The 68,682-nt window shown below is 46.4% G+C and overlaps 5 protein-coding genes across 14 annotated transcripts in view; 2 read left to right on the top strand and 3 right to left on the bottom strand.

Annotated features, from left to right (window-relative positions):
* Positions 1 to 5,135: 5,135 nt before the first annotated feature.
* USP39 (ubiquitin specific peptidase 39) lies at positions 5,136 to 40,161 on the bottom strand. Of its 2 annotated transcripts, none has more exons than XM_072636962.1 (13): positions 39,232 to 40,161; positions 36,840 to 36,909; positions 35,333 to 35,427; positions 33,330 to 33,466; positions 32,394 to 32,546; positions 29,329 to 29,554; positions 22,830 to 22,907; positions 19,850 to 19,917; positions 19,217 to 19,357; positions 15,443 to 15,585; positions 9,972 to 10,107; positions 9,128 to 9,214; positions 5,136 to 5,514 (listed from the first exon to the last, which is right to left on the bottom strand). In XM_072636962.1, the coding sequence occupies exons 1-13, from the start codon at positions 39,677 to 39,679 to the stop codon at positions 5,467 to 5,469; spliced, it is 1,830 nt and encodes a 609-aa protein (XP_072493063.1). In that variant the 5' UTR covers positions 39,680 to 40,161; the 3' UTR covers positions 5,136 to 5,466. The 2 variants fall into 2 exon arrangements, with proteins under 2 accessions (XP_072493063.1, XP_072493062.1); XM_072636961.1 differs by having other exon boundaries at positions 19,169 to 19,357.
* A 2,099-nt stretch (positions 40,162 to 42,260) lies between these two features.
* Positions 42,261 to 54,128, top strand: C1H2orf68 (chromosome 1 C2orf68 homolog). 6 transcript variants are annotated; one of them, XM_072636974.1, is made up of 5 exons: positions 42,287 to 42,490; positions 43,105 to 43,268; positions 44,668 to 44,822; positions 49,136 to 49,190; positions 53,998 to 54,128. In XM_072636974.1, the coding sequence occupies exons 1-4, from the start codon at positions 42,384 to 42,386 to the stop codon at positions 49,166 to 49,168; spliced, it is 459 nt and encodes a 152-aa protein (XP_072493075.1). In that variant the 5' UTR covers positions 42,287 to 42,383; the 3' UTR covers positions 49,169 to 49,190; positions 53,998 to 54,128. The 6 variants fall into 6 exon arrangements, with proteins under 6 accessions (XP_072493071.1, XP_072493076.1, XP_072493072.1 ...); XM_072636970.1 differs by lacking the exons at positions 49,136 to 49,190; positions 53,998 to 54,128 and adding an exon at positions 45,147 to 46,334 and having other exon boundaries at positions 42,261 to 42,490; XM_072636975.1 differs by lacking the exon at positions 49,136 to 49,190 and having other exon boundaries at positions 42,271 to 42,490.
* A 4,214-nt stretch (positions 54,129 to 58,342) lies between these two features.
* Positions 58,343 to 63,449, top strand: TMEM150A (transmembrane protein 150A). 2 transcript variants are annotated; one of them, XM_072636964.1, is made up of 8 exons: positions 58,343 to 58,475; positions 59,302 to 59,470; positions 59,991 to 60,038; positions 60,436 to 60,522; positions 60,888 to 60,955; positions 61,676 to 61,803; positions 62,025 to 62,202; positions 62,629 to 63,449. In XM_072636964.1, exons 2-8 carry the CDS (start codon positions 59,406 to 59,408, stop codon positions 62,868 to 62,870), a joined length of 816 nt encoding a protein of 271 aa, XP_072493065.1. In that variant the 5' UTR covers positions 58,343 to 58,475; positions 59,302 to 59,405; the 3' UTR covers positions 62,871 to 63,449. The 2 variants fall into 2 exon arrangements, with proteins under 2 accessions (XP_072493065.1, XP_072493064.1); XM_072636963.1 differs by having other exon boundaries at positions 58,388 to 58,475; positions 62,623 to 63,449.
* Positions 63,450 to 64,212: 763 nt separating this feature from the next.
* Positions 64,213 to 66,551, bottom strand: RNF181 (ring finger protein 181). The gene is made up of 5 exons (XM_072636968.1): positions 66,265 to 66,551; positions 65,585 to 65,718; positions 65,226 to 65,341; positions 64,737 to 64,811; positions 64,213 to 64,335 (listed from the first exon to the last, which is right to left on the bottom strand). Exons 1-5 carry the CDS (start codon positions 66,534 to 66,536, stop codon positions 64,276 to 64,278), a joined length of 657 nt encoding a protein of 218 aa, XP_072493069.1. The 5' UTR covers positions 66,537 to 66,551; the 3' UTR covers positions 64,213 to 64,275.
* A 1,058-nt stretch (positions 66,552 to 67,609) lies between these two features.
* LOC140521688 (E3 ubiquitin-protein ligase RNF181-like) overlaps positions 67,610 to 68,682 on the bottom strand; it is a 4,307-nt gene continuing 3,234 nt past the window's right edge. For all 3 annotated transcript variants that reach the window (XM_072636967.1, XM_072636966.1, XM_072636965.1), the window contains one exon: positions 67,610 to 68,084. In XM_072636967.1, coding sequence (XP_072493068.1) covers positions 67,845 to 68,084 — 240 coding nt within the window. In that variant the 3' untranslated portion in view covers positions 67,610 to 67,844. The remainder of the gene's footprint in view (positions 68,085 to 68,682) is intronic.

The raw sequence follows: 68,682 nt of genomic DNA on the forward strand, positions 1-68,682 counted from the left end.
TGGTTTTTTATTCATTCGTTCATTCACATGCATTCTTGACTCTCATATATGTTAAAAGATACGTCTCAAATACTTGGGCTTCCAAGCCCTTCCAATTCCTTAGGCCTCCCTCTAGCAGACTAGCTACCCCACCTTTGTACCCCTTGCCCTCCACCCTGGATACTGAGTGGAAACTGCAGCAGAAGGCCTTCTTAAAAAGAAGCTCCGGACTTTAAGGGTAGGTGGGAATATCCAGGTCAAGTTGATGCAGAGGACTTGAAAAGGAAAACTGAGGCTAAGCCCCAAATGCCTGATCCCTGGGAATCCTGGGGCAGGAAGAATGATGGGAAAGGTTAGGGCCAAAACGGAGCAGACACCCAATGTGCCAAGGCAGAAAAAGGGACCCAAAAGGCCAGGAGGGGCCAGAAAGGAAACCCCTGTCCTCCAGCAAAGGGCTACAAATCTCAAGGTTTCAAGGAACAAGAGATAACAAAGGTTTAGACCGTCCCGAGATGCTGACTTGAGGAAGCCAGCCCACTTTGTCCTAGATGAGAACAGTGTAAGATGTCTCCTTCTCCTAATCAGTTGCTGAGGCTGAAGATTCTCTAGCTCCTTAATATTTCTTACTTCTTTCCCTTCTGTCAACAACCTAGCCCAGGTTCTTGTCAAGATTACAGAAACAGGATCCTAACTGGTTTCCTCTTCTAGAGCCAATACCTACCCACCCCTCCCCCCATCCCTGACACTAAAATTCATTTTTCTTAACTTGTTTTGTAAACCTGAAAATGACAAGCACATATATTAAATAAATATATTAGAAAAAGAATAAGGCAGAGGATTGTATAACTGTGAAGTTGTCTTACATAGAATCTGGGACTTTTAAAAAAGGCTTAATGTTAAGAGAGGCAACCATGTAGTGGATAGAGCTGGCTTCAGAGCTCTAAAGACCTGGGTTCAGGCACCACCTCAGACACATGGGGGCTGTAGCACCCTCTCAGTACTCAGAGATGGTACTGACCTGGAGTGGCAGGAGTTCCCTATATCTATGAAACCACAAATCCAGTCCCTGTTCTCATACATGTAGCTAGATTACATACATGGGGCAGCTAGGTAGTCCAATGGTTAGAACATCTGCCCTGATAAGGAGGACCTAAGTTCAAATCTGGCCTCAGACACTTCCTAGCTGTGTGACCCTGGGCAAGCCACTTCACCCTGTTTGTCTCAGTTTCCTCATCTATAAAGTGAGCTGAAGAAAGAAATGGCAAACTACTCCAGTACCTTGGCTAAGAAAACCCCAAATAGGACATGACTGAAACAACTCAATAACATTAAATTTAACAAGGTGGTAACAGAATGGGTTTTTATTCAATGCCCCCTAAGAACTTTTTTTTGTTTTCTTCCATGTACTTTTAAAAATGTATTCTATTGGTATTTTCTCCTCTACAATTCATTTTTCAAATTGCAACCATATTAACTTTCCTCATGCAGAAATATCATTTTGTTGCTGCCAAATTTAAATTTAAAGCTCTTTAGCTTTGTGTTCAAGGCCCTCCTCAATCTGGACTCTCTTCTAATTTAAAACTACTTCAAATAATTGCCCCCTCTCCTTATCTCCAAGCTAAGCTTGATCCTCATTTCCCTCCCAGTGGTTCTTAGCCTTCCCCCAAGGAATACCTGGAATGCGCCTGTACCAATCTGTCTCTCCTACTGAGATCCTACTCACCTACTCAAGATCCATTTCAATTGCCAACTCCTCTATGAAATCTTCCGTGACCTTATTTCTTTTCTCCATCAAACCTTGGTTCTGACTTTGTGCTTTTCTGATATGCTTATGATCATAGACTCATAGATCTAGAAGTGACCTTAGAAGCCATCAAGTCTAATCCCCTCATTTTATAGATGAGGAAACTGAAAGTGTCTGAGGCAGGAAATGAGCCCTGCTTTTGATTATCCTTTTCTGCTGAGAATTCCTATCTCCCCTTCTACATTTTAAGTAGGGCCAAAGGGAATATTGATTATAGCTTATGAATCTTATACTTGCCACGTTCTCCCCAGCACATAACAGCAGCTATGAGTACAACAGGCATATAATAAAAGTTTATTGAATGGATAGTCCCTTAGAAAACCTCTGCCAAGATAAAGGAAACAGTACCAGGAAAACCTAACGCCTAGAACAAAGAAAATGGGAAGTACAACTACCACAAAACCACCAGAACCTACTGTTTTACAGGCTATTTTTCCCTGGCAAAAACAATGCACAGTTTGACTGATACCCCTTACATCACTATGATGGAAACTGAATTTTGATACCAGGGATTATATCTCCTAAATGGCACAGGTGTCCTCAAGGATAGTTAGAAGAACCTGAGGGCTGCATCTCCTTGTTATGTGAAGCTAGAAAAGACAACTTACCCAGAACCACAGAATCTCATTGATGGAAGGGACTTTGGAGGCCAATGACACCCAGTCCACACTGTATAACTATCCTCTGTATATCATCCCCAGCAAGAATTCACGTGACCCCTCCTCAAAGATCTCAGGTGAGGAGGAACTCACCAAACCTCAGGCAGCTGTCCCCACTTTGGACAGCTCCACTGGCCAAGCCCAATCTGGTCTCTTTGTGACTTTCACCATTGTTATTAATACCGCTGTCTTCTATGGAGAACCAGTCCAATGTCTGCTACAATAGTTGAGTCAAACTCTTGACAAGTATTCACCAAGTCCTATCCTTTGAGCAAGGTGAGGTTCTCGTTGAATTTACATGTTGAACTTATGGGGAGGCTACCCAATTTTCCTCTAGCCTTTAGCTATGAAAGATGCCAAGTGCAGACACGATATCAGAGGAAGGGAGCTTGATGGTCATCTGGATCAATCCAAATTAGAACCAGGAACCCTCTCTATAACATCCCCCACAAGTGGTCACCTAACCTTTGCTTGAAGATTCCAGTGAGGCATAGCCCTCCCAACACAACCCATCCAACTTTGGGTAATTTGTAGGAAGTTTTTCCTGACTTCAAACCTCTATTTGCCTCTGAAATGTCCACTCCTATTTTTGCCCTCTGGGGCAAAGCAGAACCATTCTGATCCCCTTGCCACAAGTTATGAGAAGACAGTTACAGGTCTCAAGTCTTCTCTGTCCAGAAAGAAATACCTATTTTTCCTAACTCACTCCATTGAAGAGCCTGGTCTCAGAAAGTTCAAGGCTGTAAATCACAGGTGTGGCATGAACATCCAGATGGCTTGGTTTTCCTTCCCCAGGTATTAGACACATTGTGGAAAGAATCCTAATGTACAGCTCAGCAAAAGACCTGGCTTTGAGCATCTGCTTCACCACCTGATAGCTGTGACTAATAGACAAGGCACAGTAACAGGTCTGTCTCCTCATCTGAAAAATGAGGGTGATATTAACACTCCCTACCTCCGAGAGCTGTCAAAAAAAAAAAAGTTATGTCATGTCAGCAGGAAAAGAAACTTACAGTGTAAAAAATAATGAGTCCAGGTACTAGGACACAACCAAAAACCCAATTACAGGAACAAAACCAGGCCCAAGTAACTGGAGATAACTGTTCACAGTTGGGCCTTGAAGATCTATTAAAATAACAAGACTACCTAATATATTAGATGCCCAAGTTCTAAAGGGATGATGTATAGGGCAAGAACAAAAAAATCCATCTGACAAAACCAAAGGTCAAGAACTTCAAGGAAAATAATGAAAAAAAGGAAGAATGACTAGATCTCAAACTACTTAAAAGCAGCCATCATAAAAATGATTTCTTATTAGTCTGCCACTAACATGGAGGAGATCGAGGCCACAGTAAACTTTGAAGTGAGACAGTTAATAGATGAGGTCTCCAGGTGCTACAGACACTGTGCTGGTGGCATTGAGCCCTGAACATGACAGGGTCAGTCTCCTGGAGGAGCCCCATAAACACTAAAGAGTTTGGCCTAAATACTCCAGTGGGAAAAATCACCTGGATGAAAAAGGTCTGTTGCCCAGAACATGACACACACCAAAGGGGACAGGGCCTTCTTAGCCTACCACAGGCAGAGGGGGAATGTTTGGCGTGATTATTCATGTATTGTGATAACAAGAGAATTCACCAGGCTTCTGCTCCATCCCAGGTCAGTGTCCTGCACTCCACCCCTTACTCTCCCCAGCTTCCTTCAGGGCTCTGTTCAAACCTCATCATTTCAGGAGGTATCTGCCGTTCTCTAGGCTGATGATGCTTTCCTGTTCAGATTTCCCTTCTTTCCCTGACCTACATCTGGCATATACCAGGTTACTTACATGTTTTCCCCCTTATTAAAACATATACTCCTTGAGAAGGGAATCTTCCTAGCACTTAGCACATAAAGGCTTGACGAGCCAGAGCCCTTCCCAGATGGAACACACTTCCTCCGGCCTTGGTGAGCTCCTCCTCCCCAGAAGTCCAAATGGGAGGTCAGACACCCAATGGCTAGAAAGGAAATTCAGGCCACAAGAGGGAAGATTTGAGTTCTAGGACTATATGATTCAGTCCAGAGACATGTAGTGTAGGTGAAGTCAGAGCTGAGGTGTTTCAATTCAGTGTAAGGGGACATACACTGCTACTATAAATAAACCTAAGAAAATCTGAGAATGTTATTTCTTGTATTAGATAGCAAGCTCCCTCGATGAACTTCTAAAATGATTCAGTTGTTTGAGGGGTGATGACCATGTTGATGGCTTCGGTTTCCTCTCTATAAATCGAGTGTGTTGGGACACTTGTGCTCTCTCAGGGCCCCTCCCCTTTGGAAGAACCCTGGTCAGTCTGTTGGTGAGGGTGGGCCCTCCTGGGACCTGGGAGGCAGTGCAAGGGGAGACCGTCTGGGCTCTGACAAGAGCCAGCCGAGTGACCACGAGCACATCTGCAGCCTCTCTGTGCCTCAGTTTCCTCATCTAAGAATCGAGGAGAACAATATGCTGCCTGCTTTTCCCAAAGTATCTTGTAAGCTCTAAGGTGCTGGCTCTTTGGGTCCAAGGCAGGGCCCCAAGGCCAGCCCTCTATTCACTCAGCCACACTGCCTCCCCCAGGCATTTGTTTTCCACCGCAGCCATGAGAGGGCTGGGGTCAGCAACAGAACAGTGACCACCTGAACAAGAGGAAAGAGAAGGAAGTGTCAGGGACGAATCTGGCTTAAGAACAGCACGTGTTTAATCTGCTTCAGAACACAAACTATCAAAAAGGGAAAGGTGGTTCTCACAGGGGAGCAAGCTCAGGAAAGCTCACCAGCCCCTTCTGGGCAGTAAGTGTGCAAGGAACAACTACCTCTTTTTCTCAGGTACTTCAGGTAAGTGGCCTAAGAAATAAATTACATCTGTAAGAGATTGCCAGTCTGCTCAGAGGCTGAGCGGGAGTGGAAGACAGAATCACAAAGGAGTCTGAAAGGGGACAGACATCAGGAAAGCAGGGCCCCTGGGCCTCCTCCAAAGCCAGCCCATCCTCCAGCCACATCCTCAGTGGCCCCTCACGCCCCCTGCTGGTTGGTCTCGTCACTGTCTCGTCTCTTCCATATCTGCAGAAGATAGAACACATGGGATTCCAAATTCAGTGTCTGCCCCATTTGCATACCCCAACCTCCCTTCCATCCCACTTTCTTCTCCTCCCAGTCCCTCGTTTCTCACTTCCCATTCCAAACTCCCTTGAGTCTTGGGCTACAAAGGAAGCAACCAAACAACAAGAAAAGAAGGCTCCTTCGTTCCTCCCCCCAGTGCAGTTGACCCTCCATCTGTTCATCACTATGTTCTCAAGTCTCCCTCTAGAGCCCTTGGAGCCTGGGCCATTTCCCACCTCAATTGCTCCCTCCCCTTCCTGTCTCTGGCTGGTGAGCTCTCTCCTCTTTTTCTCTATTCATCTCATCTGGGGGCATCATTCACATGCCCTATCTCCCATTTCTCCTCTCCAGATATCTGGTCCAGCCTCCTGTCCTTCCACTCTGGCTCTGTTTCGTCACACTAATAAAACAGCTCCCCGGCAAGTGACTCATATCATCTTCCAACCAGAAGTCCCCCTCCCCGCACTTTACACTGCTGCTCCCACCCCCTACACTTCCTGAACCTTTAAGCTCCCTTGGCTCCTTCACTAACCCACTCCTCAGCTCAGAGCTAACCCTGGGCCCTCTGCTGTCCTCCCTCAACACTCAGAGCTTCCTCCATCCCATCAAGGCTATACATCCTCCTCCACTCCAATCCTCATTCTAATCAGGCTGAAGTCTCTCCAGGTTCTCTCCAAATGGGCCAATCCACTGTACACTGAAACTCTCACTCAAATCTCAAAAAACTCCATAACTTAAGGACCTAATTTTTCAACCACCCTTTCCTTCACACTCTTACTTTACCAAAATCCTGAATCTCCTTTGAGTACACAATAAACCCCACAAAGCTCCCCACGGCTTTCCATGCCCTCTCCCACGACTGCTCCCAGACTGTTCCCCCATAGCTCTCTGCTGATAAGCTTTTCTCTCTCTCAATCAATGCCCTACGCTGATGCTGCACCAAGGACACACTGGGTCATCAAAGGCTACTCCGGTGGGGACTGAGTCCACTTCAACTCCCCAGACATCCACCGGAGAGCTCTCTTTGCCAAAAAGAGAGCAGTTACTATGCTCCCCACCTGCCTTAGAGATCACTTCCACTTCAAAAGACCAAAGAACTAACAAGGGGAAAGTTTATTCTGAATCTTACAAGGAAAACCTGGTCACCAGGACAGCACTGTTGAGAGCCCTGAGGAATGACCATTGCAACCTAGTGCTAGAGACAGAGGGAAGGAAATCCAGGCACAGTCTGACAAACACTCCCTAGATTTGGGAGAAGCAGATTTCAAAGGGCTCAGAGAAAATACAGGTAGGACCCTATGGAGTAAAATGCTTCAGGAAGAGTCAGCCCAGGGGAGAAGAAGAATGCTAAAGAATGAAATTCTTTCTCTTCTGTTTTGAAGAAACAAAAGGAAGCAATTCCAAAGAAGATGGAAAATATTTTTTGAAGAGCTTGATGTGGATGCACAGGGCACTCTTTACCCAACTTAAGATTCAAGGAGATGTATAGAGGATAAAAGCAAAGTTAGGTAACAGAGAAAGAATATAAGCAAATGGAATGGTCCTGGAAAGGCAGAGTCTGGAAACAAAGGCTCAAAATGGGTAGAGTTGGAGGGGAAGCAAAGAACAACCAAAGTAGGCTTTTAAAAGTTATACTGGAAAAAAGGAGGATCAAAGAAGAAGGATCTTTTTTCTGGGAGGGGGAAGGAGACAACGATAGCAGCCTTCAGAAGGAAGGGGGCTGATTTCTCAGGAATGAAAGCTGACCTCTGCACTGGAAACGAAGGAACGAAACAACTAGCAGAAAGCTAATTCCCAAGCTAAGTAAGCAGGGGTAACAAAGCCCCCAGCCGCCCCCGCAGACACCACCAGGACTGGCAGCTGGGATTGGCAGCCAGTCAGTGACATCTGCAAGATCACGGAGAAGGACTGGAGGAAGGGAAATGCTTTCAGATAAGCAAGAGAACAAATCTGCAAACCACAGGCTCCTGAACCTGACAGATTCCTGGGAAAAGAGACGGTGGAGAAGCAAGGACCACACAAGGGCTGGTGTGGCTTCACCAAGGGGAAGTTATCTCCCTTTTCTAATAAAATTACTAAAGCAGTGGAAGGCTGCCGCTTCCGCAGGACTGAGCAAAGCTTTGGATCAAGTGCCACCCCTTCTTCTGGAGGAGATGGCGAGATCTGGAGGGGCATCCCAGAGACCCATTCTTGGCTTGGTGCAATTTAGTTTTTATCTAAGAACTGGATAAAGTCACAGATGGAATGGTGAGCTAAGAAAACTGGATGATGGTCAGGATTCAGCACTGTCCTAAATTCTCAAGATGACGACTCCTTCTTCTTCCAGGGATAAATGTAAAGCACTGGGCACAAAAACTCAACTTGAAAAGTGCAAGAGGAAGAAGGGATGGTTAGACGGGAATTGTTTGGGCATTTTAAAGGGCTGCAGACACCCTGTTGGTCAGCGAGGAGATGAAAGCTTAGAAGGCTCCAGGAATCTGGAGATGCACATGAAGTCATAGCCACGTCCTAGAACAGGGAAGTGGGGGCCCCTCTGCCCCATCCAGACTGCTAGCTGTGGTCAATTGTGGATACCAAAATTTAAGGACACCAGGGTAAGGTAGAGAGGGCCAAGAGGAGGGTAGCCAGGATGGAGAAGAGCCTTGAGTCCATGGCATATGAGGGGCAGGTGAAACAGCAGGAGGAGAGAAGGGGGAGCATCATGACAGGTGGCTCCAAGGAGCTGAAGAACTGACATGGGAGGAGGAATCAGATTTGTTCTGGTTGGCCCCCAAGGGCAGAAACAGGAACAGAGAGAGAGGGAGAGAAAAGGAGGAAAGGTGATATAAAGAAGCCAGTTTCCATTCCTCCTCAGGGAAGAGGTGTATGACCACTAGCCAACTGCTTGCAGCCCCTTCCCAATTCTCACACACTTGTATTATGTGAAGCTCAGACAGGTCCAGTACCACAGAGGAGTTGTTTGAAGGACAACCCAGATGACTAGTTGTATGAGTGACTGCTTGAGAACCAGCCCAGCTGAGGAGGCTGGTTACCAGGCTGGCCCCAGGTGATCCCTACTCCCTAATGCATACAGAAATACCACTGACCCTTCAATGGCCGGCCTAAGCCCCACACTACATTCTCTAACTATCTCCAACCATCAAGGATTGATTTCCCGCCTCCTTTAATGCCCATAGCAACATTCTGCATTACTCAACGCTAATACAGAACGTCTCTGCCTGTCTGTGAAGGCTCCGCACATGGAGGGTTCCTAAGAACTGGCAGAGCGTCTGGACCTCCCCTAAGTCTTCTCTGTCATTACACTCTAAATTCTGTGAGGGTACAGAGGGTGTCACAGACGTCTCCCACACCCCTTCGGATTGCCAGCACAGGCGCTGGCTGACTGATCCTGAGGTTCTTTTATTCACGAAGGATCCCAACCACTGACTCAGGCAAAGCAGACAATTATACACTACTTGTTTCTACAAAGCATGGAGCAAAGATGCAGTCTTGTCTCTAGGTTGCTCCACATTTAAACCATTCTTGGGGACTACTCAGTATGAGATGTTGTTGGACTTTTCTGCAGCCACCCTACCTGTATGTAGGCCTCTGAAAGTGTGATCATCTGAGGGAGGATGTCAGTGACCTGGAGATCCTGCAGTTCATACCACTTGCCTGTTCCCTGAGAGGGGGAAAAAAAGCAAAATGTCATGTTCATCAACCCCTTGAAACTGAAAGGGTGCAGCAATCACAGAGCCAGGAACAAAGCTCGAAGGCAAAGGCTTTAACAAAAAGCCAGGCTCCAGAGAAAATAAAAAAGAACTCCCCAAGCAGAAGTCAAACGTGCACAGCCATTAAAGGGAGATTGCCATTTGGTAGATCCCTGCCAGGTAAAAGGGCTTTGGGGCACAGCCAGGCAAGTATTCTTAATTGAGCCCCTCCCTCTGTTGCTCCAGAAATCCAGTCATATACATCAAGCCAATGTGGGTCAACCCAGAGAGGAGATGCTCCCGATCTCGCCACCTCTGAATTACCAGACACATTTCTGCCATACTCAGCTGATGTCAACCTGTGTCACGGCTGACCGATGTGTGGAGGGAAAGGCCGAAAGTGCACAGAATGCCGCCTCATTCCAGCGAACAGAGTGAAGGACAGAGAAGGGCCACCGTCCTCACTTGTTCTCAGCAGCAGCAGTAAGACTAAGGCCACAGGCCTCTGGGCACTACCCAGAACCAGGTCTGTTTCTACTGGAGAAACACATCAGCACTGCCTGGGTTAACACAGGCTGAGAAACCTGTGAGGTCTAGGCCTGGGAAGGTATCCTGGCCTCAGTCCTAGGCTAACTAAAAATGGAGCTCATGGCAGATCACAGGCTTCAGGGACCTCCCCAACTCTGCTAGGCCACTAGTCCCCTCCCCACCAGGCAGTTCTGCACTCACATGGTGAAGCACGTGAATCCGGTAGGAGCCTTCAGTGGGTTTCCCATCATGCACGATGTTGGCAATGAGGTCATAGGTGGTGTTCTTGTGCACAGCCTGTACTTCCTCAGAGAGATACTCCCTCAGGTCCACATTCCTGAAGCCAGAAACAGCATTGAACACACACTATTAACAAAATCCAGACAAGGAAACCACTAGCCTCCCTGTGGGTTAATGGGAAGTCCTCCGGCCAGCCAGGGTGGAGCTGCAGAAAACTGCCCAAGAACACTCATTGATGCTGGCTGCTTTTTATGCTCTGAGTCTTCACTCTAGCAGAGTATCCCCCCACACACACACTAGGGCACACCATTTACCACAATAACCTAGAAATGAACCTGTGATCTAAATATCCAAGGCAAATCCTAAAACAAGTAAGAAGACAACCAGATGAAGCACTTTTCACAGCTCCCAGTTAGGGGAAGAACTCAACTGAAAACGGAATAAAAACATTTACAAAAGAGTAAGTCAAGTCAAGAAGCATTTCTTAAGCACTGACTCTGTGCCAGACACAGTACAACAACCATGGACAAACCAGAAAGAGACAAGAAAAGCTGGAGATAACTAACCGAGGGAGGGCCCTGCCATTCATGGGGATCGAGACAGGCTTCTGGTCAAAGTGGTGATCTGAGGGAAGCCAGGGACATCAGCAGACAGACACAAGAGAACCCCAGGCATGGAGGATGGCCAGTGAAAATGCAAAGTCAGGAGACGGAGGGTCCCTGGGTCCCAGCATACTTGCAGAAAGGGAGTTACATGGAGGGCAGCTAGGTGTCGCCATGGTGCACAGGCCACTGGACTTGGAATCAGGAAGAGTTCAAAATTAGCATGAGATACTTCCTAGCAGACCCTGGGCAAGTCACTTCACTCTGATTGCCTCAGTTTCCTCATCTGTAAAATAAGCTGGAGAAGGAAATGGCAAACCACTCCAGTATCTCTGCCAAGAAACTCCAAATGGGGCCACCAAGAGTCAGAAACAACTGAAATGACTGAACCACAAACGTATAAGAAAACTGTAACAGCAGGAAGGGGCCAGGTCATGAAGGGCTTTGAACGCCAAACAGAGGATCTTATATTAAGACAGGAAACCACCGGAGTTTCCCTGATGTCATAGTCCTCTTTGACAACGAAGGACAAACACAACACGACAACTGAACAAGAAGGTGGCATGGTCAGACCTGGCATCTGATGGCTGAGTGGAGAAGAGGCTTGTGGCAGGCAGCCCCAGCAGCAGCCACGCAATGACGTGGCTCGCAACGGTGGTGGAAGTGTCAGGGAAGGAGGCACATTGGAGAGATCCTGGGAAGGTGGAGTGGACAGGATCGGCAGCAGCGTGGCCATGAGGCAAAGGGGGAGCCAGGGCAGTTGGGAGGATGGGTCTACAGGACCCGTGCAGCTGCAGATGGCACAATGTAGAGGAGCAGAGATGAGGGCTGGACTGGATGTAAGGGAGGATATCTGCGTCTGTAGAAGCTGACGAGATCACTGAGAGGAATGGCACAGAGAGAGCACAGAAGCCAGGATGGAGATGTGGGGGATGCCCACAGCTGAAAAACTCATACAAGAACAAAATCAATGCAGCTAGAAGAAGGGAGGCAGCCAACTGGGGAATAACTGTTGGTATCAAGTATCTTTGATAAGGGTCTGACATCCAAGGTATGCAGGGAACTAACAAATCTGTAAGACCAAAGGCCATTCTTCAAGGAATAAATGATGCTGTTGCTGATAAAAATAACAATAAATAGCTAGCATTTACATGCCACCTACTTTGTGCCAGGTACCGTGCTACACACCTTACAAATATCTCATTTGATCCTCACAACAACCGTGGGAAGTAGGTGTGTTATTAACCTATTTTACAGACTAGGAAACTGAGACAAACGGGATAAATGACTTGCCCAAGATCATACAGTTAGTGTTTGAGGCTAGATTTGAACTCAGGTCTTCCTGACTTTAAGCCCAGCACTGTATCCACTGGGCTAACTACCTAACTGCCTCTTAAAAATATATAAAAGCTATAAGCAGGCAGTTCTCAAAAAAAATGAGTCAAACTATTAATAACCATACATAAAACCACTCCAAAAAACTAATAAGAGAAATATACACCAAAACTACTCTTGATGTTTTGTCCCAAATGATGCGCACTGGCAACAAGAACAAAAGACAGAGTTAATGTTGCAAAGACAGGCACACTGATCCACTACTGGAAGAACTACACAGGGGCCTAACCATTTCGACAGTTGTGACAATGACTAAGATGGGACCCCAAGATCCCACTAGCAGGCATACATGCCTCCAGACCAATGATAAAAAGAAAAGTCTCTTCTACAACAAATATTTAGAGCAGCACTTTTTTGTAACAGCAAAGAACCAAAACAAAGGCGAGGCCCAGCAAATAAGGAACAGTAGCTGATGAGAATCAGAGGCCTGGTTTATTGTGCTGTAAGAAATGAACATAAAAACTGCAGAGAAGCATGGGAGACTTACATGAACTGAACCAGGAAAGCAACGTGTACAATGTCTCTAATGTAAAGAACAACCCAAACATAGGGCCAAAAAGGCAACACCCAAGTCTGGCCCCAAAGGAGAGCCAGGAGATAGATGCCCCTGTACTGTGTACAATGCTGGACTTGGCTGATGGATGACTTTTGTTGAACTGAGTTTTTGGGTTTATTTTTAAAAACTCCTTGTTATAAGGGACAAAGAAGAAATATACTGGAAAATTTGAACAATGTTAAAAAAAATCAGCTTCTTTAAATTTAAAAAAAAGGTGATTAAGTAAATAAAAGTTTGGTCACACTGGAAATTGTTGGGCAAGTGACCTGTCAGGTACTAAAGGAGCTGACATAAGGAATAATCCAAGTCTTAAGAACAGCTGCTAAGGCACACCTGAACAAGCCCAGGGCAAATGCCAAGGAGTCCAGTTCTTTAGACCTAGGGGCTTCAAAGTCCTCACGGACCAGTCAAGGAGACAAAGAGGAAACGGGAAACATCGATCTGATGTCTTATAGCTCTATTTTGTCTGAGAAGAGAGAAAGGACACGGGCCTTCATCATCATACTGCTAAGAGAACAAGCCAAGACAAAGAAGGATCACTAATTGGTTAAAGAAAAACTCAAGCCCTAAGCTCTTTCAGGGCAAAGCTGTGAAGCCTGAATAGAGCAGACTTTAGTCAGATTTGTCATAAATATGCTGAAGCTTGCAATGGTTTGAAAAAGCTCTGAGAGCAAACTTCTTAAAAATAAAGAGGAGGGAAAATATTAATTAGGTCCAGATTGCTACTGAAAAACCAAAAATCTGGTTAATTTATGACTGTTTGGTACAAAAAGTCACTTCCTAGTTGTGCTTCTCAAGAACTAGTTAAACATTACTGGTGCTGTTAGTCTCAGTTGATGGGTAAACAATTTTCTTGGCTGTGTACGTGTATGGGGGAGGCGGGGGAGGGGGAGGGATACAGTTAGAAAAGAAAGTAATGTAAAAATCCAAGATATCAAAAAAACTTAAATTTTTTTTAAAAGGAAAAGCTGAACTGTATCTAAAGTTTCATGTTTTGAAGGGAATAAGTTGACTGTTCAAATGTCCAAGGATATCCTGTTGCTAAAAGGCAATTCTGCTTAGGTCCCAGCCCTATGAATTGCATGCACGGGCAAAGCAAGCAGGATTGAGCAGACAATGTGGTGAGTTGGGGACCATGTTATGGATCTGCCTGAGAAGGTAAGAGACACAGCAGAGCCCGGTGACCATCCTCTGAGGGACTTCTCCATTTGTGAGCCTGCTCTTTGCTCCTCCACTTAGCTGGCAATATAAGCAGCGTGCTCCCTGGCTCCTCTTCGAATGCCACAACAAACACACCCCAAACTCCAATAAATGCAAAGGGGTTTGGGGAGACACCCCCTCCAGCCACAGCCTCCAGCCTGCGCCTTTTGGTCCAGCACTCCTGCCCATTTCTCTCTATTTAGTCCCTCAGGCAGCCATCTTCTCATTACGTCATCCCACTCTGCAAATGACACAGCTCAGGTCCAGGCTAATGGAGTAATCAAACTGTTCACCTGGAGGCAGCCCAGCGTGCATTAGGATCTCAGTCTAACCCTTTCCACTGTGCCAGGCAATTAGAGTGTCCCAAAAGCCTTAGTGTGGTTTCAAGTTTTGAGAGTTTAAGACTTTGGGGATGCTTTGTATCGTCGATCGAAAGAGAGGAAACAGATTAAAGACAGATATAGGCAGCAGTCAACAAGAAAGGCAGTGAGGCCAACCCTTTCTCAGGCCTATAAAAAGGAAAAAAAGAAAACAGAAGAACTTGCCCATCTGAAAAAAGATTAGTACCTTTAATAAAATTGCATCACAGAGGCCATTATATCTGCCAAAAAGCTATATATTTACTGATCAAAATCTAACTATTTAGAAGCAGAAAGAGGGGGAAAGGGGAGGAGGGGTGCCTGCGAGGAGAATAGAGAAGAGAACACTGTGGTTCCCTTCCTCAAACAGCAACCAGAATGTTTTCTCATTTTTCTTGAGACAATTTGGCAATGGGAAGTTTTAAAATAAGGAAATGAATGATGGTGTCTTGTGTCAAATGAGATCCTATCTGTAAAGTGCTTAAGCACACAGTAGGCACTATATGAATGCTGATTCCTTTCCCTTTTCCCTTTGTTGTGCTATTGCTGGGAAGACCTAATCCTGGTGGTTCCAAACTAAGTTCAGAATAGAAAATTGCATGCAGATCAAAGATGGCAGCTCCCTGGGCCAGTCTCCTAACCCTGCTTCTCTCTTCCTTAGATCACAGGTGGAACAACCCAACATGCTCAGAGAACATAAAATGGCAAGAATTCAAGTGAACGACACTAAAATGAGTTCTACTAGGCTACACTCCTCCACTGTACCCAGTTCATCATGATGATTTTTTCCATGGTCCATCCACATCTCTGTAATAATACACTGTCATACAACAGTGTTCTAATGACTGACTACCTGGAGCATTTATTAAGCTCTTACTATACAGGAGCTCACTCCAACACCTCACAGAGATAGCCAGAGAAGTTCAATCATCTTAGAATGAGGCAGAGAGAAACTCTCCAGCCAATCCAACCAGAAAGGTGGGAACCAAAATTTGTGACAAAACCACCAGCCTACAAAGCTCCAAGGGGGCCCTGCACTTCTAGCCCCTTAATTCAACATCAAAAGTCCTCTTCTCTTGTCCTAACTCCTCCAAGCCAAGGTATGCTCTCCTTTGACCATCCCAAATGCTGTCAGGGCATCTTTTACTCTCTTAATCATGAAAATTCACCATTTGAATGCAGAATCTGCTGGAATATAGATTAAACAATTAAAAGTCAATTCCCATCCAAATATTAACTAAGAACATCTATAGTTTCCAGTCCTCTTGAAGGGAAGGGAGAAGGGGAAGAACAGAGAAGATGTAAAGAACTGTTACCCACGTGATGGGGAAGTTGACAATGGTCGGGTTCTTCTCCACAAAGAAGTTGTTCTTGGTGAACCTTTTAATACAAAAGATAAGATACGGGGGCAGCTTGGTGAGCTGGAAGCGTTTCAGAAAGTTCTCCTTGTACGTCTTGTATTCCTGAGGAGAGGAGAGAGATTGAGCTCATGAGTGAAGAACTCTAGAAAAGGGGGGCAGATCCGAGCAAGAAACACACAGTAAACAGAGGGGATCGCAGAGTTGGAGCACAAAGGATTCTTAAGGCCATCTAAGTACAAGTCCCATCACTTTACAGATGAGGAAACTCTTCAACTGCTCCAACAGAAATGCAGGGTTCAGATTATGCTAAATAATAATTTCTTTACTTTGGCCAGAAGACAGTGTTTAATTCTGAATAGATTTAAAACAGACCCTGACAAGCCAAGGGAAAGTAAACAGGCTGGTGACAGTCTCAAAACTACATCAACATGAAAAACAGCTGAAGGAATCAGCTATGTCAAGCTTGGAGAAGAGAAAACCCAGGAGAGACCCTCTTGGAAGCCCATCATGGGAAAGAGAAACTCCTGTGCTGTTCCTCAGGGAAACACTAAAATCTAGGGGTGGAAATTACTAGGAAGCAGATTTTAATTCAATATGAGGATGAACTTTCTAACCATTCTCATATCCAAGAATGAAATAAACAAACAGTGAGCTCCCTGGAAATATTCCAGCAGAGTCTTGCATTATTAGGCAGAAGGTTGGACGAGATGAGTGGTAAGGGTCTCTCAAAGCTCAGCTGCTACCATTCTGAAGTGGGATGAAGCCAGTCCACCCACCTTTAGCAAACTGGCTAAAATAAACACAAGGGCACCATAAGCACACTTAGAAGCAGCACAAGGGCAAGATCAGACTGAGCACCAAAGTGCTGAGGAAGCCAGAGGAGCCCAATTCAGAGAGCAAAGAAGCTTCTCTCCCGGGGTCCAGTTCTGAGGAGGCTACTGACAGGCATGGCCCAGCAAAGAGGCAGGGACAGGCCTCTCCAGGTGGGGGAGGGCACACAGGTGGCACATGACAGAAACAATAAAAAGGGCCGTGGATGAAGCCAGGACCACCTCCCTCCATCTCTCTGACCTGCTCTGCCCTTCTGCTACACTAAGGAAAGTACATCAAACATTACCTAGATGATGAAACAAGTTAAGCATCCTCAAGAATTACTATAAATCATTAATGTGTGTTGGCACTGTGTAACGGGGAGCCACACAGGCAACACTGTAAATGGTAACCTGAGCTGGTCCTACGGAAGTCTGTAGGCTAGCAGACTAGCTGTCAGCTAGCTGGAGAGGAAACAGAGGCAAAACAAAGAGGGGTTAAAGGCCATACATAAAAATAGAAATTCATGGTTTCAGGTAGAAATCCTCCTTTTCTGTCCTACTTTGTGCTTGGAAAATGGTCCATTTGTTCAGAACAAAAACACACAGAGTCAAGTAAAGTAAGATAAAATCCCCATATTTTTGGTTATACATGTACAATCATAATAAACATTCCTACATTAGTCATGTTGTGAAAGAAGAATCAAAACAAAAAGGGAAAATCAGAAGAAAGTAAAACAAAAATTAAAAAAAGTGAAAATATTCTGCTTTGATTTGCATTCAGACTCCACAGCTCTTTCTCTGGATATGAGCAGCATTTTCCATCATGAGTCTTTTGGAATTGTCTTCGATTATTGCACTGCTTGCTGTTACTGTGTGCAACGTTCTCCTGGTTCTGCCCACTTCACCCAGCCATCAGTTCATGGAAGACTTTCTAGGTCAAAATCCCAATGTTAAAGAATAAAAGGGCAGACAGGACACAATGGAAGAAGAATGCCATGGCCCCAAGATGAATCGTTAACTGGGGGTGGGCAGGTCAAGGACTCCACTGCAGTGGTGTAGGGTAACAAAGGGCCTCTTTCCTTTTCTGAACAAGGCAGAACCAGAGCCAGATGGAGCCTCAGAGTAAATCCATTCCACACATGCCTAAGCCAGAATGCCCAAGACAAAATGGAGACAAGGGTCCAGCCAGCACCCTGGATGTCCACTTGCACCTTTGGACAACCCTGGTTTAAAATTCTATCCTGACGTCCGGCCTCTACACCAGCCTGCACAGCTCCTATCCACTGCTCTCACATCTGCCCATGAAGGTCACAGACCCGGCCATCTGAGCACATTCTCTAGGCTAACCCTCTCCAGTTCCTTCAGCCCCATGCACATAGCACAGTCTCCCATCCACCCAGGACTGAACAGAACATGCCATGTACAGTGTGACCAGGGCCAAGGTCACAGTGATGCTCACAGCTGCCCCTTCATTGGTGACCCCACACTGACACCCCACATCTTATCCACACAAGCTTCTATCTAGCTTGGTCTCTTTCTTGCGGTACTTACATAGCTGATGTTTTTTCAGCCTTAAAAAGGAGTTTATATTTATTCCTATTCAATTTAATTTTACTAGATTCTAGTCATCATCTAGCTTGTCAAGATCTTTTGGGATTGCACATCTGCTCTCAGACATACTGGGGGGTTACCTCCCAGTTCTGCATCACTTGGAAATCTGACAATTAATGAATGGTATTAAGAGTATACTATGACTATGTACCAGGTACTGCACTAAACCCTTGGCACACAAGTACAAGCATGCTGGGCAGTTCCTGCCTGCATGGAGTTAACATTCTGATGCAGAAAGACAACCATAAAGGGAAACTAGAAAATGGGAAGGTGGGGAAGGGAGCAACATGGTTTTAAAAAAGGGCCAGGAAGTGTCATAGTGGCCTAGTTCCAAGGAGGATAAAGTCAAAGCTCACCTGGAGGTCCTCAGAGTTCCCAGGTCACCTTCACTTTCATCCAAATGACTGATGAAGGCCCAGGGCCAAGGACAGACCTCCAGGTGCTGAATCTGAATCTACCTCCAGGTTCACAATGAAGCACGAATGACTACTTGGGGCCAGTTCTTCGACCAGCTCTGAATCTACATAACTATCATTATCACCTAGCCAACATTTCACCACTGTGCCCATGAGAACCACATGAGAACTGTAAGAAAGCTTGCTAAGATCTAGGGGGACAAGAGCCGCCACAATCCCCAGATTTACTGGCTCTACTAACACCAGGGAAATGAAATGAAGTCAATCCAGGGCAAGGGGAGGGAATCTGGGGCCCTGAAGCCACATATGGCCCCCTAGCTCCTCAAGTGCGGCCCTTTGATGGAATCCAAACTTCACAGAAAACAAAACCCTCAATAAAAGGATTTAAAGGGCCGTACTTGAGGAACTAGAGGGCCACATGTGGTCTAGAGGATGCAGATGCCCCACCCCTGGGTGCCCTGTTCTTGAAGGCACGACAGCTCTCAGCCTTCCCTGCTTCCCTTTCTAAATGCTCAAAAATCATTTCTTTCATCATACATTCCAGAATTTTGCTAGGAGAGATTAAGCTCACTTAGCTATAGCCAGAAAAATCCACCAAAATGCTAATCTACCATTTGTTGATGGATGGCAAGAGCACACCAGAAGGGAAAAGCAATTAAGCTGCCCCCAAATGAGGGTTCCAAGCAGATGGCCCCACCTGGGCTGTTGCTACAGCCTGGCTCCCACAAGAACTGAGAGAATGAAGACCTGAATCCCATACTTCACAATCATGGCACCATGTAAATACACTGCCTCAGACACAGAGGAGGAATTACAAGAGGCCCTCCAGAGGGCTCAAAGGGTCACCTTTTCAGTGATGCCATTGAACTTGGCCAAGATGTTGAAGAGCGGCACCTGGGGGATGATGAGCTGCTCCTTTTCATCCTTGTAAAGTGGAGCAGTGGGAAGGTCCAAGGTCAGGTACATAAAGGTAGATTCAACCATCGTCTCCTGGTACTCATCATTGTGGAGTAACTGCTCTTTCTCTTCTGCTGGCTAGGAAGGAATGAGATAGAACAAGTGGGAGCCCAACAGAAGTCCAGAAACAAATCCCTCAAGGATGGGTAGGGCCTTGGCAAGAAGACAAGGTCCCAAAAAACTATTCTTCTCTCACCAAGTGTACTCCAGCTTGACTCAGAAATAACTGATGAAACCTTGTCTGGTGCCACAGTTCCAAAAACATTTGAACTATCTGCCTCACAGTGTTCCTAGGAGGAAAGCACTCTATAACTGAGAGTTGTTGCTACAATTATCTAGGGTGGCTTTGTTTATCTAACAGAAGAAAAACAATACTCTAACCCAGAAATCATACTGAAACATACAAACCCCAGTGGTGGACCCCACAAAAAGCTCTTTCTAATCAGCATAGCAATGCAATTCACTAAATCCCCTCAACATCAGGCTGAGATCGTCAGAACATACAGATCAGCCAACATGTTTGGACTATAATCAGGCATAAAACACAACAGCCAAGTTCAACCAACTTACCAGATCTGGGTGTGGCAGTTTCTTGGTAAAGATTCTCATGGACCCCTGGAAAACATCTGTCACAATAGCTGCATAAATGAATAGCAAAATACAGATTAAATGAGGCAGGAGAAAGCATTTCCAAATACTTCAAACTTCCACTTCTTAAACTGATTTTGGGAACAAACTCTATTTCTTCCAAAAACTTAGGACAAAAAGTTGTGACTGTAATTACATGAAAGCAATAATGAAAATATGCAACATTCAAAGCAAATTTCCATAACTACATGTTCCAAGCAAGGAAATGTCCACACTGCACCGAACTCAAAAGAAAGATTACAGAAATAGAATGCAATGGCTACGACAGCTTAAGTGAAAAGGTCACTAAAAGGAAGCTACATTCTGGGTTACTGGAAAACCAACCAGTGATGGGCCTGAGACCCCTCTCTTCCAATGTCAAGGGACTACCAGGACAGAAGACACAACGCTTATCAGGTGTTTTTGCTTAATTGTTTTTCCTTTGCTACAAGGAAAGGTTCACTCTGCAAGATTGTAGGAAACAGCTTTTCCAGAAATGATGGAGATGTAAAGTCATCAATAAAATGCTTTTGTTTTTAAGAAAGAAGGCAACAGATCCATTCCAGCCCATACTAAATGCTTCACCTGGCTAGTGCGGCACACAGGGCTTTCAGAGACCTTGGGGAATGAAGCCAAGGCCCCTGATAAAAGGCTCAAGGGGTCTTGTGGAAACAGTGCTATCGAGTCACTTTCTCTGTGACCTCAGACAAGTTTGGCCTCTTCGGGTCTCAAAATCCTCATGTGTCCACTACAGCTGAAGACAGTAGGTGTTTGTGAAGGTGCTTTCAAAGAGGACGGAAAGCCACCATCACGCTGAGATCCTGAAGCTGGACATTCCATTCCAAGGTTTCCAAGTGAGGAAGACTTATTTTCATTAGCACTTGTGAAAAGTGTCCCTTTCTTGGCTACCTACACTGCATGTCACATAAGCGTCAACTGTTAACATGGAGAAAACAACATTCTCAAATGTAACACTAATGTCAGCATCACTTCCTCAAATAAAAATAAAGAAAACAGCAGGAATCAATTTTTTGACTGTTCTTACTGGTCAGTAGTAACTAGTCAGTAGTTCAATTTTGATTTACTCCAGCAATGATGTTTCTTTTACAAAGTGAAATGCACCAGCTCACCAACATTATTTCTTTATTTCTGGAGCTTTGAAATGTGCCTTCCACAAACAGTATGGCAGAAACTAGGCACAGACCAACATGTTATACCCTATACCAAGATAAAATCAAAATAGGTACACAATTTAGATATAAAGGCTGATACTATAAGCAAGGAATAGTTTATCTGTCAGATCTATGGAAAAGGGAAGACTTCATGGCCAAACAAGAGATGGAGAACATTATGAAATGCAAAATGGATAATTTTGATTACATTAAATTGAAAAGATTTTGCACAAAGCCAATGCAACCAAGATTAGAAGGGAAGCAGAAAACTGGGAAACAATTTTTACAGCCAGTGACTTTGAAATGCCTCATTTATAAAATATATAGAGAATTGAGTCAAATTTATAAGAATACAAGTAATTCCCCAATTGATAAATGATCAAAAAATAAGAACAGGCCGTTTCCAGAGGAAGAAATTCAAGGTATCCATAGTCATATGAAAAAATGCTCTAAATTACTATTGATTAGGGAGAAGCAAATCAAAACAACCCTAAGGTACCACCCCATACCTATCGATTGGCTAACGTGACAAAACAAGAAAATGATAAGTGTTGGAGAAGATGTGTGAAAACTGGAACACTAATTCACTATTGGTGGGAGCTGTGAACTGATCCAACCATTCTGGAGAGCAATTTGGAACTATGCCCAAAGAACTATAAAACTATGCATACCCTTTGACCCAGCAATACCACTTCTAGGTCTGCATCTCCAAGAGATCATGAAAATGGGAAAAGGACCCACATACATAAAACTATAGCAGCTCTTTTTGTAGTGACAAAGAACTGGAAATTGAGGGGATGCCCATCAAGTCAGGAATGGCTGAGCAAGTTGTAGTAAATGAATCTAATGAAATGCTATTGTGCCATAAGAAATGATGAGCAGGTAGAGTTCAGGAAAATCTGGAAAGACTATATGAACTGATGCTGAGTGAAATGAGCAGAACCAGGAGAACACTGTACACAGTAACAGCCACAGTGTGCGAGGACTGACTTTGATAGACTTAGCTCTTCTCAGTAATGCAAGGATTGAAGACAACTCCAAAAGTCTCCCAATGAAAAATGCTATATACATCTAGAGAAAAGAACTTTGGAGTCTGAATGCAGATGGAAGAATACTATTTGTTCTCTTGTTCTTTCTTTGTTTTGTTTCTTCTGGTTCCCCCCATTAGTCCTAATTCTTCTTTACATCATGACTAATGTGAAAATGTTTAGTATGAATGTATAGGTAGAGCCTATATCAGATTGCATGCCATCTTAAGGAAGTGAATGCTGAAAACTAAAAATAGATGAATTACTAAAAAAAAAAAAAAAAAGAAATGTGCCTTCCACCCCCCAAATCAGATTCTATTACAATGAGATTTGAAGCCTCAACATAAACTTCTGAGTGGGAAGAGGCCTTAAAGACAGTCTAGTTCAAAGTGAAATGACTAGGCCAAAGCAAGGTGTCAGCAGATAGGCATGGAGCCCCAGTGCTCTCCTTACAGGCTGGTGCCTTCTCTCCCCTACACCTCATGGCCCTCTTGGGTTACAAAGCCAGAATTAACCCTAGAAATCAGACAAAGCACTGGGGGTCCAGCACCAGAGCTTTGAGAGCCCCCACACATGTCAATTTCAACTCCACTTGACATATCCATGAGAATAGGACCTCATTCTGAAAGCCAGCAGCCCAGCCAGGGAAGATGGGCCTAAGCTCACAGTCCTGGAAGCCAACACAACAAAAGGGAAGCTCTTTTCACCAAGACTGCAACTTACTCTTCTTTTTCTTCTTTGTCCCCCCCAAAGCTGAGTGCAAAGCATTCAGGAACCAGGAAAGAAAGTCTACCCCGTCACCTGCAAGGAAAGAAGTGGAAAAGGTCAAGTCTTAAGAGAAACCCAGACTGAAAGCACAACCAACATCTTCCTCAAAATACAAGTCAGCCAGTACCTGGTAATTAACCAACTTACACATTCAGGTCTGTTAGGTGTTACAGAGGAGTGAGATGTACATTGATTCAAAGTACGCACTGATCAATTCAGAGATTTAAAGGTACAAGGGACTTTGGAGCTCAAGTAGTTCAAACTTCTCACTTAACAGATAAGATCACAGATGAGAGACAGGGACCAGGTTATCAAACTGTCCAAGACCCCCCAGATCTCCTGACTCCCCGACCCAAAGCTCTCCCCTGGAAGGGGAGGGCAGTAATAGACCTGGGCCTACCTGTTGAGAAGGAAAAAAATACCATGGCCCAATCCTGGGCTGAAATATCCTGTACTCTCACCTAATATTTTTTTAATGTACAGAATTACAGAAATAAAGACAGAACTAAATAATAGGGGAAGTGATAATTATTTATGAGTAAACCAAGCTAATATAATAAAAATAACAATACCTAAATTAATTTATTAAATGCCATACTAAGCTACCAAAGAATTATAAAACTAGAAAAAGTAAAAATGAAATTAATCAAAAGGAACAAAAGAACAAGAAATTCAAAGGAAACAAGGAGGGTTAGAAAGTGGGAAAGAAGGGGTCCTAGCAGTACTATATTTCAGAGTGGTAATCATCAAAAAAAACGGGTACTCTTTAAAAAATAGAAATGTTGATGAGTGGAAGAGATTACATACAGAATGCACAAAACAAACACTCAGAAGGGCCTAGGGTTTAAGGTGCTCAAAGGGCAAAGTTCTTGGACTAACAACTCAGTATTTGACAAAAATTTCTGGGAAAACTGAAAAGCAATCTGGGAGAAATTATCTAGACCAACATTTCACAAAATATATCAAGATAAGCTCCAAATATGAATATATTATTTAGATATTAAAGGTGATGGCATAACAAATTAAAGAGCAAAAAAGAAAGTTCCTTTCAGCTCTATGGAAAGGGGAAGTTTCATGACCAACAAAGGATAGAGAGGATCACAGAAGATAAGATAGACAAAATTCAAAATTCAGAACTTTTAAAGCTTTGAAGTAAGCTAATACAGTTAAAATTAAAAGGGAAACAGGTAAATAAAAAAATTTGCAGAAAATTTCTCTTATGGGTACCATTATCATAGTATCTAAGGAACTGATACATATCTATAAGAATAAGAGTCATTCCCCAATTGATAAATGGTCAAAGGATATGAAGAGGTAGTTTTTCAAGGAAGAAATCAACCAAGCTACCAATAGCTACAGGAAAATATGCCAGAAGTCACTAATAGTTATGGAAATGCAAATTAAAGCAATTCTGAGGTTCCATCTCACACCCATCAGATTGGCAAAGTTGACAAAAATGGAAAAAAGGCAAATGTCGGGCTTGTAGAAAAACAGGTACATTAGTGAGGACATGAACTGGTGCCACCATTCTGGAAAACAATTTAGAACTATGCTCCCAAAATAACTAAACTGTGCCACTATATGAGCAAGCAATACCACTACGAGGCCTTTACCTCAAAGAGATTAAAGAAAGAAGGAAAGGAACTGTATGTACAAAAATATTCACATCATCATTTTTGTAACAGCAAGAACTAGAAAGCAACAGGGTCTATCAAGGGGGAAATGGTAGAATAGATTACAGTATTTGAGTACAATGAACTATTATCATGCTGTAAGAAATGATGAAAAGGATGGTTTCAGAGAACTCTGGAAAGACTTGGAGGACCTGATACAGAGTGAAGCGGGCAGAACCAAGTGAACAATGTACATGTTAACAACATTAAAAGAAAAATAACTCTCTGAAATGTCATAAAAACTCTGATCAATGCAAAGGTCATCCATGATTCAGCATGCTAGCTCCTAAGAAGTGAGACTCAGGGTGCAGAATGAGATAAACTTTTTGGACACACCTACTGGAAAAATGAATTTTGCTTGACTATGCATGTCACAAGGATTTCCTCTTTCTTTTTTTAATGGTGGAGGACAGAAGTGAGGGACAAATTGACTTATGTTCACTAAAAATGCACACATATAAAATTTTTGAAAACAGAAGGAAGACCAGAAAGACTCACAGAAAAGCAGGTCAGCTTTGAAAATTATAGGCTGGATTTATTTTATATATTTTAAAGCAAGCTGTACATAAAGCTTTGCCATTTCATGTTTTCCTTTCTATTATGTAATATACATATGCTCATTTTGTTTGGTGTTTGAGTTCAAAAAAGAAGCAAATTTTTAAAACCAGCCAATGTACTTCCAGTTTCCTCTCCCTTGCCTTTACCCATATCTCTAGTGATGATATCCAGGGAAGAACAAGAGCCCAAATGCACCAAGGCTTCTCTGAAGTTCCCTCACTTGTTCTAAGGGCTGGACGGTCATCCCACAAGCATTCCTAAGCACCCACACAACAACAACCTCTGCAACTGTTCTTCTGAGGGTGGGCTGAGAAGAACAAGAACTCAGGGCCATTAAACAATTTCCTGCCCCTCCATCTAGGTCTCTACAATGAGGCATCAAGGCCCTTCTTCCATCAGCTGTTATTCCAAGATGCTAAATGGTCATGGGAGTTCCTGGGATTGGTGCTTATTTCCAAATATTGCCCCCTTCTATACTGTAACCACCACCACCCTGCCCAAAGCCTTTCCCAGTCTTCTTTACCACAGATTTATCTGCCACACAACCTGTTAACCTCACATTCTCTCAATGAAGGCCCTGAACAAGGAAGGCCTCCGACTGCACCAGACCAGCATATGACCCTTTCCAGTAAAGTTCTTTGCTCCCAACACTCCTATGTGGCAGAGAATGAACTAGTGCTGCCCAAAGGGGCATGGGCACAGGGGATGGGCTGCCTCAAGAGATGCTGGGCTCTCCATCTTTGGAGGACTCCCAACAGAGGCTGAATGACTAAATTTGTTGGGTATATGAGAGTGGAGATTCCCTCTGCATTTGAGTTGGCCTACTGATCATCTAAGTCCCTTCCAACCCTCAAACTATGACTGTACAGCATAACAATTATGTCTGTAAAATGAGGAGCTAGCTACAGAGACAAGCAGTGCCTTAGCCAGGGTCAGATCACTAGATTCAAGCCAGAAGTGTTTGACTTCAAGTCTGGGGATCTCCCCACGAACCCACACTGACTCACTCTCATCCAACTGGGGACTCCATGGATAAACTGCTGGTCTCAGAGTCAGGAAGACCTGAGTTTTAATCCCACCTCACCTACTAGCTGTGTGGCCCTGGGCAATGTCACTTGGACATCTGTATGCCTCAGTTTTCTCAACTACAAAGTGGGGGTAAATAACAATATCTCACAGGGTTGTTGTGAGGAAATGATTAAGTGAAGTAATATATGTAAATATATTAGCCCTTAAAAAGGGTTATTCTAAATATTAGCTACTATAATAACTGCTACTACTGTCCTAAATGGCAGCTGGATAGTGCAGTGGATAGAGCACTTGCAACTCATCTTCATGAGTTCAAATCTAGCCTCAGACACTTACTATATGTGTAACCCTGGGCAAGTGACTTAACTGTTTGCCTCAGTTTCCTTAACTATAAAATGAGCTAGAGAAGGAAATGGCAAACCACTCCAGAATCTTTGCCAAAAAAGACCCATGAAGAATCAGACACAATTGAAATGACTGAACAACAACTCTCCTAAACAACAAGAACCACAGTAATGGCTTATATTCTCTTCCCACTTTCCAATCTCTAACCACAAGCCAAGGCAGGTGAGAGGAAGACCAGGGGAGAGTCTCATCTAACACATCCACAGTGATGCAGAAAGGGAGTCTCTTGTCAAGAGACAGTAAAGATGTAGCTCTCACTCAAGTTTCATGATGTACTGTTTGTTATTCTGAGTTGAAGTGACAGAATCATGGCAGGTGGGTTTAAATCACCTCTAACATATGAGGTGTTTTAGCTTCTTAATCCTGGGAAATAGGGGGGCAAAGCTAAGATGGCAGAGTAGAAGCAGGGACCTGCTCAAGCTCTCCCCCAAAACCCCTCAAAAAACTTGTACAAAATAACTCTAAACAAATTCTAGAGCAGCAGAAGCCACAAATGACAGATGGAAGCAAATTTCCACCCCAAGACAATCTGGAAGATCAAAAGTAAGGATCTACCATGCCACCTGGGAGTGGAAAACAGTTTGGCATGGGACTTGCTGGTGCAGATGGAGCTGGAGCAGGCCTTAGGGGACTGAACTGCTGACAGCTGCTGCAGTTTTCAAACTTCTCAACCCACAAACACCAAAGACAGCTTTGAAGGTCAGTGGGAAGGGTCTCTCACCTGGCTGGCAGGGGAGGGTGGTACAGTCCAGTCCCAGCCTCAGCCCCACCCCTGCCATGGACCCAGTCACTGCTGAAGCAGAGGCTGGTTCTAGAGCACTCCACTTATTAAGTGCTCAAAAGTCAAGTAACTGGCTGGAAAAATGAGCAAATGGGAAAAAAGAAACAGATCACAGATTCTTATTTTCTCAGTGAAGAGGTATTTTCTTGCATCATTGGTGATAAAATCAAAACATACAACCAAAAGAAGACAACAAAGTCAAAGCTCCTGCATCCAAAGCCTCCAAGAAAAATAGGAATTGGCCTCAGACCATGGAAGAGCTCAAAAAGGATTCTGAAGATCAAGTAAGAGAAGTACAGGAAAAATTGGGAAGAGAAATGAAAGTGATGCAAGAAAATCATGAAAAACAAGTCAACAGCTTGCTAAAGGAAACCTCCAAAAATGCTGAAGAAAATAACAGCCTTAAAAACAGACTAACTCAAATGGCAAAAGAGTTCCAAAAAGCCAACAAGGAGAAGAATTCCTTAAAAAGCAGAATAGACCAAATGGAAAAAGAGATCCAAAAGCTCACTGAAGAAAATAATTCCTTCAAAATTAGAATGGAGCAAATGGAAGCTAATGACTTTATGAGAAATCGAGAAATTATAAAACAAAACTAAAAGAATGAAAATATAGAAGACAGTGTGAAGTATCTCACTGGAAAAACAACTGACATGGAAAATGGATCCAGGAGAGATAATGTTAAAATTACTGGACTACCTGAAAGTCTAGATCAAAAAGAGCCTTCAAGAAATTATCAAGGAAAACTGCCCTGATATTCTAGAACAAGAGGGTAAAATAGAAATGGAAAGACTCCACCAATCACCTCCTGAAAGAGATCCCAAAAGGAAAACTCCTAGAAATACTGTAGCCAAATTCCAGAGTTCCCGGGTCAAGGAGAAAATATTGCAAGCAGCTAGAAAAAAACAATTCCAATATCACAGAAACACAATCAGTACAACACAACCTTTAGCAGCTTCTACACTAAGGGACTGGAGGGCTTGGAATATGATATTCCATAGATCAAAGGAGATAGGATTAAAACCAAGAATCACCTACCCAGTAAAACTGAGTACAATACTTCAGAGGAAAAAATGGATCTTATTAAATAGAGGACTTCCAAGCACTCTTGTTGAAAGACCAGAGCTAAATAGAAAACCTGACTTTCAAATACAAGAATCAAGAAAAGTATGAAGAGGTAAAGAGGAAAGAGAAAGTGTAAGGGACTTATTTAAGTTGAACTCTTTACACTGGAGTTTATTGAGCAGGGGGATGACACAGTCAGAGACTTTTAAGGAAATCCCTTTGGTCATTGAATGGAGAATGGATTAGAATGGCAGAAAATGAAGGCAGGCAGCCCCCAAGAGCTATTGCCATAATCCAGGCCTGGGGTGATAAGGGATGCACCAGGGGAGTGGCTGCATCAGAGGAGAGGAAGGGGCAGACTCAAGAGATGTTGCAAAGGGGAAATTAATAGATTTTAGCAACAGATATGGGGTAGGGGGGAGACAGTAAGAGATAGTAAGGAGTTGAAGGCAATTCCTAGGTTGTGATCTTGATTAGGGGATGGCACAGCCCTCATCAGTAATAGGGAAATTTGGAAGGAGGAGGCCTGGGGGAAAGATAACAAGCATGGGTTTGGACATGCTGAATTTAAGAGGTCTGAGTTGAAAACAGTGTAATCAGTTGGCACATCCCTTCTGCTGTATCTCAAGAACCTCAGCACAGTTCATGAAGTACAGACAAGGAACTTCCAGTTACACTCTCAGGCTCCCAGGAAGGGTATGGTGGGACTCTATTCTCCCTCCTCTCCAAGATCCCCTGGTCTGAGGGCCATGACAAAAGATGAGAAGAAGGCACCTAGGTGGCACTGTGGATACAGCGCCAGCCCTGGGGTCAGGGGCACCAGAATTCCAATCCAGCCTTAGATACTCACTAGCTGTGTCACTCTGGGCAGGTCATTTAATCCTGACTGCCTCGTGTGCACTCCAGCTCAAGCACACACAAAGGAGGAGATCTCATTCCTCACCTTGCTTAGTGATCTGGAAAGTTTTCTTGCTACACAGAACGACAGCCTGGAGCATCTCGTGGGGAGAGACGTGTGCTTTGAAGTTGCGCGGGTTCCATAGTTTCCTCATCAGTTCTCCAAAGCGCTGCACCAGTAAGAACATGATGTCACCAGGAGGACGCTTGATATTCTTGTAGTTCTCTTCTTCCAGGAAATAGTTGCGGAGAGGTGGGACATTGGACAGCGCCTAGAACCCAAACATCCGGGGTCAGCCTGGAAAGATTCTGCAGCACTTCCAAAGGATGACGGCTCTGCTTACCCGAGAGCTTACAAACCAATTTGTGACCGTCCCCAAAAGGGTAAAAAATAAATCAGCCCCTAGGGAGAAGTCTCATTTATTCACTGGCACTCTAAGCTACGAAGGAAGATGAAAGACTGCCACTTCCCCTGCCTCAGAGAGCCCACTCGAGGGAATGTGTGTCCCAGAGCTATTGGGGACATGAGCACTGGATGTAGGCTGTCACCTTTGCCCCCCTTCCACTACCCTCCAGAGGCAAGGAGAGCTAAGATAGGGGTGCCAATGAGCACTGCCTCATGGGAACTAGGAGGAGCACAGGCACAAAAATTCTCTAAAACCCAGGAAAATGCCTCTCTTTCACATGGAACCCTTCCATCAAGCTCAGGTTCTCTGACCAACCTAAGACTGTGAGTAAAGTAAGGAGAGGGTCATAACTCAACCTTGTTAAGTCCCTTAAGAACCAGAAGGGCTGGGGCCTTCCAAACAGAGCTGCACCCACCAAGACATGGAGTCCCTTATCAGCACCCCAACTTCCTTCCCACATGTGACGACTCTCTTTACTCTCAGCTTGCTTTCTTTTGGTGAAACCTCCTGGCTTCTGTGACTGTGACTTACCAATGCTTTAGCTACACTTTGTGACCTGTTTCCTATCAATGAATGCACTTCAGCTGAAATGAATGCAAATTATCAATAAGGGATCAAAGCTGGAAGGGACATTAGAGGCCATCAAGGGCTTTGCCCAAAGTAACAGACTGAGCATCACAGGAGATCTGAACCAAGATCTCTGGACAATTCTTCCCACTCTGTCAGCCACACTCAGTCAATGCTGGTACAATCACCAACTTAGACGATTGTTTTGGAGAGTGATGTGGCAGTGAGCCAGGGAGTGACAAGAATAATGACCACCTTCCGTGTGAGGAAAGGAATGAGCATTTATTAACCTGGAAAACAACACTTTTCAAGTATTATCTCGTTTGATCCCTACAACAATCCTGGGAGGTAGGTGCTATTATGATCCTCATTTTACAGTTGAAGAAACTGAGGCAGACAAAGGTTAAGTGACTCACCCAAAGTTACAGCTAGAAAGTGTCTGAGGCCACATTTGAACCCACATCTTCTTGACTCCAGGCCCAGCACTCTATCCAGTGACCCACCTAGTGCCTGTGACAGCATAATTCCATTGTTGGACCTGTGTCCTCACAGTATTATCAAAAACAACCCAAAATGGGCTATCTGTTCAAAGATTTTCACAGCCACATTAAACATTATTACAAAAAAGTGAAGTAACCTAAATGTCCAGAAAAAGAGGAGTGGTCAGCTGAACTGCAGCCCAATAATGTACCATCATTACCAAGGGGCAGCAGGCAGAGGAGAGTGTGCTTGCCCTTGAGTCAGGGGAGCTGGCTTTGAGTCCCACTTCTGGGCTGTATAATCTGGGTGGAATCACTAGGTTATAAATGGACTAAGATGTGTACTGATGGACCCTGTTTCCATATCACTGAAATGACAAAGGCCCGCCATACTGATGTGCTGACATTAATATAATGGAATAGTATAATACAATAAAAAAATGACCAAATGAGGAATGGAAAGAAATCTGGAAAGGCCTTTATGAAAGATGAAGACGAAAAGAAGGTGTATTAGAAGAAAAGAAAGAAGTGAAGGGGAATGGGCAGAGACAAAAATGTGGCTGTTAAGGTCATGCTTTAAGCACCAAAATTAATGACTTTAAATGTAGTTCCTAACAAGCTGAATCCTATCACTGTTCACTATGAAGTCTGGAAATGTTCAGGGTCTCCACTTCCAGCTCTCTGTCGACCCCCACTGGCCAAGGCTAGCGTCTGCAGGAAAGAGAAGCAGCTCATACTATCCCCAGGAAATTCCTCCCCCATCTCAGGCTCCCAGGGGAAAATCCTGCCTGATCCTGGACTTGGGCCCTCAGCTTCTCCCCCTTTAAGTCAAAAAGTTAAAGGGCAGGTTATTTTGGGTGCCTTTCTCTGAGCTGCCCCATGGCATCTCTCTTGAAAGGGAAAGGAGGAGCAAGGTAACCATCAAGGGCTAGACCAGAGGGAGCCTACATTCTACTCCAACTCTTTCGATTTTCTGATTCTGTGACTTTGTGTACTGAAATCAAGTGAAATGTCAATAATTACCCAACAAATATAATTACATTCACACTAAGGTTAAGTTTCTAATGCATTAGCTATTTTTTAAGTAGTAGTGAGGCAAGAGTAAGTTAACATCTCACACTCAGGACAATCTGAGGTTCCATAACCAAGACACTGAGTCATCTCTGGTCATCACCTTGATGTCATCAGGAAATTCCCAGATCCATTCTGCTCAGCCTGATTTAGCAGCATGGTAGGAGAAGTGATTGTAGCAGCAACAGCAGCAGTAAGAGTCAACAACTCTAGAATGCTTACAAAAGCACTCTCCTAAAGAGAGCGCTATGACATGGACAGTACAAACATTATGTACCCCAATTTACAACTGAAAAAGTCAAGGCTGAGAGAGGTTAAAGGGTTTGTCCAAAGTCCCATAATTAAGGAGTACTGGGGAACAGACCTCATTGCAGGTCTCGAGGAGGGACCAAGCAAAGCGCCACAGGCCACAGGCTCAGAAGACTCTCACCAATGGCCCAGTGGGCCAATGAAAGAGTGTATTCCCTGGTCAAGCCTCGTGTATGGTCAGACAGTCCTAGCAGCGAGGCCAGAACCATGGTGAGGTCCTTCTCTCACCTGACTCCAAAGTTAACTTCTCCTTTACAAAGTCTTACTCCTGGCCCTACCTGAAGCACGGCATTGGCATAGTCATTAGCCTTGATATTATTCAGTCCCACGATACCAGGCAGGTATGTGGTACCATCATAAGCCCGAGACAGCTTGGCCTGCTTGTCCAAGTTTGAAATCTGCTGCTTGGTGAACGTGGGCTTCAAGACATACTGCAAAGAGAAATATAAAATCAGCAAAGGTATAATCTTCCTTAAAATCAGTAGGGGCTCAAAAGACCCCTCAATGTTTTTCCCTAACAAAGAAGGACCTGGTAAGAAGAGACAGCTATCATAGCTGTATCTTCAAATCACAGCACCCCAAAGAAGGCTTCCACCAGGGCTGGTGATTTATCACTGAAGCAAGTTCTTAATTATGATAAGAGCACATTTATAGAGTGCTCTAGGGTTTGCAAAACACTTTACATGTGTTTTCTCACTTAATCGTTCAAACAACCCTATGTGGGAGGTAGTTTGAGTATCCTCATTTTCAAATGAAGAAATGGAGGCAGAGATGCTAACTTAGCCCAGATCATACAGCTAATTAAAAGCCTGAGGCAGGATTTGAACTCAAGTGATCCTGACTCCAAATCCAGCACTTTGTCTAGCACATCACCTTGCAGTCTTCATGAGCTCAAATGCTAACCTTCACTTCAACAAGATAAATTAACTTATTTTCAGAGAATATTTTTCCACGTCATGGCCTAGCATGATGTTGATCTTCCTCAGTCCCATCAGCAACATTAAATTATGTGGAATCTTAATTCCACATCACACAAGCCACAAATTCCCAGGATTCCAACATCTGGATACCAATTGTATCCATTTCCTCACACATTAAAGATGATGCCCCAAGGCCATGTGGGTTCCATCTAGGACATGGAGGTAAGTTGGTACACAAGGGAAATGACCTCTGTCAACCCAAAGAGACTTGACACCCTTCACAGTGACACATACGGTGATGTCCTCCAGTGAGGAGTCAATGATTTCGTAGTTGTCTGGAAGGCAGTAAAATTTGAGGGTGTGCAGGTTAAGGAAAACATGATGGCTGAACTGGACACTGTGAATGTAGGCGTGAGACTTCAACCCTCGTCCTGGGGGGAAGAAGGAAAGGACGTTAAAGTAGGGGATTTGGCAAAACAACTTCAAGGGGCCGATTCCCCCAGGTCTCCTCAATATTAGCACGTTGCGCTCAGTAACAAAAAAACATTATTCTATCCCCAATTGTAGACAGAACCCAGAGAGGAATTCCCCATGGTTTAGTATTCAGAAAAATCAATTCCTTTCTATAGATTTCTAACCCCCCACCTCTGCCACAGAAATACTGTGAAAGCATTCCTTGGCACAGGGGAAAGGTGGGGAATAGGCCTACCTTCCTCCTAGCCCCGATCTCTCACCAAAATACTATGGTCCTGTATTTCCAACTTACACTGTTTATAACCTTCCACTTAACAGATTTAAAACAAGATTCTTCATCCCTTTCCAATATCAGTCTCATTCCCCAACTTCCATTTTTCCAATAGTAAAACCTTTCTGCGTAATTCTTAAGCTAGAAAGCTTAAAATCCTCTTTGACTTTCCATTCTCCATTCAGAACAAATCTTACCAAGTCCCATCACTTCTTCCTTTGAAAGAGTCCCTTCTCTGAGAAAATTATACATAGAAACAGCCACACTGTGCAAGGACTGTTTTTGATAGACTTAGTCCTTCACAGTAATGCAAGGACCTAAAACATTTCCAAAGGACTCATGATGCACAACGCCATCCACATCCAGAGAAAGAACTGTGGAGTCAGAATGCAGTATGAAGCAGACTATTTTCTTTCTGTTATGTTTTGTTTTTCTCATGGTTTCTCCCATTTATTTCAATTCTTCTATGCAACATGACTACCATGAAAATGTGTTTAATAGGGATGTATGTATAGAGTCCATCTTGGTGAGGCAGGGGGAGAAAATCTGGAACTTATGGAAGTGATTGTTAAAAACTGAAAACAAATAAATTAATAAATTTGGGGAAAAAAAGAAATATCCCCTCCTTTCCATTCCTGTACTCTCATCACCCTGGTCTCAAACACCTGCTGATCTCCAAGCTGGTCTCTGACTCTCATCTGTGCACATACTGCCACAAGAGTCATTGGACATAAACATTATGCTCTTTATGCCATTTCCAGGCCTCCAACCTACAGTGGCTCCCTACTACCCTCTCATCAGGCTGAAACTCCTCCACCTGGCTCTTAGTCAATGGAAGCTACAGAGGCCATTTTTCACACTCTCTTTACCCTCAGTCTCTAACAGTGCCTGCTATACAGAGGTGCTTAATAAATGCCTGGTGCATTAAGCTGGATTGAATGCCCTCCATGAACTGCCCTCTGCAGTATCCAACCTTATCTTATTTCTATAGAAATCTGTAAGTATCCAACCTTATCTCCCTTCATTCCCCTATCCAGACTATCTGTTAATCATTTCCCCAGAATACATCACATTCATCTCTCTCAGGCCCTTGTTTGAGCTGGTTTCCATATGACCTGTGTAATTCCTTCCCTGTCCTGAAAGTTGAGCCTAAAGCCAAACTCATGCGGTCACAGCTCAGGACAGCCAATCCCTTCTATGAGGACGCAGTCCAGTGGCTCAACACTGCTCAGGTCAGTATGCCATGACCCACTGCCTGGCCTCCTAAGCTCCTTGGGGGGAGCAAGCACGTCTTTTAGTTCTTTCAGAAGAATGCTAGGATAAAAACCTGGCAAAAGACTGAGCAGAAGTACTCAAGCTCATCACTAGAATGGCTAAGAGAGGTTCCTCCACAAAGGGATCCTCAGCAAAGCCATTACCTATTTTTCAGAAAACTCAGGCCAATAGTCCCAAAGGTACTAGAAAGGACTGCTAAAAACACCTGTGTTCCTTTTGGTGGGCCTTGATCTGCCACCACGACAGAGAAGTTCTAGGTCTGACAAGGTATATTTACCCTGAAAGTATTTGCCACACACCAGGCAGGCGTATGCATTGATGTGTGAAAGCGAAATGGAGCAGAGTTTTTCAAAATCAAAGTCCAGGACACTCCTAAAAGACAAGAGGAAAACAATTAACAGGAATGAAAAAATATTAAGCCAAAGCTGAGGTCCTCTAGGACCTGTGTTACTTCAGGGAAGGTCACAAATCTGTTGCTATTGCTATGTGGCGTGTACTCTAGACCACAAATCTGCTCTACACATGGCCCCTCCTGTCCAATCATACACTGAGCCTCCATAACAGACCCACCCCCTACTCCAATCTACCAGGTGCCAAGGCACCTGGACCAGATACACGGGGCAGTCCTCTATGCCTGCTGCTATCATAACAAGCTGAAAGAGGGTCTCCCTGGGCTGGTCTCTTCATCTTTAAAATGAGAAGACCACACAAAATGGGCTTCTGAGCCCTCTCCAGTTGTAGACTCATGATCTCTTATGGTTCTATGACCCGTGTATCCAATGTGCAAGGATACGTCTCCTCCCTGGGCCTTGTTGTCCTCATCTATAAATAAAGTGGCTGGCTACTCCAGGACCCCTAACTCCAGACTGATGATCAAAGAGTAGCACAAGATTTGAAATTAAATAAAAAGGATCTCATTGTTGTTCGATTGTGCCCCCTAATTAAGACAGATCTGGGGGCAAGAGGGAAAGGGAATAAAGGAAGTATCAAAGGTGCTATATTAGGCACTAAGGACACAAAGAAGATACAGTCCCTCCTCCTCTCAAAGCATTTAACTACTGGGAGTATATGATGCTTTGCAGAATTATGGCAGAGGTCAAACAAAGAAAGATGGTGGAGAGGCCTTTCAGAAAAGCTGGGGGAAATCACCAACAGCTGGGAGGATGAGAAGATGCCAGTTCTGTTAGGCCCTGAAGGAAGATAACAGTTTCAAGAAATAAAAAGAGGACCTGGAGACAGTGGCATTACAACAGGGGCAAAGGAGGAGGGGAGAGTGGCATTTATGGTGAAGCCCAGAACAAGACACAGATCACAAATGAGGATAGCAAGGGCATATTTCACACACCTGAGGATTTTTTAATATGTATGCAAAGTAGTGGTGAGCATGAGAAATAAGAGACTCCACTCACTCTTATCACTGGTACTTTGTTCTCATTTTCTGATACATCATTCAAATCCACCAAACACTCATCAGCTTTTGGATGAACCCCAGGGTCTGTAAACGATCCACATTCCCCATCTCTATCAAAGCTAAAAGCCCATTTCCTTTATGTTCTGGGTCAGGCGCACGTCCACTCTTCCACAAAGTGGGCTGTAAAGTAGAGCAGAGACAAATCTTCTGCTGCCCAAAGGAGCTCTACTGTCTGTCAATAATTACAGACAGCGTGCAGCCCAAAAGGCTTTCAGGATGTTTTTTATGTTTTTCCAGACCAGCCTTAATGCTGTCTTCTGACCAACAATGTTCTTTTTGCCCAATAAACCCGACTTTTCTCTGCTTCACTGACCTGTTAATGGTGTCCAAGTAGGGGCAATGGCGGCTCCTTCGATCCTCAGCATCTAAGCGTCCATATCGCACTAAAAAGAGAATGCAAAATTACAACAAAGGTCAGTGATAGGCAGAAAACAAAGAAGGGGGAAACCAGAGGCTCTGAGGTCAGCGCAACAGCCGCGTCAAACAGAGAACCTTGCAGCACCTCCTAGGAAAGGAAATCAGGAGCTACTGAATAGGGACTGGGGTCCTGGAATGAGAATGTAACCTCTTCCAGCCACACCCCACCAAGGGGAATCTAAGGTCAGTGGTACCTCATCACCTCTCACCATCATCTAATGGCATTTGAACTGGGCCAGGGCACAGGCCTCTGACCTCTACCATCCATCCTCCACAGAACTGCTAAACCATCTTCCTCCTGCACAAGTCACCCACAGGGCACAGTAAGAACTGGAAGGACCCTTGGAAGCAATTAGGTCCAATCCCTTCATCTTACAGATAAGGAAAGTGAAGCCTCAAAGTGCATCAGTGACTTGTGCTGGGTCACATAGCTCGTATGTCTGCACCAGGATCTGAATTCAGATCTCTCTGACTCTAAATCCAGTGCCCCAGCTACAATATGCTGCCTCCATCAAAATTTTTTACTGGTTCCTCAGGGCCTATTGGATAAAATCCAATTCTTAGCTTCTAATATAAGGCTGTCCAGAATCTTACTCCAACTTACTTTAACCTGATCAATTTTATTTCATTCTACTTCCTTTACGATCCATCCGAACTAGAACATATTACCTTCTCCTGTTGAAAAAATGTTCTTACGAGCCCAGCTCTGGTGGCCTCTGTTTATTACAGACTTCCCTATCCTCCCAACTAGAAGGTCTTCTCTCCACAAATTTCTTATAGCATTCTATCTAAATGCTTCCTTGGCCCTCGTCACACCCTTTCTTATATAGATGTACTCTTCATCCATCCCCACCCTTAAGAGTATCTAATCTAGGAAGCGAGGTGGCACGAGGGACCTGTCAAGCCTGGGAGCCAAGTTCAAATCCTAATTCAGACCCTAACAGTGACCCTGGGCAGGTCATTTAACCTCTCAGCCTCAGTTTCCTCATCTGTAAAATGAAATAATAGCACCTGATTGTTTCGTCATGGGACTGTTGTGTCAAACAAATTAACGTTTGTACACTACTTTCTGCAAACCTTTAAATGATTTACACACACTTTTTTTCCTTATATGTTAAATCTCCTCAAAAGAATATACGCTACCTGAAAGCAAGGACTTTTATTTCTGTCATTGACCCCCAGAACACAATACTGTGCCTGGCACATAGTAAGTGTTTAATAAATGTTTGTTGCTTGAGCTGAATTAAAGTGACGATAATAATACTAAGAGTGAAAAGTAAAAAAAGATCACATTAGATAATGCTATAAAAGTGGAGAGAACTCTGGTTCTGGAATCAGAAGATCTGGAGTCAAGTCCTATCTATGAGGTTTACTACCTGTATATCATATTCCAAGTCACTCAACCTCCCTGATCCTCAGTTTCCCCTTCTATAAATGAGAGTAAACTGGACAGGCCTCTGAGATCCCCGCTTGACCTATGATCTATGATGGTTTTTAAGGACAAAAGAAAAGGTAATTTTTTTTAACACGCCTTTAGTTACAATGCAATGTATTCAACGCTGAGCACACAAAAATAGAAGAGTCCCTTATCCTCAGAGGGAGCTTACATTTTGCTGCAGGACACAACTTTTTTTGGCGTCGAAATTCCCAACATCCATCTAGCTCTAATATACGTTCTCTAAGAGAGCCTACATTAAGAGACTAGCCCACAGTCCCCCAGGGCCAGGATCAGAGGGACCTGAGCTTCCCGACTTCAAGTCTAGCGTTCCTCCTCTCCCATGTACACAAACAAGTAAGGAAAAAGTAAAACTGTCGAAAATCGATCACTAGCAAAGACAGGAAGGCACGGGGGCCAGAACCCTGGAGGGAATATGTGGCTGAAGGCAGAGAACACAGGGAAGGCTTAGGGTGGGCTGCACCCAAGCCCCGGCGCTGAGACGGGCAGGATGTCACCCCAACTTTGGTCAAGGTTCCGTTCAAGCGGACACTATCCGAGGCCCCTTTGGACTGCGCCACCTGACCAGGACCTTCCTCTCCTCCCTGACATCCCTCTGGATTTAAATTGCACGTGGTTAGCGGGTAATGACGTAGCCGGGCAGGGCAGTTTCCCCACCCCGAGAACCGGGCAGGGAGCAAGCACTTGCTGGCCCTCAGTTTCCCCATCTGGACAAAAAAGGGGAAAGGATGGCCGTCCTCAGAGGCTCTTTCCAGCTCCGGGCTGGCAAGATGGGGATGGAGATGGGGATGGAGATGGGGATGGGGGACGCCCCGGTCCCGGCCCCGCGCACCTCGCACCTCCCGCTCCGGCTCCGAGTCCTCGTCGGCCTCGCGCTCCCGCTTTACGCGCGAACCCACTAGCGGCGGCGCGGGCACGAGCGCGGGCACGCTCCCGCCCGAGGAGTCTCGCGCCGCGGGCTCCGAGTTCCGTTCCCGTTTCACGCGCACCGGGCTCCCCCGAGACCCCATGCCGTCCGAATCCCGCTCCCTCTCCCGTTTCGACCGACTGGAGCTGCTCCGGGACTCCGCATCCCGCTTGCCCCGGGCGGAGCTCCGCGTCTCCCTTTTCGAACGGCTAGACATCCCCTCCGGCCACCGGCCCCCGCCGCCTCTCCGCGCAGGCGCAGAGGTCTCACTCGCGGTGCCGCGCCTGCGCAGCACAGCTGGCCAATCAGCCGCAGCGCTTCTGGCCAATCCGCTGCAACGTCTGTTCGAGGGTTCTAGCGCTGTGGCCCGCATCTACAAACCTGCTTCCCAGGCTTCCGTGTGTGACTCTTGGATGCTCTCATTGGTTCCCGCCCCACCGCTCCGGACGCTGAATGGGCCAATCATCTTCATCATCCACAGTTTCTTATTTAAAGGGCCAGATAGCCCTTAAGTGGCCCAAGATGCTGGGGTAACATCATAGGACTGGAGAAATTTTTACTTAGGTTGATGAGGCATAATGGAATGATGCTGTCCTGTCCCTCAAAGGCTGCGATGGAGGCAGCGAAAACATCCCATTGCCCAATTTTTTAAAAATAATTTTGATTTATGTTTTCTCTTTCTAACATCACTATTTTAACAGCCCCTCCCCTCCCTGAGAGCCATCCCGTATGACAAATAGTACTTTAAGTATGGGAAAAAAAAGTCAACAGACTGATTGACAAATAAAGGTATTCATTTGGAAAATGAGAAAATTAAGCATATGACATGAAAACAGAAACCAAAAAAAAAAAAAAAAAAGACTGATTGTCAAGAAGTTAGTTCCCTACACCAGTGAAATCATAGTTCCCACCAAAAGAATGAGTGTCTACAACAATCCAGTTCTTTGTGATTGACTTGGGCCTTGACCTTGGAGTCTTTGGCCCTTAACTAAAATCCTGGTTCTGACATTTACTGTTTGTGTGACCAGGAGCAAGTCACTCACATTTCTCTGGGCCTCAGTTTATCCATGTGGAAAATTGGACTAGAGGTCCAAGGTCTTTTCCATCTCTAGAGCTATGATCAATATATATGGGTAGGAGTCCAGCCTACCCCACCAAAATTAGTCACAGGACAGTCTGAAGGCTTCATCGTATCAAAAGTAAAAGATATAGGAATTTTGGTTGTTCAGTCATCTTTCAGTCATGTCTAACTCTTTGTGACCCCATTTGGAGTTTTCTTAGCAAAGACACTGGAATAGTCTGTCATTTCCTTCTCCAGCTCATTTAACAAATGAGGAAACTGAGGTAAACAGGATAAAGTGATTTACCAAAGGTTACACAGCTAGTAAGCGTTTGAGGCCAGATTTGAACTCAGGAAGATGAGTCTTCCTGACTTCAGGCTGGGTACTCTATCCACTGTCCCCATATGAATAGTCCTTAATCAATTAAAAAAGATCATAGGGTCTTTGGACCATTGTATAAAAGGAGATGAGGACTCATAGGAAATAACTTTTGTTGGGTTGAAAAAATCACTCCCAACTCTTAGACAGTAAGTTATTTCAAAGCTGGGTAGTCCCCAAAGGAATTATTTGATTCAATTCAAAGAACATTTCTTAAATGCCTACTAAGTGCCAGGCACTGTGCTAAGTAAGCACTAGGGATATAAAAAGAGACAAAAGACAGCCCCTCCCCTCAAGCTTTTTACTGAAGCAGACAACATAAAAATATATACAAAGCAAGCTATACACATGATAAATGGGAAATAATTAACAGAGGGAAAACTCTGGAATCAAGAAGAGTCAAGAAAAGCTTCCTGTAGAATGTAAGATTTTAGTGGAGACTTAAAGGAAGTCAGGAAGGTTAGAGCAGAGAAAGGAAAAGTTTTTCATACATAAGGGAGAGTCAGAGCAAATGGTGGAAACTGAGATGGAGGATTGTTCATAGAACAGCCTGAAAGGCATCATCACTGTATGGAAGAGTAGATGTTGGGGAGGTGAATGCCAAATAGACCATTTTTTCTCCTGGAGGCAAATAGGAAGCTGCTGGAGTTTAGTGAGAGGGGATAGGGGTGACATGCATGATCTGGCATATAGTAGGCACTGGATGATGTTTGTTGATTAATTGATTGACTGGGCCTTAATTTCCTCACCTATAAAATGAGTGGGTAAGGTCCTTGAAAGCAGGCCTGTTTTCTTTGTGTCTGTCTCTTAAGTTGTGCCTTGTTAAGGTAAATTGAATTGAGGGAGTTAGAATGGATGTTGAGATTCTGTCTCTCTTCCATCTCCAAGCCCTAGACTGGCAAAGAGGAGTCTGTGCTGAGGACAGAAGTGGGGTTGGGGCAAAGGTCAAGTTAAGGAGCTCGGGATACCCTGGTGATGGGGGAAGAGGGCAATATCTGACTCAAGAAACTTACAGTTCTATTGGGCCTTGTCAGCAATACTGCAGCTGCCTGACCCCTAAGATCCTGTACTTACATACATAGTTGTTTGCCCGTTGTCTCTCCCTCAAGAGCTCCTTGAGGGCAGGGGACGTTTATTGCCTTTCTTATCTCAAACTTTTAATGGAGTGTCTGGCAAACCCAGAGCACTTGAAGAATTCTCGTTGATGGACTCCTTGGATTTGCTAGCGATCAGAAACTGTCTGTCTTCCATCTGCAGTTCCCTCGCTTCGCACAGTGGAAAGTGCTGAATAACATTCCTTCATTCCCTCAATCCTTTATACTAGGTGGGGAGAATAGGGACGCACACAGAGGCGGGTAAATACAAAGTATTTACAAAGTGTACACAAAGTAAACAGAAGAGACTGGCGAAGGAAGAGAGCACTAGCCCCCGCCTCGCACGGGGGCGGGGCCAGCCCTGGGACCGCGGGGGAGGTGGGGAGAAAAGCGGCCAATGGGGACGGAGAGGGGCGGGGCCAGTCGGGGAGCTGGCGGGCGGGCAGGGGGCCGGGGGAGGGGAAGGCCTCCGCGAGTGACGGTTGCTCTGGCGGCGGGGGCGGCGTTGGCTTTTTCCCCCCCCCGGAGCTCCCGGAGCGCCCCAATGGAAGCGGAGCCGGGTCCGGGCCGGCGCTGCTGCTGCAAACCGGGGGGGCGACTGGACATGAGCCACGGCTTTGTGCACCACATCCGGCGGAACCAGATCGCCCGGTGCGGCCCGGCCAGGGCCCGGACCCTGCCTCGGGCTCTCCCCGCGCCCCCACCCGCCCTTCGCTGCCCCCGGTTCCCAGCCCCAGATCCTCCCTCCCCCCCAGCCCCTGTACCCAGGGCCCCTGCCTTCTGAACTAGTCTGAGCCTTTTGGCCCGTTCCCCGCCCCCTCCACCGGGGTCCCCGCCCTCTGTCCTCCTGACCCAGTTCCTCCTGCCCCCTACCCACCTTCCAGCTACCTCCGGGTCCCTAACCCTGTTCCCCCCACTTAAGCCCCCTGGTCCCTCCCCCACCCCCTCCCTCTGCCCCAAACCTTTAAAAGCCTAGGTCCCTGCCTTCTGTCCTACTCTAGACCCCTCTCCCCCGGTCCCTTCCAGGTTTCCAGCCCCTGGGTTCCTGTCCCTTGTCCCTCGCCTTCTCCCCTGGAACCCCGCACCCCTTCCTAGTCTCTGCCCTCAGGCCCCTTCCCCATCCCCTACTCCTAGATCCAGCCCTCTAGTCTCTGCCTCTCCTTCTCCTAACCCCTAACCCCCCACCCCCTCCCCAGAGGCCTCCTTCATTGGGGTCGCTCTGATCCCTGACCTCTCCCCATAATCCCTCTCCGTCCCACCCGCAGAGATAATTACGACAAGAAGATGAAGCAGGCAGCCAAGGAGAAGGTTCGGAGGCGACTCACCCCGGGCCCTACGAGGCCCCGAAAGCCAGACCAGCAGGTGTACTTACCCAGACGGCGAGGCGAGGCAAGGCTGAGCCGGCCTGGGTCCTCCACTGGGAGCCGGGGTGAGAGAGTTAGCGAGAGGGGTCTACGCCCCAGGAGCCTCTAACTAGCTGTGTGTGGCTGGGCAGGTCCTGGCATCTTTGGGGGCCTCGAAGCCGATAGAACATTGGGCTACAGTCAGGAAGACCTGGGCTCCAGGGCTTGCTGGTGTCACTTAATAACTGGGTGACCCTACAAAAAAGAGGGAGGGGGAATTGCTGTAGGTAGTGGGAGCCCTGAGCACCACATGTGGAAGACGCCATGACGTTCAGCCCCCTCCTTTTCCAGATGGTGCAAAAGGTTCAGTTATTCACAGGGTTTCACAACTGGGGAGTGAGAAGCTGGGAAATTGGACCTGGCATCAGGAAGACCTGGCTTCCAATTCTGTCTGTCATTTACTAGTTCCATGACCTTGATTGAATAGGTTACTGAATGTCTTCGGGTCTCAGTTTCTTCATCTGTAAAATGATGGGATGAGACCATCGGATTTCTGAGGCAGGAAGACTGGAATTTGAATCCTGCCTTCCACACTTACCAGGTGTGTGACCCTGAGCAAGTCACTTAGCCTTAGTTTGCTCATCTGTAAAATGGGATAAAAACAGCTCTTACCTCCCAGAGTTGTTGTGAGGATAAAATGAGATAATGGTGCACTTCAAAAGGGCTATTAATGTTTATTATTATTACCATAATTTAATAGGATCCTAGATCTAGAAATGGAAAAGACCTCAGATCTACTAGAAAGCCTGCTTATTTTACATATAAATAAGAAAGCAGGCCAAAGAAGGGTGACTTGTCCAAGGCCACACAACTCATGAGCATGATTTGAACCCAAGACCTCTGACCTCAAAACCGGTGCATTCTTCCCTACCAGGCAGCTTCCTTATTGACCGGTGAAGAAACTATTTTCTCAACCATAAGCCAGGACCTGGTTTTAAATCAAAGCCTGGCATTTGCTCTAACAATTATTGACTATATCAATACCTCTGGGCCTTAGTTTCTTCATCTGTCAAAAGAGGATATCATAAGTATGGAACAGGGCTTTTGCAAGGTGAGAGAATATGTATGGATTGCATTGCAAACCTTACAGTGCTACATAAATTCTGCCACTGTTGTTACACAGGAGGATACTGAGGCCCAGAGAGGAAAAGGGAGGGTCTGGTGCAACGCCACTCATTGGATTAATGACAGTCACCCATATTCCCCCATCCCTGTACTTGTCCCTCCCAGGCTTCTTGGGGACAGCAGTCACCAGCTGGTCCAATCAAGTGGTGACCTGCCCTACCTTGGGGCTGTCATGGGGGGCAAGGGGAGATGCTGCTTCTAGGGCTATTCCGCAGTTGTTTCTTTGGCCATTCTCATTCCTGGCCCACTTGTACTGGTCTTTCTTCCTCTCCCCCTCACCATTGGTTTCTCTTGGACCAGATACAAATTTCCCTGCGTGCAGCCTAGACTACGGGGAGTCCAGCGAGAGCAGTAGCAACAGCGGCAGCTCAGACCCAGAGTCCCCCAGTCTCCAGCTCTTCTGCCTAGATTATGAAGCCGACAGTGGAGAAGTCACATCTGTCATCGTCTATCAGGTACAGCACAGGAAGGGCATCAGCTGGAAGGGGATGAGGGTATCCTTCCCACAGAGGGGACGATACATGTGTTTCCTGGCCTGGAAAAAGAAGAGGGATGGATGTCTGCTGTCACCCACAGGGGACAGCTCAATGTGGGATAGAGGAGTTGCTGGGAACATGTCTAGGATCCCCCGGAAGGGACAGAAACCTCAGAAGAGCCATGAACCAAATAGATATGTGAGGGTTTTGTCCTAGGGACAGGATCAGTTCCCTTAGGTCCCTGCCCCATAATGCCCTGCTCCCTTCCCAAGTCCAGAGAGTTGACCTACCTCTCCTGCTCAGGATGATGACCCAGGAAGGGTGAGTGAGAAAGTCTCAGCTCACACACCCCTGGACCCACCCATGAGAGAGGCCCTCAAGATTCGAATCCAGGAAGAGATGGCAAAGCGGCAGAGCCGGCCCTGAGTGCCCACTTTCCTGGGACTTGACAGATTGTCTTAGCTGTATGATCAGAGCTAGAGGTTTACCTTTCCCCCTTTACCCTGGGGACTCCAAGCCCAGGCTGGCTTCCCCACTCAGCTGCTCAGACCTTCGGAGAAGTATCCACTGCCAAGCTGGCCCCTGGCATCTCCTTTGCTATGACTCCTCTGCCATCTCACCACAGACCACAGCTGCCTGGGAGATGAAGAGAAGCACTTCTCTGGCCTTGTGTCCTGCTAGCTGAAATTCCCAAGATGTGCCACCCCCAATCAGTGAAAGCCCTGAAGAGCCCCACCTCTCCCAGGGGTTGTTCCCCTAAGCCCTGTGCCAATCAATGTGCTCCGTTTTTGAGGGAGGTTCATGTCCTCCAAATTTGTGCTTGTTGTGTGTGTGGAAAGTTCCTCCTCATGGCCCTGCTTCCCCTTACCAAACTCCTAGGGTGTTTCCTCAGCCCTGGCTCCCTCCATTTGCCCCCTTTCATTTTCATGTTACTGTCTCAGGTAGGACCCCAAAGCATCCCCCCCCACATTCCCAGCCTTGCAGCAGCTCTAAGCCTACACAGCTGTTTGTTTTCTCATTTTAACCACTCTTAGCAATGTTTACAAGAGATCTAAGGAGAGGACTTTGTACAAACCCTGCCCCAAGAATGTCGGGGAATCAATGAGAGCCCCAAGTATTCCAATTGCCCCCCCAGCAAGAAGTCCTGCCATGCCTGGCCCATCAAAACTGGAATCTCAGTGGAGCCGGGATGCTTCTGAAGACGATGAGGCTGAAAGAAAACATCAGAAAATGAGATTATAAACAGAGACTCTTCCAGCTAACTCAACACTCTCCAAATTAACAGAAGGAGGGCCGAACAAGCAATAATTATCCAATTGGAGAACTACTGCTCCTTCATCTTAACTTTTCTTTAAAAAAAAAAACCCTTGCTCAGATCAAATGCAGACATCCCTTTGTCCTTCCCCTCCCCAACTCTGCCATCTTGCATCTCCCACCTTTGAGTGTATAAAGTATGTTTGAGATTCTTAGAATAAAAGTACCCAAGGAAAAGCTCTCAGCGACTGAGCATTCTTCCCAGTAGCTGGGCTAGGCTATGAGCTGAGAAATGTATCCTGCTATTTCTACATTGTATCCTGTTCCCCAACAGACTCAGAGCCTCCTCCCTACCAGGAGCATTGCCTGCTTCCCAGACTTCAGCCTGGCTCCAATGAATAATGTGGATTTGAAGTGAACCTCAGAGTCCTGAGACTATGAAACCAAAAAGCCAGGGTCCTAAGGATGCTGCTCCTTCCTATCAGAACCTTCATGGTCCATTAGGACTGACTCCCAGCAGCTTTCTTAGAAGTGTTACAGGTCCCTAAAACCATGTTTGGTTCAGACCTCCTACCTCTGAGAAATGAAGCAAACATTGAGATCATACATAACCTTTACATTGGAAACAAAGTCCCACTTGTAAACTCAGATGAACAAATGAGAGCTAAGTGGGATGAGATGACTCAGTAGAGTACTGGACCTGGAGTCAGGAAGACCTGAGTTCAAATCTGGCCTCAAACACTTATTAGCTGTGTGACCCTGGACAAGTCATTTATTCTCTGCTTTAATCCACTACCACTCCAGTATCCTTGTCAAGAAAAACCCCATGGACAGTATGGTCCATGACTGAACAAAAAAGGTAGGATGAATGAAGTAAGGCAGCAAGGTGGTGAAGTGGACAGAGTGAAAGGCCTGGACCTGAGTTCAAATGTGGCCTCAGACACTAGCTGGATGACCCTGGGCAAGTCACTTGACTCTGTTTGCCTCAGTCTCCTCATCCATAAAATGAACTGGAGAAGGAAATGGTAAACCACTCCAGTATCTTTGCCTGGAAAACCCCAGCATCATGGAGAATCAGACCCAACTAAACAACTGAACGAATGTGGGGTATAAAAGATAGTAGGGCTCAAAAACCAGAATGATGACTTGCCCTCCCAAACAGAGATAACACATATACGCTAGGTCACCCCTAGCCCCAGAATGCCTCTTCAAGAACCTTCAGGTTTGGCTCCAGGGAGAAGGAAAGTCAGGGTGCTGATAAGAGAAAATCACCATTCCCCATGTTCCCTCAAAAGGGCTGGAAGTGTCTTAATACTAACATTAGAAGCCCCTGGAGAGGCCTAGTGGATTGATTAGGCAGGCTAAGGGCAAACCCTTCAGCTCTCCCCTGGGTTCTCAGAGAAATAGTAATAGGTTTTATTTGGGTTAGAAGACATCACCCCCAGGGCTTTCTTAGCATGGGGCCCCTAAGGACACGTTGCCTGTCAGAGCTGTATTACCCGGGACACCAGGAAGAATAAAGCCCTGAAAAGGCACATTGGTTTAATTTGTTTCAATATGACATAGGCCAGTGGTTCTTCACCTTTTTGGTGTCCTAGACCCCCTTCGGCTGTCTGGGAAAGCCTATGGACTCTGAATGTTTTTAAATGTATAAAATAACCTAAGATTACCAAGCAAGCCCATTTCTTTGGAATACAGCTATCCAAACAAACATTCGTGGGCCCTGGCTTCCCTGGTGTCCCCGTTTCTGACCATAGCAACTCTATTTGCCTTCTCTCTGTCTTGGTCTGTGAAAGGGATACTCGCTTAAGCAAAGTCGACAAACATTCTTCTCCCAGGCAAGCTGTCTAATGGTGAAAGTTGGTATTTGAAGTATGAGTGTAGAACAATGGGACAGACCTCCATACATTGAAATGGATGTCAGTCCTTCAAATTGCCTTTGGAAGCTACGTTCTACGTTGTCCTGGGTCTCCCTGTCTGAAGTCTCCCCTTAAAGCTTAGAGTTTTTTCATTAGAAGTGGTGCCTAAACGGAGCCTAGAAGGAAACCAGGACCTCGGACAGGTAGAAATATGGGGAATGGGGAGTTGGATGTATAAGAGGAGAGTGAATAAGCCAGGGCTCTGTAGTTATGTGAAAGGGAATGATGGGAAGTGAGGTTGGCAAGGTAGACTGGGGCCAGAACGTGGAGGGCTTTAGATGCCAAGCTGAATAGAAAATAGGCCATTCCTGAACAGGGGAGATGTAAGCACCAGGAAAATTATTTTGGCAAGTGCATGAAGGTGAATTGGAGAGGAAAAACTGGAAGCCAGGAGTCCTATGCGGTGGCTGTTAAAGTAGTCTGGATTAGAGGTGGTGAAGGCCTGGGGTAAGGTGGTGGCCACGGGAGTGGAGAAAGGGGAAGAGATGTATTGTGGAGGTGAAATTGGCAAAATGTGGCAACTGATTAAATATTGGGAATGGTGAGAGAGGGGAAAGAATCAAGAATGATCCAAAGTTGCAAAGGTGGGTGACAAGGAGGGCAGTACCTTCTATGGCAATGGGAAAGTTGGTGGGGGGAAGGGGGGGTTTGAGAGAAAATTAGTTCCATTTTGAACACATTGAGTTTGAGGGGATTGTGGGAGATTTGGGACTGGAGCTGAGGTGAGAAATTAGGGCTGTCTGAACAGGTCTGGTATTCCTCTACAGAAATGATAATTGAATCCATGAAAGGCAATGACATCAGGGAGAGAGAGAAAAAGTGGTGCAGGGCTGGGGAGCAAGAAGACTTGGGTTCACATTCCAACTCACTATCTACATAACCCTGAACAAGTCACTTAAATTCTGTGGAAAATGAAGGGTTTGCAATTGATGGCTTCTAAGTTCCCTTCCAGACTGGAATCTACAGTTTTATGAAAGGAGACAGAGAACTTGCCAAACATAGAGGTTAAGAGCACAAATTTATATGTAGCTTTAATGCTGGCAAAGTACTTCACATGTATTTTCCATTTTAACCTTCATAACCCTGTAAGATTGTTGTTATTATCATCCCATTTTACAGATGAAGAAACTGAGACTGGGAGAGGTTAAATGACTTGCCCAGAGTCACTCAGCTAGTAAGTATATGAGGTAATATTTGAACTCAGGTCTTCCTGGCTCCAGTCTGGCAACCTAGCCTCTTCAGGGATCAAGATGATAAAAGGCCATCCTCTGTACACAAGCCTTCAGTGGTTCCAATATTGATTCCAGGATGAAAAATAAGCTCAGTCTGGAGCTGAAGGGTGATTTTTTTTCCACATTACACTCCATGTACTCTGCTGTGGCCAAACTATTCCTCAAGCCTAGCATGGCTTCTGCAGTCGGGGTGCATTCTCCCAGGCCTTCATCCACATGTGCAGTGCAAGTCAGTCTACCTTTAAGAATCCTGATCAAGAAAGCATACTATTTTCTCCTTTTTTTCTTTCTCTTGGTTTCTCCTTTTTGTTCTGGTTTTTCTTTCACAACATGGCTAATGTGGAAATATCTTCAATTTTTTATTGTACATGTATAGCTTATATCAGATTGCTTTCTTGGGGAAAGGAAAAAATTTTGGAACTCAAAATCTTATAAAAGTGAGTGTTGAAAACTAACTATCTTTGTGAGCTTAAAAAAAAAATCTGATCTAGGTTCAGTTTGGGCCCCAAAGCCTCCAGGGCCACCTCCGGCTCCTACCAGTAGAGAGTGAACTCTTTCCCCTTCAAATTACCCTTTCTTATGCCCCCATTGGTGGACTTTCTCTGGGAAAGTAAGTTCCTGGAAGGCTGGAACTATATTCTTTCAGTTACTGTAGCCTCAGTGTCTTGCAAATAGTAGGTACTTAATGCCTACTGAATTAAATAATTATTCCAATGATGTTTGCTAAAATTGCTTAAAACATTTTTGAAAGTCTTTAAAAAAATGTTTACAATTTAATCGATGCCTTGAGACTTGACAAAAAGCACATTCCCTCTTTTCTAGAAACCTACCTGGAATTTGGAAGGAAAAAAACCCCAGAACCAGTTACACAAAACCAACAGAGGCTTTAGCAACAATCCACATCCAAATGTGACTCCTGGACTTAGGAACTGGAAGGAACCTTAGAGGTCATCTAGTCCAGTCCACCCTACCCTCATTTTGCAGATGAGGAAACTGATCCCCAGGGACTTTAAATGACCTGTCCCAGATCACACAGGATGTGAACAGCTGAGCTGAGATTCAAACCCAGGGCCCTTCCTCAACTCCACTGATAGTGTCATCTCCCCTTGACCTTGTTGCTTCCCCCAGAAAAGAGAGAACTGTTTTTGCTCCTCTCTCCAAGGCCAAGCCTTGTCATTAGAATTACACAGACCCTCAGTCTCCCTTTATTGCTTAGGTTTGCTCCATTGTTGCAGGGTATGTTGCTTCCCTGATTCCTGAGGATTCACCACACTCAGGTTTACACCATTAATGTGCATCAGGCTTGTTGCCTCACTGTCCTACCTGGGGAGGAGGGGCAGCTAGGTGGTGCAGTGGATAGAGCACCAGGGCAGGAGTCAGGAGGACCTGAGTTCAAATCTCACCTCAGTCACTTGACACTCACCTAGAAGAGAAGAGAAACTAGAAGAGAATATAGCAGAAACTAGGCATAGATCAACATCTTACACCTTATATCAAGATAAGATCAAAATGGGTGCAGGATTTGAACATAAAGGGTGATACTTAAGCAAATTAGAAGAACCAGGAATAGTTTACCTGTCAGATCTATGGAGAAGCGAAGACTTCATGGCCAAACGAGATAGAAAACATTATGAAATGCAAAATGGATAATTCTGATTACATTAAATTGAAAAGGTTTTGCACAACAAAGCCAATGCAACCAAAATTAGAAGGGAAGCAGAAAACTGGAAAACAATTATTACAGTCAGTGCCTCTGATAAAGGTCTCATTTCTAAAATATAGAGAGAACTGAGTCAAATTCACAAGAATAAAAGTCATTTCCCAATTGATAAATGGTCAAAAGATATGAACAAGCAGCTTTCAGATGAAGAAATTAAAGCTATAATCATATGAAAAAATGCTCTAAATAACTATTGATTAGAGAAATGCAAATTAAAACTCTGAGGTGCCATATCGCACCTATTATATTGGCTAACATGACAAAATAGGAAAATGACAAATGTTGGAGAAGATGTGGGGAAATTGGAACACTAATGCATTGTTGGTGGAGTTCTGAACTGATCTAACCATTCTGGAGAACAATTTGGAACTGTGCCCAAAGGGATATAAAACTGTGCATACCCTTTGGCCCAACAATACCACTTCTAGGTCTGTATCCCGAAGAGGTCATAAAAATGGGAAAAGAACCCACATGTACAAAAATATTTATAGCAGCTCTTTTTGTGTTAGCAAAGAATTGGAAATTGAAGAGCTGCTCATCAATTGGGGAATGGCTGAACAAGTTGTGGTATATGAAGTAATGGAATGCTATTGTGCTATAAGAAATGATGAGTAGGCAGGCTTCAGAAAAACCTGAAATGATTTATATGAACTGATTCTGAATGAAATGAACAGAACCAGGAGAACATTATACATAGTAACAGTTACATTGTGAGATGATTGACTTTGATAGACTTAACTCTGCTCAGCAATGCAAGGATCTAAGACAACTTCAAAAGACCCATGATAGAAAATGCTGTCCACATCCAGAGAAAAGAACTTGGGAGTTTGAATGCAGATGGAAGCATACTATTTGTTCTCCTTTTCTTTTTGTCGTTTTGTTTCTTCTTTCTTCTGGTTCCTCCCATTAGTTATAATTCTTCTTTACATCATGACTAATTTGAAAAAATGTTTAATTTGAATGTACAATAGAGCCTATATCAGATTGCATGTCATCTTGGGGGAGGGGGGGAGAGGAGAGAAAATTTAAAATTCAAAACTTATGGAAGTGAATGTTGAAAACTAAAAATAAATAAATTTAATTAAATTTAGAGTTTACTATGTGCCACACACCGTGGTAAGCCAGCCAAAGAGATACAAATAGAAATGCAAGACAGTCTTTGTTGTGTAGGAGCTCACATTCCAATTAGCGGAGACACATAAAAGAAAGTTTAGTTGCAGGGTGGATGAAAGGCCTGCAAGTCCTGAGAGTGTAGCAGAAGAACAGATGGCAAAGCCCAGAGATCTTTAGGTTAAGTCAGGAGGGCATCATCAGTCTTTAGAGAGTTCCTTCTAAGAAAGACAAACAAAATTAGGTTGCATGCCCATGTTTATGGGAGGCATGAGAATGAACTCACAGTAAGGACAGTTGAAGAAAATCTTATATCCTTAGAGCAATTCCCCCTCCCCTCCTTACTCCAGATGCCTGTGTCAAACAAAATTATAATCTCCATATGTGTTAGCCATAAATGTAGGCATAAGACATGAATGTCATAAGTGTCCAAGATGAAAGAAATGCCAATATTTAAGATATTGTCTGCTTCAAGATGCCTTGTCCTTGGGTAATCATAAACAGAAGAATGCCCATGGTCAACTTCATCCAGGCATTGTAGTTGCTGACACAGAAAGAAGCATTTTGGGTTCACTTAGAGAGCATGCAGAGCATTATGGTAGGTTAAGCTCAGAATGAGCCAAAAAATGTCTTTCTCCTGATTGACCAATTCAGGTTTTAGGCCTTTCTCAGGTAATGGGGGGCTTAAGTTGGGTTTTTTGGGGTGGGCAAGCTGGTTTACAGCAGATAACAATGCCAGATGCCAGTAGGATTTAGAGGTAAGGCAAGTGGTATGACCATGAGGACCTTAGCAAGGTAGATGGTAAGGCTTGATGGTTATTTCACTGGAACAGAGTTAGTGACCTTTACCTCATCCAAGCCATGTAAGCAGTCAAGCAGCCTGGGTGGGTTCTGGTGGTCCTGACTCCAGAAGTAGGAGGGCAAAGAGGGAAAGCAAGAGAAGGGTACCCCGGAAGTGGTGGAGACAATGTTTACTTGGCTAAATTCTGGATTGCTTGTATTAAACCCAGTCATATCAAGTTGAATTCCTTCCTCCAACCCCTATTTTGGTTAGTCCTTGAAATAATTGAGAAAAAAAAATCTACTCTTTCCTATAAAGTTGCCAAGACCTGGTCTTAAAGTCTTGTGTTTCCTGGGCAATCTTAGGTGACATCATAGGCCCAAGAAATTTGGGTGCTTGGCACAGGGCAAAAGTATCCTGAATCTTGGAGCACATGCAAAAATCATAGCTGTCCTTCAAGAATAGGATGTCTTTTGAAATCAGCGAAAAGTAACATCTCCTTTGGAATCTAGAATCTCCTACCTAGAGGTCAGGGTCTAAATAGTCAGAAAAAATGACACCCCCCCCCACCTCACCTTGAATGAGACCCCCCAGAAAAGGCATTTCTTCCATGGTTGGATTGTGGCTGCTGACAGTTCATTGCCAGCTGAAGCTGGCACCTGTAGGGAAGTGAGCTTCCAAAGCCCAGAGAAATGGGCAGGATAAACTCTCAGAAGTCTCCCAGTACAGTGCAGCCAATGCCTTAAAAGCCATCTCCCTGGGTCTTGAGTTTAAATACATCTGCTGGGCATATTTAGTTATAAAAAGGCAATGAGGGCTGATGACTCTGCTGCCCCATCTATTTCCTTCTTTTGTTATTTTCACCCTATCAGTTTGAACATGATTAACAGTCTCTAATGTGTCACTGCATAATGTGTCACAGTAGCAGAAATTAGATGACAATGTAGCTATTAACTCCTCCCCCCCTCCCCCCCAGGGGTTTGGAGGAGCCTGGAGTGAAATGGATTCTCCATCTCTCCCTGGGCACAAAAGGCAAAGAGTGGACTCTTTTTAGGATTTTAAAGAATCAATTCAGGCAGGTACTCCCCAGTTGTCCCATTTTTAAAACATAAATGACAGCTCCCTCCCTTCCTTTCAGGATTGTTGTGAAGATGACTGAAGTGCTGTACATGGCAACTTGGAGAAGCTAGACGGAAGATACTTTTTATATTATGGCTACATATATTTGTATACACACATATAAAATACAAATCTATCTTTTCTCTCCTAGAACTTTCTTTCCTCTAGCATTTTATAATCACTTAATCTTGTTCCTATTTCTGCCAGGAGGTAGGTTAGCACTAATCAGTGCCTTGGAAGGAAGTTACTTTACAAGAGAAAAGAAAAGAAAAGAAAAGAAAAGAAATGACTCATCCAAGGTCATTCAATGCAACAGAATCAAAACCATTTTGGAAGCCTTGCTGCTTCTAGGTTCATATATAATTCAATAAACATTAAGCATAGTTTACAGAATCCTGTGCTAGACCTTGCATGGGCTACAAGGTTCAGATCTGACACAGATTTCCCTCATGATGCTTAGCAAAACCTCCTGAGCCTTCCTTTATCCTTCCAGTCACCCAGCCTGATTCTCATTCTCGGGAGTCATCCCTGACCTATCCTTCTCCCCCCATTGCCATATCCAATCAACAGCTAGGTCTCGTGGGTCTTATTTCTATAATGTCTCTCTCATCTGTCTCCTTTTTCACACAAATGACCTCTGCCCTCACTCAGGTTCCCACCATATCATTCTTGACCTGGACTATTCCAGTGGACCCCCTGCCCTCCATCCTAGCTCCTCGTCAATCTGTCTGCCACACAGCTGCCAAACAGAACTTCCCTCAAATAGAAATCTGAACTCAGAAATTGTCAGCAGTTCCTCATTGTCTCAAATAACATACAAAAGTCTCAGCCTAGCACGGAAAGTCTCCCATAGCCTGCTTCCCACCCTTCTTTCTCCAAGCACATTTCCTTCCCTTCACACACATTCGTTCTGTTCTAATGAAACTGACATCTGAAAGCAGTTCCTCCTAAGTCACTCTCGGTAGGTCTTTGCACAGGCCAATCTCTGCTTTGAAATTCACTTTTTCACCTCATAGAACAACCCCTAGCTTCCTTTAAAGAACTGCTCAGGTGAAACTTCCTACCTAGCCTTCCAGGATTTCTATCCCTCCCATCCCCTTCTTACTAGCATTCTTTCTCTAGAAAGAATTGGTATTTACTTGTTTCTGTATACATTGTATTCTTTTCCCCACCCTACCTCCATAGATTTGGAAGCATCCTGAAGGTAGGGACTGTTCTGGTTTGTGTCAGTGTCCCCAACACCCAGCACAGAGCCTTACTAGCACTTTGATGTTTGTGGAATCAAACAGGACCCCTTTCGAGACCTTTTTTGATCTTGCTGGGCCAGCTAGTTCAAAACAGGCCTTTGACCCAGGGAGTGTTCTCTCTCCCTCTAGGCAGGCTCCAATCTTCAGATACATACAATGTGGCGATTTAGGTGGCAGCCTCTTTTGTGTTAAGTACCAATCACAGCCATTCACTCTATATAGATGAGCAATCTCCAGTTATTTAATTGAAGAGTTCAGAGAAAAGACCAGGTATCAGTTTTTAACTACTTTATCAGTGTCCTTAAGAAGAAGGAGGGGGTAGGGAGTAGGCCTCTATGAGGTACTGGCTTTGTGACCCTGGACAAGTCCCTTAACTTCTCAATGTTCTAGCAATTCTCCAAGGCTAGATGATGCAGAGAATGGGAAGTCCTTGGAAAGAAGGGGTTTCCTTTCCTATACATGCCTTGGAAATCAAAAATTCGGCTCCTATCTCTCAGCTTTTGTATGTATATCATACCTCCAACTGACTCAGTTTGGAGACAATCCCCTACACCTTCTTACTGCCCTCCCAGCTGCTTCCTATTCTTTCCCAAGTTTTCCTCTAAGCCTTGGGGCCCTTGTCAAATAAATTTCAAATCACTACTCTTCCCCAAGCCCTCTTCTGACCCTTTCATGTCCCATTTTCATTAGAACATTTTAGGTCTTACTGAACAAAGCTGAGTCCTCAAGACAGTTCCTGACCAAATTTAGCCCCTTCTCCATAGAGTCTCCATTGCACCTTGGCACCCAGGGCTCTCTCATGAAGGGCCGCAGCAGACTTAGGTACAAGAAAGAAAAGTAGAATGAAATATATTTTTTTTAACATTCTATATTTTCTTTACCAAGTTTCTTTTTAGAAATAGCTGCCCCCAGGCAACAAAGTGGTGTAGTGGATAGAACACTAGCCCTGAAGTTGGGAGGACCCAAGTTCAAACTTGACGTCAGACATTTACTAGCTGTATGACCCTGGGCAAGTCACTTATAAAATCTGGGAAGAAACTGGTAGAAGAAATAGAGAGACAGTGTTGTACAGTAGAAAGGACCTGGAATCTAGAGTCAGAGGACCTGAGTTTGAATCTCACCACAGGCAAGTCACTGCCTCTCTGGGTTTCAGTTTCCTCATCTGTAAAACAGGCTGGGCTCGATCATCCCTTCAGCTTGAAAGCCAGTAAGCCTGTGAGTAATTTCTTCTAGCCTTTCCAATAAAAGCATCTCCATGGACAAACATCTTCATTCAGTCACTGATGGAACCTTAAGGAATACCTGACTTTTCTGTTCCTTTTCTGAAGACTTTTAAAGCTTTCTGGGATTTTCCACTTCCTCCTCTTGCTTCCCAGTAGAGCCTTTATTAACCTTTCCCTCACCTATAATAATTAAATTCAACAATTAAATAGATTATCAAGCTATCTCTGGTGGCAAAGTGGATAGAGCACTCTTGGAGTCAAGAAGACCTGAGTTCAAATCCAGCCTCAGATAGTTACTAGCTGTGTGACCTTGGGCAAGTCACTTAACCCTGTTTGTGTCAGGTTCCTCATTTGAAAGTGAGTAGGAGAAGATGGCAAACCACTCTAGTATCTCTGCCCAGAAAAACCCCCAAATGGAGTCTCGAAGGACTGAATAACAACATAAAGCTATCCTAGCAGTGAATAAGGCTGCTGACAATCTTTCTGTGTTTGGAGGGCAAGCCCCTGGCAGGCAGGGCCCTGTCCATGGTATTAACTTTCTGGCCATGACACATACCAACCACAACCGCATAGATGTTTAAAAATAAAACACCAATATGCTGAATCACCACCATACTCCTGCAAGCCTTCCAGCAGGTTCAGGTACATGCCCAGCTCAGTGACAAAAATCTAATCAAAGGCTGTGGCTGTAACCGTTTGTTAGAGGTCCTCCCTGGAGTGGATTTATAGTCTTAGAAGATGACATTGGAAAAGAGAGGGATGCCTTAATAGGGGTGAGAGTTATAGGAGCACGTCAGCATTTAGAAAATCCCAATGGACAAAGACATTTATCCAGCTTGGGGGGGGAGGTAATTAGGGGGTGGGGAAGAAAGGAGGGAAAAAGCATTTAAATGCCTACTATGTGCTAGGCTAAGCAATTTATAACTGTTATTTGATCCTCACTACAACCCTGAGAAGTAGGTGCTGTTATTATCCCCATTTTACACTTGAGGAAACTGAGGCAGGAAGCAGTGAAGTGATTTGTCCAAGACTGAGTTTGAAAATGTTCCAAGTTGATAGGTTCATAAAATGTCATCAATGAATGGGGCCTTAGATGAACTAAGGAGAGAGTGCAGTACCGTACGTTGTAGAATCATCAGTTTGGAGCTAACTCAAGCTCTAGTTTGCCCAGGGTCACACAGCTAGCAAGTATCGAGGTGGGATTAAAACTCAGGTCTTCCCCAAGGCCATGAAGCTCTGGAACCAGAAGACTTCGGGGAAGCAGGTCGTTTTCCCTCTTTCTATCTCAGTCTTCTTCATCTGTAAAACAAGATAGGAGCATCGCAAGACCTCTGAGATCTAAATGATCCCATGACTTTGGAGAAGATCTAGTCCATTTAACAGAAAAGGAATTAGAGTCACAAGGCCTGGATTCAAACACCAACTCTGTGTGACCTTGGACAAGTCATTTACCTTCTCTAGACTTCAGTTTCCTCGGCTGTAAAAGAGGAGGTTGGATCAGATGGCCTCTGGGATGCCTTCCAGCTACAGATCCAGCCTGCAAAGGAATGAGTGGCCCCAGGAAAAGGCCAGGGAAGGGCAGGGACCAGACTTCGGGTCTCCATGGAGACCCTCCACCAGGACCCTACCCAAGCCGTGGCTGCCTGCAGTATGCGCCTGCCCACCCCCTCCTACCCAGGCATTTCCAAGCCGGATTCGGGTCCCCGGGGCTGGCCAGTCCCACGCCGCGGGGGGTGGCCCACCGAGGCCATTGTGCGGGGGCGGCCGGGGCCGCCCGCCCCCAGCGGTACCTCCCCGGCCAGGAGGGTGCCGGGACTTGTAGTCCGGGGCTGCCCCCCGCCCCCCTAGCCTGCCAGCAGGAGGACTCCAGGTCCCATCGGGCGGTGCGGCGACAGCTCTGGTCAGAGGGGCGGGGAGGGGAGGGAAGGGGAGGGGAGAAGAGGGACCGGCCCCGGCTCTTTAAATCCTTTAAAGGGTTGTTCAAAGGGACGGCGGCTGAGAGCAGCGCTTGGGGGGTCCGGCGGCCGGTAAGGGGGCAGGGCGGGGGGAGCCCAAGACTGGTCCGCCCGCCCACAGGCAGATGCCCGGCTTCAGTCCCAGCCCCTCATCCCACCTCACCACCGGATCACAACCTCCCCTCGTTCTCCCTTCCCATGCGCTTTAGCTCTCGGAGGAGCAGCCTGACTCCCCCCAGGGAGGCTAGGCTCGGCTCTGCTGCCTGAAGCCCGGGCAGGTCCTGACGGGAAGGAACTTTCCTGGGGGCTGCGAGCTCAGCCCCGGGGTCAAGGCTCCGCCCGGAGCTGGGGGTCTCCCGGTCCTGGGGCAGGCCGGGCTTCTGGCTAGGGTGCCAAGGGCGGGCTTCTTCGCAGTGCCCGCCCCCATACGCCCCCCACCCCCATCCCGCCGTTAGATCCGATTGCGCCTAGGTCCTCCGGCTGCGCGTCCCCACCTGACTTGCCCAGCGTCCCTGCTCAGCCCCCAGCGTTGGCCTTCCTGGGCCTTTGTTAGCGGGAGCCCCCCTCGCCGCTATCGGGAAGGTCTTTGGCCAAGTCTAACTTTGCCCCAGGGCAGTTTCTCTGTCTCTGGGCTGTCCCCAGGGTGGCCTTGACCCTCAGAACTAAGGGGGACCGTTTCCAGATGTTTCAGCCCCCCTGAGGGCTGGAGGGTTGCTGTTAGGTGTGGGGGAATATTGGGGGAAGGTGTGTGGGGAGGCTGTTGGATGCCAAGAGGAATATGCACAGTATGTGGGCTCAGCCCATCTCAGAAGCTCAGCCTGTTCCATTGGCCAGGCCACCCCCCCCACCTGCTGTTCCGGCACAGTCCCTTGACCTACTTCATCCTTCTCTCCCCCAGGCTGATGCTTGTGGTTGAAGTGTCCTGAAGTAGCTGGGCCCCCTGCTTCACCCACTTCCGATCCTGCCCCCCCCACCCCTTCCCCACCCTGGCTCCCCTCCCTCATGACCGCCTGGGTCATCCTTCCTGTCAGCCTCTCAGCTTTCTCCATCACTGGCATATGGATTGTGTGAGTAAAGGCAGGGGAGAAAACAAGGGGGGAGGGAAGGAGAAGAGACAGGAGTGGGGGAGAGACTAGGCAAGGGGAAGATGGGCCAGGGCCAAGGAGGAACAGGAATGAGGCGGGACAGAAGAACAGCTTGCTCCCACACACAAGGTCCCTTGTCCTGCTGTAGACTGTGGTGTTGGTACTCAGAACTGCTCGGGGTGTCTCCATAGCCTGGCCTCGTGCCTGGGCACAAATTCCCAACTACCCGCCACTCTTGGGACCAACTGGCACCACTGGTGCTAGCAGGGGAGCATTGCTCTCCCTAAGCCTGATCCCCAGAGTGAATCGCTGGAGAGGAGGGATGGGTCCAGGCCGGGTGGAATTGGCCTGAGTTGCTTTCCACTCATTCCGGGTCATGCTCACAGTGTCTGACTGTACAGTGAGGCACAGAGAGGAGGGCTGAGGGGATGAACCAGGTCAGTCAGGTGCAGAAGGCAGAGAGGACGGCACTGGAGACTGATGCTTCTCTGTGCTCTTCTAGGTATGCCATGGCATTGATGAACCACCATGTGTGTCCTGTGGAGAACTGGTATGAAGAACAGTCCTGACACCCTTCTTCTAAAGGCTTTCTTCATCTCTGCTCCTTTTTGGGGCTCAGGGGCTGGCAGGAGTCCGATGGCAACCCTGGGCCTTACTGCTGTCCTCTGATTTTGGCATCACCCACCCTTTCCCCAGGCATGGCATCTTGCCTACCTATTCCCTCTCCCACCAAATGCCCCTTCTTCCTTTCAAGGCCCTTTATACCCTCTGGTTTCTATCTCTCAAGGATAGTGGAGAGAAAGGGACTCTTCTCCGCTTTTGGTGAGGGAGGGATCATTGGGGGAGGGCCTGGAGAAGGCATACTCTAACTAGGCTCCAGGTGAAGGAGGTGGGCTGCAGAGAATCCACTTTGCCCCAGTCTGCTCCCTGTCCCACCTCCCCACCAGGTCCTACAATGAGTCCTGCTCCACTGACCCCGACATACAGGGTGGTCCCAAGAGCTGCTGTACACTGGAGGACATTCCCCTCATCAGGTGAGTGCCCTGCAGGGGGCAGGCAGGGAAGAACATGGCCTGGCCCGTCCACCAACCCCTCCTTGGACTTGTGGAGCAGCTCACCCAAACCCAACGGCATGCCCTGACCCAGTCTGCAGTCCCATCAGATCCTATCTGGAATCTTTGAGAACACTGCCTGGGGCTCTCTTTAGCATAACCCCCCCCCCCCCTTTATCTCAGCTTTCACAGTAGCATAAAACAAGTACCAGCTTCTGAGGGGAATTGCCTGCAGTTAGGGAGATCAAGGCCTAGGTTATAGAAGGAGGGTGGGATGGGGTGGGGAAAGGCACCTGCCAGTGCTGACTGCCTTTTCCTTCCTCCTTGCCTTACCTCCCCTTTTCCAGTAAATGTGGCACATACCCCCCTGAGAGCTGCCTCTTCAGCCTCATAGGCAACATGGGTGCTTTCATGGGTAAGTTTTTTTTGCATGCCTTTCCCATTCATCTGTGACCCCTCTTTTCCCCCCTGGGTCCCTCCCACCCCCTGAAGGAGAGTATGCAGGGAAGGGCTCCCATCCTGGGCCCCCATCCTAGACCCCTCATTGAGAGGGAGCCGTTCTATGCCACTTCTGCAGCTACTTTATCACAATCAAATGAGGGCACTCTGCAGCCCAGGTGGTGAAGAAATGCACTCTTGGGGAGGGGGGGGTGTTTCTTTTGCTCCACAAAGACTAAGGGCTGACACGGCTTATTTACCTGATCCCTCCCTCCTGCCTGACTTAAGTCCAAGAAAGGGTGGTTTATTATCAACTATTCAATAAAGGGTTTATCATCAACTAGCCACCCCACCTCAGAGCCACAGAAAAAGCCTAAAACAAGTGAGAACCTCTGGGTGGATCTTGGACCTTCTGCTCCAGCCTCTAGCAAGGCCTTCCACTCGGTCTGGCCTGGGCTCTTCCTCAGAGAGCTGGGGGGACAAAGCCGCTTTCTAAGTCATTGTGCTGCCTGCTTGTGTTTGGTGGAGGGGGTGAGGTTAGGGGGTCTGTTGATTGCCCTGCAACCCTGAGACAGGGAGCTCCTTGAGAGTAGACTTCCTTTGTCTCCAGAACTTAGTACAGTGCCTAGCACATAGTAGGTGCTTAATAAATGCTAGTTGCCTGGCCATCAGTACCCCTTTGCATCCTCTTCCACAGTGGCACTGATCTGCCTTCTCCGTTATGGCCAGCTGCTGGAGCAGAGTCACCGGTCCTGGGTTAACACCATGGCTCTCATCACCGGCTGTTTCAATGCTGCTGGCCTGGTTGTTGTTGGCAACTTCCAGGTGAGGTGTTTCTCTAAGTATTGGCCCCACCTGCTTGCTCCTCTCTCACTGACCAGAACCATTCCCTGAAACCTGTGGGTGGGCAGATGCATCGTTATCCTGGTGTTCTCTGGCCTGGCTAAGCCATGGAAGGTGCAGCAGCATGCACAGGTGTGTGCACACGCACCCAGGTGAAACGGGGGTCAGCTTTGCTTCACGCCTTCTCTTCCTCATCACCACAGGTGGATCATGCCAAGTCTTTGCACTATATCGGGGCAGGAGTTGCCTTTCCAGCGGGGCTCCTCTTCGTCTGTCTCCACTGTGCCCTCTCCTACCACGGTGCTGCTGCTCCCCTGGACTTTGCCATGGCTCATTTCCGCGCTGTGCTCGCCGTTATTGCCTTTGTCGCCCTGGTCCTCAGTATCCTTCATAGGGCCATTCCTTGGAGAACAAGGGAATCCCAAGAGAGTAATAATAACTGGAGTTTCTGGAGGGCTTTGTAGGTCATCTCGTTCGATCCTCAGCCACTCAGGGAGTTAGTATTTTTGTCATCACTTAGTACAGAGGAGTAAACTGAGGTCAAATGGTTTGCCCAGGGTGGGACTGCTGTGGTCTGAGGCAAGATTCAGACTTGGTCTTCCTGACTCACTAGGCCATCTGGCTGCTGCTTCTAGGCGTAGAATTTTCCCTCCCATCTTTCCCTTCTCCAGCCCAAGTAAGGTTGGGGGATGGGGATGAGGAGGAAGACTGGAAAAGTAACATTAAACAACTCCCTGAACCCAAGGCTCTGGCATGGGAGGTATAAGCAGGCTCCATCTCAGTTGGGTTCCTTAATCTCAGCCACAGGTGGCATCTTCTTCATCCATGAAAGCTCCCAGCTCCAACATGTGGCTGCCCTGGCCGAGTGGGTCTTTGTCATGGACATCCTCATCTTTTATGGCACCTTCAGCTACGAGTTTGGGGCAGTGTCCACAGACACACTGGTGGCTGCCTTCCAGCCAGCCCCCAGCCGGGCCTGCAAGTCTCCAGGGAGCAGTAGCACTTCTACCCACCTCAACTGTACACCGGAGAGTATTGCCATGATATAGAGCAGGAAGGTCACTGGGGGACAGCCGAGGCCCCCTTATGGCCCCACTCCTCCAGCTTCCTTGGGTTTCTTTTGTACCAAAAAGATTTTTTTTTTTTTTAAAAAAAAAGTATTACTGATGGGGTGCATCCTCCCTTTGGGGAGGACCCATCAATGTCCTCAACTTGACATCTGTGCCATGGAAGAGCAGCGACCCCTGCTGGCTGCCTGGGGGCCAACACTAAATCTGCTCAATCCCAGCATATTTTCAGTTTGGTTTTTTTTTTTTTAAACACTCCCTATCCTCATTTATTCACCAATCCAGTCCTTAAGGTGCCTTCTGCTCCCCACTGGTTCTGAGGCCAGGCCACTGGAGTCTTTCTGCAGGAATTTTGGGGGCTGGGCAAAGCAAAGGGTATAGGAAGGAGGCAGCTAGTGAGCCCCACCCCCAGCTCTCAGAACATGCCTGTGGGCTCAGCCTTCCAGACTGCCCAGACTTCCTTCCCTTTGCTCCTCCCTGCTTCCCTTAGGGCAAATAACCCAGCAGAACCACACGGATATTTTAGTACTTTTTTATATCTATTAAAAATCTAACTCTTGACGGTTTGGTGATGTTTTGGAGAACTGAGTTTCCAGCTGTGAGAAGGGTTTTTCCTTGGACCCAAGACTGAGGATAAAGACATCAGAATGTTCATTTTAGGAAGGGTTTTGATAAGCTGAAGGAGCACTGAGCAAGAGGAGCAGTCATGGTGGATATAAAGGGATGGGAGAGGTTTAGCCTGGAGAACCCTGACTGAGGCCAAGGGGACCCCTGCCTTCAAGTGTTTGAAGGGTTGGCTCCAAGGGGGAGAAGGGATTGGATGTATAGGGTGGGGGGGCAGATTTAGGCTGGGCCCTTGTCCTGTTCTACACACACACACTCACTCTGACATCTCCATTACGACTTGCTGGTTTCTTGTGGGTAAGGGTACCCACTAAAGACCCCATCCAACTCTGAACTGCTGTGCTGGACCATACCCCAGAAGCTTGGCCCCCTAAAGGAGCTGCCTGCTACTCATTCCTTAAGGATAGTTTTTCCTACTCTGAGTTTAGGATGGTGAATAATAAGGTTCTTTACCTTCCCTTCTCCAAGGATCCCCTGTGACTGCCTTTTGAAAAGGGGCTTTCATCTATGGTTTTTTCCTTTCTCCTATTTGGATTGAATCTTCCCTATCAGAGCCAGCTCTCCAGGAGGGGGAGAGAAAGAGCACCAAGAAGCCCACTGTTCCATCCCACCCAGTCTCCCTCCACAAGCAGAGATGGAATGAAAGCAGGGTTTCCCCTTTTCCAGGACACAGATCCTCCCAGGCAAAGGTGCTGCTTGCTCAGGGTGAGGAAAGCATTTAATTGTCATGAGGAAAAGTGTTGGGAGGGGAAGAGGAAGCCCATCATGTGTACATGGCTCCATGGAGGTATTCAAGACGATGCTGTTGCTGCTGCCGCCTTGCCTACAAGGGAGTACAAGTAGGAGGAGTTGATTCAAGGACTGGTAGTTACCCAGCTTCCCCCCAGCGGTCTATCTTGTAGGACAGATACAGGGAGAGTGCCAAAGAAGTCAAAAAGACACAGCCTTGCAAAGCACCCTCCACAGGTGATTCTTACTGCTCCTCTCAGAAGCCCAAGGAAGGACCAAAGGTGGACATTTTTATACCTGTCTTCCAGAAAAGGAAACAGGTTGACTTACTCAAGGTAACACAGTCCCAAAGGGGCAAAATCAAACCCCAAACACGAGGGCTTTTGACTTCTAGGCCAGGGCTTTCTGTAGGCCCCTGCTCCCACCCTTACCCATGAGGGTTGGCTCCGTTCTTTAGCCAGCCTGGAGGGCCAGGCCAATTCTGCCTGTTCTTACCTTGTCTTTCTTATATTCTTCATATTCTTCATTGTCTGTGGGCAGCTCACATCTGCACAGTGGGCAGGAGTTGGTCTAGGTACACAGCAGAAGTGATCATTTGATTAGATAAGCATTTATTAAATGTGCTACAGGTATCTGGGCTACAAAAACAGTTCCTGTCCTCAAGGCGTTGGGAACAACTTGTACCCAAAGAAATAAATACCAAGTGATTAGCAACTGGCAGGATTGGGAAAGTCTCAGGTAGGAGACAGAATAGGAGTGAGAAGAGGGGAGGAGGGAGGCAAGTGGGGACTTCTGGGCTCCCTTTCAACTTCCCCAATTTCAGTTCCTCTGGTTACAGCTCATATGGGTGTGACTTTCATCCTTGAAATTCCAAGAAGAGTAGGAATAAAGTTTGGGTCTATGGGTGTGTGCAGTAAAGAAATGGGGAGGGGAATGGGCACAAGAGAGAAGGCAGGGGGCAGATTGTGCAGAAATCTCCAGTACCTTGCCCAGCCACGGTAGAATGCAGTCTGAATGGAAGAGGTGTTGACAGGGCATCTCCAGGGCAGTCTGTTTCTCCTCAAACTCCAGAAGGCACACAGGGCACTTCAGACCTTTGTCTGGTGGGAAAAGTCTCATTAGCTCGGGTGCCTCCTCCCTGCCACACGCGATAACCACACCCCTCCCCAATCCATTCCAGCACGGTGGCCTCAGAAGCAGCCTGTGCTCCTTGCCCTCACTGGACTCTTTCATTCAGATTCCCTTCTGGGCCAAGACTGAGCCAGGGTGCACAGCGGGGAGGAGGAGAGGTAGGGTCTGACTTGACTGAGGAGGTAACAAGGTGACTGGAAGAAGCTCCTCACCAGCCTGGGCCCCTGTGATGATGGCTTTGGGCAGGCTCTGGACAGCTCTCTTGGCGGCAGGGGGGGGCAGTCGGTGGTCCCAGTCCGTGAAGTCGGCAGATGCTAGCTCAATGTCCATCCCATTGAAAAGTGTCCTGGAAAAAGGATTCGGGGGTAGAGGGAGTGCGGTTGGATCAGAGCAATATCCCTCCTTCCTGGTACCCTTTTACCCATATTTCTAACTCCAGGACCCTGCTGACTCCCAAAGCCTCCCTAGCCCAAGACTTTCCATATTCACCCCAGGCACCCCCAGGAGCCTCGGATAACACCACTTCCCATGCCCGAGCCTCGAATAACGCCCGCTGCCATCCCTGCAGAGCTCCCGATAACGCCCCCTCCATCCCTCCCAAGCCTCGGACACCTCCCATCCCTCCCAAGCCCCGGATAACGCCCCCTCCATCCCACCCAAGCCCCCGATAACTCCCCCTCCATCCCTCCCAAGCCTCCGATAACGCCCCTCCATCCCTCCCAAGCCTCGGACACCTCCCATCCCTCCCAAGCCTCCGATAACGCCCCCTCCATCCCTCCCGAGCCTCGGACACCTCCCATCCCTCCCAAGCCCCCGATAACGCCCCCTCCATCCCTCCCGAGCCCCCGATCACGTCCCCAGCCCAGGCCCGGGCGATGACGCCCCCGCGCACCGCGCCAGCTCCAGGAGCGCATTCTGCCGGTACTGTTCCTCCGGCACTCCCGGCTCGCAATCGTGCTCCTCGAAGTAGGAAGCCATGGCAACCGTGAATCCTAGCCGGCTAGGGGCCCCTGACACAGTGATGCCGCACGAAGTGATCCCGCCCTTCTCGTTCCACTCTGGCCAATGGGAGACCAACCTCCGTCCTAACGTCCAATCAGAGCTGGGAGAAAGAGGCCTCCACGCCCCCCAGGAACTGCGAGACCCCGGAAACCCCAAGCTCATTTTTCTATTGGTCTGTGTGAATCAGGTGGTCTGAAGCTCGAGCCAATGGGGGCAGCCCGCGATCCCAGGTTTTCATTGGTGCTGGCCGACGGAGACGGAGCCAGGACTAGTCTCCGTGCTCAGTGCTTCCCCTACTCGCCCGTGGTCTTCTCTCGCTAATCCCACGGGCCCTTGTTCTGGACCTGGGCTCAGGACTCACCTCCTCCAAGACGGCTGCCTTTGTGCATGGGGTCATTTCTTTCCTCCAAGTCCTTGGGCATCAAAGCATTTATATCGGAATTACAGAGACAGTCCAGTCCAACGTCTCCATTGATGGCCCAGGGTTACAAAATAGCCTCTCAGGAGTCCGACCCCAAGTACACTCAACTTTAAGACCCTTGAGGACAGAGTCGTCTCTTCTGTTGAGTCTCAGCACAGTACCGGCACATAGTAGGCACTTACTAAACGCCCATTGCTTGGTCTGTCCCTCCCCACCCCAATTTTGGCCAAAAGGATTCCACTGAGCTCTAAGTGAGGCAGTTGTTGGGGGCACAATGCTCCCTAATACAAGTACTTTCCCAGCTCACACCCTTGGGTGCCCCAGGTTCTCGGGAATTATTTAGTAATTACTTAAATATGTTTAAAACTGAGTCAATACGTGGCCCTGGAGGGTCCTTATGGACTGATTTGTAGCCCCCATTTCTGTTTGAGGTTGATACCACTGTGCACAGTGTAAAGGGGCCCTCCAAGGCTTCCTAGAGGATCATAGCTTTAGAAGTGTAAGAGACCTCAGAGGCTATTTCATTCAACCCTCTCATGTGAGACAAGTGACTTGGCTAAGATTACAAGGGTAGTAAGCAAAGAGGTGAACTTCGCATCCAGGTGCTCTGATTCCTGGGTAGGCTGTCTCTGGAATGAGAAGCAAGGGGAGAAAACTCTGGACCTAGAAGGTCAACAATGGAGATTATTGGAAAAGTCCATCTAAGTTGGAGACAAGATGTCCTCTGAGAATGTGAAACAGGTTTTCTAACAAGCCTGTCACCCCTTAAATAGAGAACCTCCCATGAGCCCTTCACACAGAATCCAGACTCCTGTCTTTTACCCAAGAGGGGCTTTTATTCAGCTCTAAGTAGCAGGGGGTGATTTAGCCAGTATCCAAGGGTGGGGAGAGAGGGGGGAGGGTAGAGGGCAACGTGCAAGGGTACAGCTGGTGGAGTCAAGTCCACCAGAGAGCTCCTCAGGGTTTCTTCAAATCCAGCACCAACCAGTGTTCCTTAGTGGAGCCCAACAGTTTGGGTGGGGTTGGCTTCTCGTCCCCCATGATGCAGTTTAGTCTCCTGGCCTTGGATCAAACCCCCAGCCTTTAGCTGTGGCCCCCTGATGCCACGCTGCTGCTGGGTTATGAAGATTCACAGGACGCTCCGTGGTGGCCACAATAATCCACTTCAGGAGGGGCAGCATTAAGGCCGTGATGATCAGACCCAAAAAGAGGCGGCACCGAATGTTCCCGTCCAAGTCTGCCCATGGCTGCTTAAGAGCCAGGGCCTTGTTTGCCCTGGCAAAAGCATTCTGGAATGGTAGGAGCCAACAACGGGTTATCAATGTGGACTGGAGCGGTGCTCATATTGCTCTCACCCTTTCCCTCAGTAGCCTCCACTTTCCTCTGAGAACTCCTGAGGTGGAAGAAGGAAACTAGGCCCGACTGGATCTAAATAAGAATTCTCTTTGACAGCTCAGTTATTTCACATTTCCACATCCTATGATTCACTATCTTGGAAGGCAGCTTATTCTATCCTCGAAGAGGCCTAATTCCTTCATTTTCATCTTTCATTGATCACCTCTTCCCATCCTAACTCATGATGGTCACCCTTCCTAACCCAGCTGGCTGGAAGGCAGGACTGGACTGAGTGCCCTGTGACCAATTCCTCCTTATCTCCCAGCACTGAGCAATTAGAACCAAATCACCCTTATCCTAATTCTGAACACAGTCAGGAAGCCTCACTACCTACTGAGCCCTGGCCCTGTATGCCCTATATCTTTAAGAAACCCCAACTTCATAGGTCTTCAGCAGCCCTCAGAACCTCAACTGCTAGACCAGCAAAAAGCACTGCCATATCCACAACCTAAGGACCCCCAACCTGAATAGCTCAATCACTTACTCAAGCTC

Source organism: Notamacropus eugenii, chromosome 1, assembly GCF_028372415.1.
Source record: "Notamacropus eugenii isolate mMacEug1 chromosome 1, mMacEug1.pri_v2, whole genome shotgun sequence".
Classification (NCBI taxonomy): Eukaryota; Metazoa; Chordata; class Mammalia; order Diprotodontia; family Macropodidae; genus Notamacropus; species Notamacropus eugenii.

What these genes read in the sequence shown, in the direction of transcription:
- USP39 (XM_072636961.1), bottom strand. Translation starts at nt 39,679, where the DNA reads ATGCGGGCCACAGCGCTAGAACCCTCGAACAGACGTTGCAGCGGATTG. An exon ending in TACTTGGACACCATTAACAG is followed by an intron (nt 35,428 to 36,839) that starts GTCAGTGAAGCA and finishes CTTGTCTTTTAG; the next exon opens with GAGTGTCCTGGACTTTGATT. An exon ending in ATGCCAATGCCGTGCTTCAG is followed by an intron (nt 29,555 to 32,393) that starts GTAGGGCCAGGA and finishes TTTGGGTTCTAG; the next exon opens with GCGCTGTCCAATGTCCCACC.
- C1H2orf68 (XM_072636970.1), top strand. Translation starts at nt 42,384, where the DNA reads ATGGAAGCGGAGCCGGGTCCGGGCCGGCGCTGCTGCTGCAAACCGGGG. An exon ending in GTCCTCCACTGGGAGCCGGG is followed by an intron (nt 43,269 to 44,667) that starts GTGAGAGAGTTA and finishes CTCTTGGACCAG; the next exon opens with ATACAAATTTCCCTGCGTGC. An exon ending in CATCTGTCATCGTCTATCAG is followed by an intron (nt 44,823 to 45,146) that starts GTACAGCACAGG and finishes TCTCCTGCTCAG; the next exon opens with GATGATGACCCAGGAAGGGT.
- TMEM150A (XM_072636963.1), top strand. Translation starts at nt 59,406, where the DNA reads ATGACCGCCTGGGTCATCCTTCCTGTCAGCCTCTCAGCTTTCTCCATC. An exon ending in GTGTGTCCTGTGGAGAACTG is followed by an intron (nt 60,039 to 60,435) that starts GTATGAAGAACA and finishes CCTCCCCACCAG; the next exon opens with GTCCTACAATGAGTCCTGCT. An exon ending in CAACATGGGTGCTTTCATGG is followed by an intron (nt 60,956 to 61,675) that starts GTAAGTTTTTTT and finishes CCTCTTCCACAG; the next exon opens with TGGCACTGATCTGCCTTCTC.
- RNF181 (XM_072636968.1), bottom strand. Translation starts at nt 66,536, where the DNA reads ATGAGCTTGGGGTTTCCGGGGTCTCGCAGTTCCTGGGGGGCGTGGAGG. An exon ending in CATCACAGGGGCCCAGGCTG is followed by an intron (nt 65,342 to 65,584) that starts GTGAGGAGCTTC and finishes TTTTCCCACCAG; the next exon opens with ACAAAGGTCTGAAGTGCCCT. An exon ending in AAGAATATAAGAAAGACAAG is followed by an intron (nt 64,336 to 64,736) that starts GTAAGAACAGGC and finishes ACTCCCTTGTAG; the next exon opens with GCAAGGCGGCAGCAGCAACA.